The following is a 60,948-nucleotide window of genomic DNA, read 5'->3' on the forward strand; positions in this document are numbered from 1 at the left end:
GACATTTGGTTGCAGCATAATACTTTTCCATGTAACTTTGGTATATATGCTTGAAAAAACACATATATATGCTTCAAGGCAAAGTTTGCCCATAAGGCATAAGTATGCCCCCATCGGCATGAGTTTGGTAAATCCTTAACAAGTTTATGCCGATGGGGGCATACTTTTAATGGACAAACTTTTATGCCGGATCCGGCATAAACTTGTGAAGGAATTATCAAAGTTATGCCGGAACCGGCATACTTATGCCAAGTCTGCCATAAGGCATAAGTATGCCGGGTCCGACATAACTTTGCTAATTCCTTCACAAGTGTATGCCGATGGGGGCATAGCGAAATTTAAACTTTGCCTTGCGATTTTTTTTAAAAATTTTGACTGTGTGGGGGTTCGAACCTGAAACCCATGGGATTTAGCGAAGGGCAAAATTTAAAGATTTCAAATATGAAGGGCAAAATTTAAAGACCACCCCAAAAGAAGGGCAATTCTGCGAATTGCCCAAGTTAAACCCGTTAAAAATAAATTCTGGATCCGTTTCTGACTATTATGGTACTTTATTTTTTCATAAGATTATGTTATTATTTTAATTTTTTCTTCAGGTTTGAAATATAAGTTCTATTGCTGCAACTAAAAATTGATTATTTAATTTGAATGTTCAAGAATAAGACAGAGATTATTTTATAACTTATGTGAATTTTTTTGCAACCGCGCGAAGCGCGAACCAATTTACTAGTAATTAAAATAAAAAGAAATAAGATAAATTCAACACCTATAAGGGAACATATGATTTTATAGTTCTTGTATCTGTGTCTTAATGTCCCCGAAAGCAAATAAGATATTTAAATTGCGACTTACACTATTAAGTATTAACCATGATGAAAAGTAACACTAACCAGGGAGGAAGATGTTTTCCTCTTCATGCAGGTGCGAATAAATGTAATTAATATGTATAAATTATTATATTAATTCTCTTCTCGTTTGTGTTATCCTGCACAATATTCTTAACCTTATCAATCTCCCCTTGTATGATATGTTTTGCATATTAACACATACCAACAAGTACAATATAACAGATCTCCTATATACATACCACAAATACTGTTCTTTTGTATATACAATGCATGACGTGAGGGTATTGGTGATGTATATCCATATTTATCATATGTAACGTCATGTTGATCACCATGAACATGTACTTTTTCTTCTCTCTGTATGTGCATGATTGTTTTTCTTGTCATTTTGATGAGTGACACGATGCCTTTTCAAAAATGAATTACCAATTAAAGTTGATAAAACTCCTAGCAAATAAAGCGGATGTCACGAGGTAGAAAGTAGAAAGCATAAATGTGCATAAAATTAGTTAGCGAAAAAGTTCAATGTTGATAATCATATAGGAAAAGCAGTGTTTGTGGACTCATTTGAGTTCTCTGTTATTCGTTTCATTAATTGGTCGCTCGGATTTTTTGTTTCAGTTACACACTCAATTGCACATGTATAACTTTGTTTTTGAGTTCTAGTTAAGGCTTGATTTTGAAAAACAAATTGGATTAACAATTAATGAATTTTGTTGAATTCAAAACAAGTGACACAATTTTTAGTATTGCTTAGTTAGAATTGGAGAAACTTTACTGGATTTGTAATTTCTTAAAAATTAATAATTCATCAATCTCTAACAAAAAACAAAAAAGAAGAAAAAATCCATCATAATAATATAAAACTTTGTAACAGTAAATAATGGATATTAATTACGTGAAAAAATAGAAATAAGAATCAAAGTCACCAACGAAATTTCACCTAATTTGTCGTAAAGTCTACTATAGTCATGTCCAAGCAAAATTAAGCGACCCCCAAAGAATATTGAGAAGAAAAACATCACAAAAGAAAACAAAAATTGGTAAATCCGAAATTCCAAGTACCTTTTCGACATTATTGTCAAAATATATTCTCCTTTTTCTTTTTCTTTCCTAAAGACACGTTCCTTTTTATCATCAAAGGTACTATCGCCCGAATATTGTTCACCAAAACTTGTTTCTCCCAGAAAATAAAAAATAAAAAAATCTTTTACATATAAATGTATAAATTTCCTCTCTCTTCAATAATATAAACGGTGAAGATTCGATCAGAGACTAACTGCCAGGTAACAACAACTATAATATCCTCATCATTAATGGCGGAGTAGTCGAACCGTTTAATCTATAATTCAAACGACATAGTTTTACCTGGATTTGATTTTCTGTCAAACTTTAGTCAGATTTAGTCCTCGAAGTTCCTTATTTTGCATATCAGCTCGCATCGAAACCCTAGGTTTGTATTCATTTCTCATTGAAATTTGTTGTTAAACTTGTTAATATATCAGATTTAAGATCGGTTTACTTGCTAATGATCAAATTTTAGCGATAGTTCAGTATTTGTAACGTTTGCTTCTTTATTGGATTCATTTATTGTTATTACTTAATCATTTCCATGATGAAATGTTACTAAATTGTTTTAATTTGATGCGATTTATTGATTTTCAGCTGCATTGGAGTTGAAGTTATTAGGATTCTACTTGTTTTATGATTGTTGATTTTAGATGTTGAATTGCTGTTCTATTGTTGACTTAATTGCTTTATTAGCTGAACTAATCTTATTTTGCTTGATTTTCTAATTTTTTCTCTTATCTAGTTTGTGTGTCAAATAATTATAAACTATAACTGAAGTTGTTTATAATGCTGAAATGTTACCAAAATATTAGATTTTGGCACGATTTATTGATCTTCAGCTGCATTGGACTTGAAGTTATTGAGATTCTACTTGTTTTGTTATTGTTGATTTTAAATGTTGACTTGCTGTTCTGTTGTTGACTTACTTGCTTTATTAGCTAAGCTAGTCTCGTTTTGCTTGATTCTCTATTTTTTTTTGTTTTCTTATCTAGTTTGTTGTGCCGAATGGTTGTAATATGGTAACTGAAGTTGTTTATGGCATGGAGTACTCTCCAAAATTATCTTGTCTCTTTGCGATTCACTAGCTTGCATATTTAGGCTTTTTCTTTCCGTTACATTTTGCTAGTTTACAAATTCTCGTGGCCAATGACACGAGTGGTTTGATAGTGTTCATTTGGGATGTATTCGGCCAAAAATGCTTGTGTCCTTACGTTGTTCTTGTCGCATATTGAAGCTCGTAGGGGACACCGCCAATTGAAGAAGCAAAACGTTTCTAAAAGCTTAGTGGCATTTTATAATTTCTTAGGAGGTGTATATAATCGACAAAGAAGAGCTAGTTCTAATCATTTGATTTTGAATCAAAGCTTTATGATCGAGTAGTGTCGTGATTCATGGGAAGTTTCTCTTTTCTCTGGTGAAAGATGAGTATGTAATGTCCTGAAGATGAGTATGTGATGTCCTTTCTGATTAATAAATTTTTTTTAGAAAGATCAAGGTGATTTTTTGATGAACATACTAGAGTGGAGACTGGAGATTTTGACATGGTAGTTAAACACACTGCTTGCCCCGTGCGAGAAAAAAAATACATTTTTGCTTTGCCTCCTCTACTTTTCCTCTGCAAATTATTTTTTATAAAATTGTTACATTATAAAAAGTTAATTTCCATAGATTATTAAATAATTGACCAATCTATACATTTTTTTACATTTCAAACTACTATTCCTATTAGCTTTGGCGTATTTTTAAAAATTTGGTGAAGAGTTTCAACCAATTTTTTTTCCATTTTTTCACAAAAAACTGTTTTTCAACAAACCACGAAGAAACAAAAGTTTTCCTGTTTTGGAAACATTGAAAGACACTACTTCTCGAAAGTTTTTTTTTTAGTTTCGGCAAAACTAAAAAACTTTAGGTTTTTGTTTGAAAATCATTTTTCTCTGCAAAAAATGCAATTTTATTTCCAAAACAGCTTTTTCAGAAATTTGGAAGCAACAGCCGCCTTAGAGCCCGTTTGGATTGGCTTATAAGTTGTTTTCAGCTTTTTTGAGTGTTTGGCTGGCCAGCTTATAAGCCATTTTGTGCTTAAAATAAGCCCAAAAAAATAAGTTGGGTAGCCCAACTTGTTTTTTTTGGCTTATAAGCTGAAAACAGCTTATAAGCTGCTTTTTTTAAGCTAAGCCAAATGGGCCCTTAATATGCTACAATCCATTTAAATATAACTTATAGGGGGATTAATGAAAATGTGACAATGAAAAATATATATTTTCACATAGGTGACCTTGTTTTTCCCTTTTCATTATGTTACCCCCAAAACATTCTCTCCATTTATCCTATTCGGGTGGAAAGACATGACTACAAGTCATCCACGAGTTAACATGTCTTCATTGGGAGTCAAAATTACTCTCCTATGGGTAAAATGAATTCAAAGTATCCATGCATATATGAGAACATGGAATACAATTAACTTTCCCCTTATTCCAACTGAAGAATAGGGAAATTGTTCTAATTCAAAGTATCCCCTCGTATACGAGAACACGGAATACAATTAAATTTCCCATTATTCCAACTGAAGAAAAGGGTAATTGTTATCCAGAAGGCTGAAAACTATGGTAATTGTTCTCCAGAAGGCCGAAAACTATAGTCAATTTAGTGGGCAGCCTGTTGGATGCTAGATTACCCACTCTCACTCTCTCTCTCTCTCTCTAACACACACACACACACACACACACACACACTCTCTTACACACTCTTGTGTGTCTCATCTTATTTCAGTTTTCTTGTTTCTTCCTCTCATTATCTTCTTTCATATGTCCCAGCAGATTGCTTTATCAGTTCTGGAGTGAACTGAAGTCTCAGCTTCTAGTGGCAGATTGCATCAAGTCTTCGATTATTTTGGTACTCACCGATCGTGTTCCTGGATTGTATTCAGGTTGAATATAAGATTATCTCCGTGAGCAGTCTCACGGGATATATTGGCCAAATTCGTCTGGCTTATTTTCACCTACATTTTCAAGCGTTGGCAGCAATATTGTGTTTGAAGGCGACCAAGGCAAGTCATTGTGATCAAGGTTGTCGGGTTATAAAACTTGTCAATCTGAGAGATAGGAGTCGAGGAATTGGATGTGCATTTAAGGAATCTATTCCTGTTGAAGTTATTGGTAGGGAAGTTCATCTCATGAGTTAGCTGGAGGTATAAAATATCTTGTGGATCACAAGCAAAATGCTATATAATTGGAAGAAGCCTCACATTCTTTTCTCTACAGTGGTTGATGGCTTTTATGTTGCAATATAACTAGCAAAGATGGAACAGCTATCAGAGAAAAAGTTCCCTGTCAATGCGAAAGATTATAAATTATACGAGGAAGTTGGAGACGGCGTCAGTGCAACTGTGTATCGGGCTCTGTGCATTCCTCTTGATGAGGTTGTTGCAATCAAGGTTCTAGATTTGGAAAAGTGCAACAATGACCTGGTAAGTCTGCTATCTATATATGTCGTTTAGAGATATGCTAGATGGAAATGCCCTGGTGTTAAATTTGCTCAGAAGTCAGAATGCTGGTGTTGCTATTTCCTTTTTAATTTAGATATGTTCTTGTTACGTGGTTACCTTTTCTAAAGTATCTTTTTTCCTTGAAAAGGAATTGGCAATACTGTATGAAGGTTGCATGACTATACTTATTTGATCCATCTACATAAGGAAGCCATGTCTACTATAGATATAGACATGTACTAGTCTATACTATTAATAAAGCCCCAACTCCTTTGAGTAAATATCTTGCTCCTCCCTATCTTGGACATTCATTAATGTTTTAAGCGCAAAATATTCCCAGGTTTATATAACTTGTTGTAATGAAGGTAGGACTGCATTAGTGTGTTACTACACTCTACTATCTGCTTTTAAGCCATCATCTCTGATAGTTCTTTCATACATCTTTCTTAGATTAATCCATCTTTTATTAAATAATTAATCCAAATTAAATATAAAAACTAAAGTTCTGACAAGCATTCACTTGTGCAGGATGTACCACATGTCCAGTAATTATTTTGGTAGAATGTGCCACAATTATTAATAACGATAGTCCCTTCTACGGGAACTTTTTTAAGAAGCATTCTTGGGCCTAAATGTATGCCTCGTTTTAATGGCTGAAACTTCCAGAATATTTTTGTGATTTGAATAGGATGGAATCCGGAGAGAGGTGCAGACCATGATCTTGATTGATCATCCAAATGTATTGCGTGCACACTGCTCATTCACTGCAGGTCACAGCCTTTGGGTTGTCATGCCATTCATGGCTGGAGGATCTTGCCTTCATATCATGAAATCTTCTTATCCTGATGGTTTTGAAGAGCCTGTAATTGCTACATTATTGCGCGAGGTCCTCAAAGCCCTTGTATATCTTCATTACCATGGACACATCCATAGAGATGTAAAGGTATCACTGTGTTATCTTGTTTAGTGGAATAACAGTTTAAGCATTCTTTTCGCCCTGTCAATAACATTTTCTTTCTTCATTGTTAACCAAATTGGCAAAGTTATTTTCACGTGGGAATAGTTTTTAGCTAATCTCATCTGAGCTACTCTCATTTTCCTGACTCCAGTGTAGGTACTTAAGCCAGTTTTCAGCTTTGACTTATTATTTTGGTATTTCTCTGCAGGCTGGGAACATTTTGATTGATTCAAATGGTGCTATTAAATTGGCAGATTTTGGAGTTGCTGCTTGCATGTTTGATACTGGTGATAGGCAGCGTTCAAGAAATACTTTTGTTGGAACTCCATGCTGGTAAGTTCTGTAGGCTGCGGTGAGGTGTAATTTTTATTTGTTAATGTCATTATTATAGGGACCGACTCTTTTACTTGTAATTGCAATCCTTTTTTTCTTTTGAATCTTAATTAGGATGGCTCCCGAAGTGATGCAGCAACTGCACGGATATGATTTTAAGTAAGTATCTTATCTGCATATCGGTTCTGTTGTTGGTTCTAGGTCACCTCCCATACCTTCTAATAATTGCTTCAAATTAACAGAGCCGATATATGGTCGTTTGGAATAACAGCCCTGGAGCTTGCTCATGGTCACGCGCCATTCTCCAAGTACCCACCCATGAAGGTTGATGGATGTTCTTTGCTATACAAAACAGTCTAGGAAGTGGTTCCAAGTTTTCTGTAAATTCATTCTTTTGTGATCCTTTGTTTCTCCTGGTAATTCAGGTTCTGCTGATGACCCTACAGAATGCACCTCCAGGCCTGGACTATGAACGGGACAAGAGATTCTCTAAGGTTTGTTTGTTTGACAAGCTTTTCATTCATTTGAAGTTTGGTTCTGAGGTTTTTCGTGCTTGTGCAGTCTTTTAAGGAATTGGTTGCTGCTTGCTTAGTAAAAGATCCAAAGAAGCGTCCGTCTTCTGAAAAGCTTTTGAAGCACCCTTTCTTTAAACAAGCACGAGGAAATGATTATTTGGCACGCACGATCCTTGATGGCCTCCCACCTCTAGGTGATCGTTTTAGGATGCTTAAGGTCTTGTAACCATCTTATACTGTGCATTTCTGGCTGATGGCATTTCCGAATTATACGGAAATCATATGTGATTCTGATTTTTGCAATTTGAACTGGTCTATCAGGCTAAAGAAGCAGATTATCTTTTACAGAACAAGGCAATGTATGAGGACAAGGACCATTTATCACAGGTGAAAACTGATGTGCCTAAACTGCAGATCTATGTGCTAGGAGAAATCTCATGATTCACAAAAGTATCCGCAGCATCTTTTTGTGTTTCAGTGCAGGAATTAAAGCATTTTGCCGCTTTGGTTTTTTGTCCATTGGTTGCGAGTCTATTTTTATTGTACTCATGAAGCTTCAATACTCTAAAGTCGCTAACTTCGCATATCAAATGAAAATGAGAAATGCTCCCTCTCCTCTTCTCCCAATTTTTTTTTTTTTTTTTTTTTGGTATAAGCAAGCAAAAAGATGCCCCCTTTATTCTCACTAGTAATAACTTCAGAAATCATAAGAGTTAGGTCTCTAAACAACACTTCATTTTTGTACGTGTTATCCCATTGATCTGATTTTTACCTCGCTCTTAATTTCTTTTTGAAGAACTTGCATAAACATGTTTTAACCTAGCACTTCTGACTACAACATAAGTTATCATCATCATCATCATCATTGTGGTTGGTAATTAAAATTACTACCTCTATTATTGTTATTATTATTATTATACACATGCATCGAGTTTGTTAGAGTATCTTCTATTATTCGAGCATATGACAAATCTGGATAATAAGCAAGATGAGGGGCTGTATTCTTTCCTTTCTTTTCTCAAACTTTCACCAAGATTTTGGATAACCATATTTAGCAGTGGTGTGCAGTTGTATTTGAAAGCTCACTCAGAGTTGTAACCTTGTTAACGATTATATAGTTGAGAGACATGCTAGAATGTGTATAAAGATTTGAGAAGACTTCAATGAGTTTGGGGAACTGAGCTTGTTGTTGCTATCGGATATAATTCCATCACAAACTATATCACATTATATAGCTGTTTCTGTTTTAGTTTTGGAGGTCAAAGTGCACAAATGACTGTTTTGTGTTTTGTTGTAAATATACTTCTAACTCTTTCAGTTTAGGAAAGAATTATTATTAGAGCGAAACGGAAATAGACGATTCTTAAAAATGACATCAACTATGTTACAGATTGAGGTGTTGCTGAGTGATTCTACTTAAAAAAGAACCTTGATGTGTTTTGTTCCATCATATTTGAGAAATCAAATTTGGCGTCAGATGTTTGTGTTGCTTATGCAAATTAACCACATTTAAATTGTGATAGCTTGGTTTGTAGTTATATCCCGGCTGATGCTAGACAGTGGCCTTAATTAATATGTATACGCATACATATATTTACCAATCTGGTCAATTTCTTAATGTAATTCTGAACATTCACCGATGCAGCAAGAGTACATTCGTGGTATCAGTGCTTGGAATTTCAACCTGGAGGATCTGAAGAACCAAGCTGCCCTTGTATGTACTTATTGTCCATTCACTTAAAATAATTAATCTTAGGTAACACTGTCTAGTGTCTATTAAATTAATTTATCCTTTCGTTATGGTATCTGTAGCTTCCGGATTATGACGACATTCCAGATGCTGAAGATTCAAGTACTAGGGGGAAGCTGCGGGAGGGGAATGGTGATGTTGGTTCTGTAGCAGAAAGGCCTAATCAGTCGAGTGTTATAACTCCTGAGGTATTCATATTAAACATGTTGAAGTACTCATTACTTCTCTTTATTTACTATTCCTTCTCGATGGATTTATGCTAAAATAAGCGTTCCCAAACCCTTATCATATACTCAATTGCCTCCAGTTTGCAATCTCTTCGGACTGGATATTTTTACAAGTTCTTCAAATGTGTCCTCCATTATCAGATTAATGATTGTCGTTGTCTCCATTCAGGATGAGCTAAATGAAGATCATGATTTGGACGGTTCACTTGCTGCATTTCCTATTAAGCCTCTTCAAGCACTCAAGTAAGAATTTTGTCTTCTTCGTGGTTCTGCTTCTTCTGTTGGCATTTGAAAGTAAATCCATCAGCACCAACCCAGTTATAGCAAGTTGGTTTTATAATCCAAATGTGTGTGTGTGTGTGTGTCTGTGTGTGTGTGTGTTTATAGTTATAGTTATAGTTAATTCTTTCCATTTGAAATGTGGTATTCTTTGGGAGAACAACCCTGTTTATGCTTTATAGGTTTGTCTTGGTGAGTCTGGAGCATTAAGGAAAGTGACGTCGAAATATGAAAATCCGGCTTGATGCTTAAGTGCTCTGTGTATAATGACCCGAGGTATAAAATTAGCATAACGGTCATGCTATTAATGTGAATTCTAATGCACATGTCGCCTGCTGATATGGAGCTCATGACAGCCATGCATGCCTCCATATTCACATAAGGTCTATGACTGGTTTTCCTATGTGAAAGATTTAAAAGTTTTGGTTCTCATTGAGTTAATTAATGTTGTCCAACCTTTATTTTGTCTGGAATCTCTTTCAACTACCTCCTCCTGTGATTGGACTTGAAAGCATGCTTGCGCCAGATTAACAGATGAATGAAGTAACATGCTCACAGAGTAGAAAGTGAGGACAAGTTTGTTAAAGGACACGTAGTCAAAGAAAAGGGAAAGCCGGTTAAGCCTAAAAGTTCCAGAAAGAGTGTTATTCTTATTATTATTTTTTAGGAAAGAGTGTTATTCTTATTATTATTTTTTAGGAAAGAGTGTTATTCTTATTATTATTTTTTAGGAAAGAGTGGAATTATTATATTTTTGACTTATTATATAGGGGTAAGGTCTGCGTACATCTTACCCTCTCCAGACCCCACTTGTGGGAATGCACTGGGCATGTTGTCATCGTTGTGAAATTTATGTGTATATGAAATGTTGTACCACAATGCAGGGGATGTTTTGATATGTGTGAAGATGACATAACTGCTAGTAGTCCTAGTTGGGAAGATGCTATGCGATCAGAGTCTAATCAGCAGAATCATATGGTGTCACTAACAAAAGTTGAGGACCAAGATAGTGGAAAAGATGATGGTGAGAATCTGCGACAGAGTAGCTCCTTGCTGCGTTCTGTTATTCCAGAGAATAAAAAGTTTTTTAGTGGTTCACTCCTACAAGATAACGCTCTTTCACCCAAAAAAGTTGTTACTGATGGCGAGAGGTATATTTATTTGTTGTGTTCACAATTGAACTGCTAGAGTTGGTCAATGTATTCTGAAAAATACTGTTGCAATATTGATGAAGATAGCTATAATAGGATGGTCATACTACATATGTGCTAATAGATCATGATATTCTCTCAAAAAGGAAGGAAGAGTAGTTAAAATTTGTAATCCTAAGTTAATCGATTCTTGTTCCTGAAGTAGATATAATTCAATAGAAAATAACATCCATCTGCAAAGATTATCGAACTAGGAAGTAGTGGGATTCTTGTGCTTTGAGGGTTCTGAATATCTTGAGTGCTCTAATTGTGTGGTGTTGACTGAATTGTTAAGAGTACTGAGGTGCTTCAAGTTCCAGCCATTTTTTACTTAGATTTTGACATCTGTGATGATAGTTTCTCTAGAATGCACTTGATCCACCTAAGACCTACATGATTTGAGTTTTGATGTTAGCTGCATGTATAAACCTTTTGTTGGGTCTGTGTCATCTTCAAATCACATGGAAACCCTTGTCTAGTAAAATATGAGATGCATAGGTGGCTACGTAATGTGCAATGATTACATTTTCCATATTTCGCGCAGTAAAATGTTGTTTCAAGCTGTGTTACATTGTTTCGTTCTATATGCAGGGAATATCAACATCCAAAGTACCAGTCTGAACGAAACTATAGCGGTCCATTGCAGTATCGACATAAAAAAGATTTAGGTAATCCTGTTTTTGAAAATGTATTTAGACTTGGTGATGTTAAAAACACAAGTTCATCCTGATTTTATAAATGACTTTGTTTTGATACCTTTCTTCTGAATCTCTGGATATGCTTTTCACAGGAGAAGATTCATCAGAAGGAGCTGTTGTCCAACGCAAGGGACGTTTTCAAGTCACATCAGCAGATCTGAGTCCCAAGGTATACATCTTGTCGTGCCTTTCTTGCAATCATTATCAGACCAGCTATAATAATACATTATGAACCCGCAAGGGTGGCTCAGTTGGTTGAGCATGGGGCTTTCATAATGGAGGTCTCAGGTTCGAAACCCCCTGCCTACAACAGCAGGGGATTTTGCCTTCTGGGTCGAGCTCATCGCACGGGGCTTGCCTAGTGCGGGTTACCTCTCCTGTGTGGTTTGCGAGCTATTGCACATGAGCTGAGTTTACCCCATGCGCACCCAAAAGGGTAGCGGCTGCGGGTTCCATGTCATCAAAAACATAATGCATTATGAAGGGGATTTTTCTGCATTTATATGGAAATAATTGTTCATGGTTTATCCATTAAAATGATTGGGTGCCATCCAGTTTCACCATACTCTCTGTTGCCCATTTCTAAAAATGAAAAAACCTTCCAGGTTGGTTTGGGGGAAATTTGTTCTTTGGTTTTTGTTGGATTCTGAGTTTCTATTAAAGATCTCTTAATTAAGAGGGGTCAAGTATTTGTATGTTTAATAGTTAAGATCGTTCTTTGCTTCTTGTTACACAAGCATAAAATGATTTCTCAGGGAATTTTCATTTTTAGTACTTTCAGCTGCTGTCTCCTTTCTATTTGCTAAATGAGTTGCTTTGTGCATGGGTTTCTTTAGTTTCACTTTCAGCGTAGGCTTCCCTATTTGGTGTTCTAATGGTTAGTGTCGAACTTAACAATCTGTCTTTTGCCGATGACTTCGTAACCATTCCCTTCTTTCATTCGTTCAGGAACGTACAAGCTCTTTCTTTAACCCAGTCCATGGAGGTTCTACTAGTCCAAGCAATCTAAGCCTAACAACTGCTTCACTACTTCCATCATTGCAATGTATTCTACAGCATAATACTTTGCAAAGGGTAATTTCTACTACATCAAAATTTTGTGCATCTCTGTTATCTGTTGCTAATCCGTTCTGCATCTTTTTATAGGAGGAAATAGTGAAACTGATCAAGTTTGCGGAGCGAGGATCTGGTACTTTTTCTATTTACATTTCGTCATCACATTTGACCACCACTACTGAATGTGCACAACTTTGTTGCATGTGGATTGTAGCTACTTCTCCTTTCCATGTTGAATGTTAACTGCATTATGTGTTGCCCCTGACTGGCTTGTTATTTACATCTGTTTCAGTCAACCCTACAGACATGGCTGAAGCTGGGACTAGTGATCTTCCGCAGGTAATTGGTTGTAAATGGTGCCACATCGTTTTGAGAACAACCAATTTTAGTTATTAAAAGAGATAAGACCAAGAATTAGGAAATAAGAGTGTTGTAGAGATACCAGTTATCCCTGTGACCATTAATATGTTATGAGTGGGGTATATGTGCCCTATCCCATGCATGAGTGTGTAAAAGTAATGTCTGGTGCATGGCATGCCCCTGCATCCTCCTAACATCAACACTGCCATTCTGCAGACACCTGCTGCTTTTGTTAGGGAGAAAGAACTGCAATCAATGGTCATTCAATTGCAACAAAGGTATGATATATTCTTAGACAAATTTGAACTTGGTTCCTTGTAGTTTTCAACTAAACTCTTTATCAATTTTCAGCATTGGAAGTCTTGTGGAGGAGTTGCAGAGACAAAAGATGAAAAATGTTCAGGTTTGTGTTGCACAATTGTCGGGAAAAGCTTTCCTTTATTTTCTTCCAAAGTTCTGAATTCTTTTTAAAACAAAGTTGAAAAATTGAAAATGAAAATCTGGTGCTTCTTTTTACTTGCACGTGATATTAAACCTTCCAAGTAACCATTGATGAATGATTTTCTCAAGTTGTCATTTCTGGCTTTGCAGTTGGAAAAGAAATTGAATCGCTGATAAAGAAAGACTAGAGGATATGAAGGTTGCACCACATTGTTGGTGAAGTAGCTCCACATGCTTGTCCCAGGCACATTGTTAAGTTACTTGGCGAGTAGATTGTTGTATTTTTTGTGTACCATATGTGTGAATGTAAAGTAGGCACCCAAATTTTGAGATGCTATTCATTGTCAGAATATCGATTATCTATTGTAAGATACCAATTCGGTAATGTATTTAAGTTCTTGTTCTTCAATATTAAGTTTTTGTGCGGATTGCCCTTCAAAGGCACTGGTCTTTAATTTTTTCCCCTCAAATTGGTGGTCTTTAATTTTTGTCCTTCGCCTATTCCCCGAGGGTCTGGGTTCAAACCCCTGATCAGTATAAAAAAAAATAAAAAAAAAATAATAAAAAAAAGAATTTTCCAATGCAAAGTTCAAAACTCTTTCTGAGGTCTAACTTTGGTCCGAGTGGGCCTAACTTTGCAACTAAATTTTGTCTTGCCATTTTATTTTTGACTGAGCCGGGGTTCGGCCAAGGGCAAAAATTAAAGACCAGTGCCTTCGAAGTTAATCGTGCAATTGACCCATTGAAATTCAAGGAGCAGAGAAAGCAGCTTGCGTAAATCAAACCTGCAAAACCTAGTTCCTTGTTTCGAAGCAAGTCAAATAAACTCCTTTTGAAATTGAAGGAGCAGAAAAAGCACCTTGTGTAATTGAAGAGTCTGCTCCATTTGAAACAACTTGTGTTGATGTTTTGAGTTGTTGGTTATGTAACGTATGTGTCATAATTTTATCTTAAAGAGCGTTCTTTTTTAGAAAGGTCAAATAACTCCCACAAATCCATCAAAGAGTAGCACCCTTATGTCATAAAAAGTTCCTATAATGGCACAAAGAAATGCTTTTCTTTTTCCAGCTAAATTGAAGAAGAACAAGTGAAAATTATATGATTAAAGTTGCACTGTACAACAAAGTACTTTTATAGCAAAGGTAAAAGAAACCAAATTGTATTTTAAACGTTTTAAGTAAAAGAAACTCTTATCTATGTGTCTGTACGACGATGAAAATACCATAAAGATGTTCTCTGATGGAATTGTAACCAAATCATTATGAATAGCACAAGTTTGACAGTAGTGTCTTCAGTTCATAAGAAAAACAAGAACTAAATTGATGTTCTGAGTTCCATACCATAGGATCAAAGCAAAAAATTTAAAGACAGTCAGAGACTCCGAATTCTGAAAAGTTTAGGCAGTAATAAAAATATACCAACGCCGTTGCCGGGGATCGAACCCGGGTCACCCGCGTGACAGGCGGGAATACTTACCACTATACTACAACGACCTTGTTGGCTGCTTTCTATTGTTACACCTATTTAACCTAATTTTGGTTGAAATTTCAACAGTAAGTCATCACAGAAGCTAGAGGTTATTTGGAAGTTAAAATGTGGCTGGACAAAAACATAGGTAAGTTTTTTGTAAGTGAAAGCTTGAAAATTTCCTAAAACATGTTTTTTAAAATTCAAATCTATATTTCGCGTTTGAGGTTGAAATAACGAATCACTTTATTATACACTTAAATCATGGCCAAACAGCTTCTTGGTTTCTATTTGTAAGTTTATTCGCGGAGTTGGATATCTGACCAAACCAGCAATACAACTCGTATTATAAAACAACAACAACAACCCAGTGAAATCTCACATCGTGGGGTCTGGGGAGGGTAGAGTGTACGCAGACCTTACTCCTACCAAGGTAGGACGGCTGTTTCCGAAAGACACTCGTATTATAGAAGTGATTGGGAAAATTACGACGCAAATGCTGTCAGCCAACCATTTTTTGTAAGCTCAAATGCCATATCTTGTAATTCTTGCCTCTTCTTGATGCCTTTATTGAAATTACTTACTTTATCAGGGAAAAAAAGAAAAAATTAAGACGCAAATGGACTGACAACTTCCATCTTTTCTTTGACATATATGTAATTGTTAGGAGTTCAATGTGCACCATAAAAAGATAATCCTTGTTAGAATTGTTGTAAGAGAAGAGAGAGAGAGAGAGAGAGAGAGAGAGAGAGAGAGAGAGAGAGGTTAGACCACTATCTCCTTGTGCGCCAAAACACTGCAATGATTACAGAGTTCTCAGGTGCACAAGAAATGCTTTTCTAATAATAGAACGTTAATACATCAATGTGGAATAAGCATAAGCACAAGCTCTTACACAGCCTGAGATAATCGTAAACTTTCTCTATTGTGGCTATAACAAATATGAGGAATCCAAAATTGACTCAGTCCAGGTCACCAAAGGCAGTTCTCAGTGACAGCCGAAACAATGTCCTTCAAAGTAGGCTGCATATGAAAAGAAGGCCATGAATCAAAAGGAAGAAACACTTTTATGTGCGAAAGAGAGTAAAATATTATTCATGTTACTAACCCGAGAGTGGTCGCGTAGACCTAGAGATAAAACCAAAGACCTAGAAGACCCTGCGTTACTGCAAATAAGCAAGGTTTGGATCAGTTACTGATTCAGGCATCACCTCTCACAGAGAGTCGAAATCATTATAAACTTCGGTTCCGACAAGTACCTTATGTGTTCAATAATCTGCCTAGCGCATGCAACTAGCATGGGCTGCAGAGCAAAATGCAGTCTATCAAATTTATAATTATACACAAAAAGAAATGAATTTATTGCAATACATTTTAAATTACCTCATCGCGTTTACCCAGTAATACAGAAACACTAAAGGTTGGATGGATCGACACCCCTTCCTCCTTCCTGCACAGCAAAACTACATTACTTACATGTGTTATATAGAAGAACTCTTTTCAACCGAATGAGAAGAGATCATTACAAGAACTTGAATATGCAGCTATAACTTCTAAGATCTCCAGAGTCATGCTCAGCACAGTAATAGGCAGAGCAAGCGAAATTCCAAAGCAAATATGACCTAATAGGAACTAAAGGATGGATTAATGGATTTCATGTAGCATAAATCACATAAATATCATCCTACAGCTTCGATTGAAAAGTTCATTTTCTGCCCAAACCAAATGCATGCTCATCAAAGAAATCTGAAAACAGCAGTATATAAGAAAGAACAGCTCTCAAAAAAGATTCGGACCTGGCATGTAATATTGTACCCATGCTTCCTATTTGAGTAGCTATAACCTGAAAAGACCAATAAAAGTTTGGAAATGCTTACATGGGGCTATATTTTGGAAACTAAATCAGGTGTTCCTGACTCACCAGAAAATGGTCATCATAGGCACATATGACTATATCTGTTTTATTTCCCTGCATAAATGAAATGTTTGCAAGATAATTTAGCTCAAAGAGAGTAGAAAAATGAGAAACATTTTCACATTGCAGTTGCATTAACATGAACTCTTTTTTTTTCTCCACCAAAGGCAAACTTTAATGACGTTTTATTGTCTCCCTAAACCTAACGTCCATAATAGAGTTCATCCTGATGCTCAGTCAAATTCACATTCACATCTTGAAGTTTCTGCCGGAATGAACTCATCTCTGTAATTTCCCAGTCTATTGCCTTCTTCTAAAATGAAAGTCTTATCCAGAGTTAAAGAGGCACTCCACCAGAAAACAATCCTTGAGCAGCACCAGATTAAAAATAACAGAAGGTTGTTCTTTAAGAAGCCCATCATTTTTGTATCAAGATTTTTGGAAAATGGATAATGGGCCAGCCCTCTACCCTCTCCACTTAAACACCAGACTTTTGGCTAGAGCAGGGTTCGAACTCGTGACGTGCGCCTAACAGGCACATCACGCGCTACGCTCTTACCCCTACACCAAAGCCCTGGAGGCAAGAAGCCCATCATTAGACCAACAATCTGTTCAGTCTTATATTTTTACCATCATTTTTAATCTGATATTTCTCTTAAACACTGCACAAAGACTTGCAAATATACCTCTATACCTCTATAGCACAACTCCACAAGCTCAGCTTACAAATTTATAGCCTGTTTGGCCAAACTTCAGAAAAGCCAAAAATGCTTATTTTAGAAAGTTGAGGCGTTTAGCTGAACTTTTAGGAGAAAAATAAGTGTTTTTGAGTCATAGCGGAAGCTGTTTTTCAAAAGCTAAAAGAAGTAGTTTTCCCCTATAAGCACTTTTGGAACATTGGTCAACCATAAAGTACTTCTCTAATATTAACAAAATTACTTTTTAAATTGATTAGTCAAATACAAACTGCTACTAGCCAAAAGTATTTTTTCGAAAAGCACTTTCCAAAATAAGCAGACTTTGGAAGCTTGGCCAAACAGGCTATTAGGCTCAAACCCGTCTCTACCATGTTTATTAACAATAACATTCTTCCACAAAGTCTCTTTCCCATAATTCATTCTCCATAGCCATTTGCAAAGAAGAATTCACTGTGAAATCTAAGGTTTCTTACTCCAAGTCTTCGCATCACAAGCTCCCATTTCTTCAAGTGATTTTTTTTCCTTTTACCTCTTAATTTAATCATGGTTGTCCTTTACCATTTCTATCAAATGTTTACAAATACACTCCTTCCATCCCAGTTTATGTGGCACTTTGCGCTTCTTGAGTGTCAATTTAACTAATCTTTGAAGCTAACTTGGATTAGATCAATGCAGCATTTTAAAATTAAAATTCAGATATTAAAACTATACAAAAATTACTATAAGTTGCCATTCTTTTCATGGCAATATGATTAAAATATATATATATATATATATTAGCTAAAGTTCATATAGTTTAAATCTCGAAAAGTAAAAAGTGTCACATCAATTTCGAACTAGTTAAGATCGTCCATAATATCATCCCCTTCTTAGAATTTTTAACGAAAAAATTCTAAGCAATCGTGTACTCCAACAGAGCTAATTACAAAAAAAAAATGGGGGAAAATACAAATATTTAGACATGCCTTAATATCAAGTGAAAGCTTCTTCTGCTGGACTGGGATCTCCATAACTTCCTCTCCTTTTCCCCTTTACAAAATAAAAAACAATTCTCATTAATTAAAAAAATTCCTAAAAGCAGAAGAAAAAAACGAAAAGAACTTCCAATTTGTCTACGTATTTGCTTTTTTTCCCATAACTTTTACTTTTTCCTACTAGGATTTATGTAAATACCTGGAGGAACTAAGGTTTAAGCAAAAATGGAGGGTTGTAAACTCGAAACGCTCTTAGCTTGGCGTGTTACTGAAGACTAGTGTATACTGTATAGACTTCGTGTTTGATCTGTGTGAAAATGGTGATATGGAAGCGAAAGGTACTGTGTCCAATTGATGGGCCGGGTACAGAAGTCGGGCAATTCCCAGAATTGCCCTCTCTTTTGGGTTCATCTTTAAATTTTGTCCCTCATATTTGAAATCTTTAAATTTTGCCCTTCGGTTAAAATCAATGGGTTCCAGGTTTGAATTCTCACTTAATTAAAAAATTTTAAAAAAAATTCCAAGGCAAAGTTTAAATTTCGCTATGCCCCCGCCAGCATACGCTTGTTGAGGAATTACCTAGTTAGTTAAGCCTTAACTAAAAGTCTTTTCTGTTATGCCTTATGGGGCAGACTTTTAGTTAAGACATAACTAAAAGTATGCCCCATAAGGCATAACTTTTTCTTAAGATATAGACTTTGTCTTATAAGGCAAATTTTTAGTTATGCCTTAAGAAAAAGTTCCGTCTTATGGGGCATACTTTTAGTTATGCCTTATGGGGCATACTTTTAGTTGTGCCTTAACTAAAAGTCTACCCCATAAGACATAACTAGGAAAAGACTTTTAGTTAAGGCTTAACTAAAAGTTTGCCCACAAGTATGTCGGACCCGGCATAAACTTGTTAAGTAATTACCAAAGTTATGCCAAACCCGGCATACTTATGCCAAGTCTGCCCATAAGGCTTGAGTATGCCGGGTCCGACATACACGCGACCCAAACCTTGCCTTGCAATTTTTTTTTAATTTACGCTTGAGCGGGAGTTCGAACTCAGAACCTCATGATTTATGCGTGAACGCTCAGGGTTGCAATGCGAAGGGCAAAAATTAAAGACCAACAATATGAGGAGCATAATTTAAAAACCACAAATATGAGGGGCAAAATTTAAAGACCATCCCAAAAAAAGGGCAATCCGCGCAAAAAAATGTAGTTAGACTTTGTTTAATGCGCAATTGGAGGTAATTGGTAGGGCAATTTGCACAGTTGTCTTTCTTTGGAGGTGGTATTTAATTTTTGCCCTTCGCCTAAAATATTCTGAGGTTTTAGGTTTCAATCTGGCTTAATCATAAAAATAAAAATAAAATTCGCGAGGCAAGGCTTAGCGAAAAGCCTGCCTTATGCGACAGACTTTTCCTTAAGGCATAACTAAAAGTCTGTCATATCCGGCAGACTTTGTCATACAAGGCAGACTTTTAGTTATGCTTTAAGGTATCATCTACCGCATAAGGCAAACTTTAGTTATGCCTTAAGACAAACCCTATCGCATAAGGCAGACTTTCTACAGAGTCTTCTCTTGGTTTTTTTTTTTTTTTTACAGCGGGGGTTTGAACCGGAACCTCTGAGTATTTTTGGCCACTTTTTAAACGAAAGACAAAAATTAAAGACTCGTGCCTTTGAAGGACAATCCGCGCAAAAGAGATTGGTGGAAGCCCAAAGCAGTGACCAGTGACCCATTTGGGATGCTTAGAGGAGAGGCCCAAGTTAGGTGGGAGACGGAGGATCAAATGCAAAGCTAATTTACACAAATGTATCTTTTTTTAGGTTACCATTTAAATTTTGTCCCTTTTTTTTAAATAATTGTGCAAATATAGCCCTTGAAAAGTTATCATTCTGCATATTAGACTCAGGTCTAATGTTTGCTTATATATTATTCAACTTTACAAATGAACATTAGATTGTCGTCTAATGTTTGCAATAACTTTAACTTAAAAGAAAAAATATTAATATCGTTTTCTAACATTTATGAAACATTCTCGGTTTTTGCGACAGGAATCTTCTAGATTGTGGGCTAATAGATTCATAAGCTATAAAAGAAGCAAAAAGGCGATCATTTATTAAATAGTTATCTCAAAAAGGGACAACCAGCAAAAAAAGGAGACAACAATCTAATATTTGTCGGTCCAAAAAGTTTATATTTGCATGGGTAATTCGCAGAAATGCCCATCTTTTGGGGTAGTCTTTAAATTTTGCCCCTCATATTTGTAATCTTTAAATTTGCTCTTCGGCTAAAACCTATGGGTTCCAGGTTCGAACCCTTTCTCAGTTAAAAATTTAAAAAAAAATCGCAAGACAGAGTTTAAATTTCGCTATGCCCCCACCAGCAGAATTTTAGTTATGTTTAACCAAAAGTCTGCTGATGGGGGCAGACTTTGCCTTGAGGCATATATATATACTTTTCAAGATAAATTTTTAGTTATGCCTTAACTAAAAGCGTGCCCCATAAGACATAACTAAAAGTATGCCCATAAGGCGAAACTTTTCCTTAAGGAATAACTAAAGTTATGCCGGACCCGACATAACTATAAGTTCTGCCTTATAAGGCAAAGTTTATGCCTTAAGAAAAAGTTCCTCCTTAGGGGCATACTTTTAGTTATGCCTTAACTAAAGGTCTGCCCCATAAGGCATAACTAAAAGTATGTCCCATAAGGCGGAACTTTTCCTTAAGGCTTAACTAAAAGTTTGCCTTATAAGGCAAAGTTCATGTCTTAAGGAAAATTTATGCCTTATGGGGCATACTTTTAGTTATGTCTTAACTAAAAGTCTGCCCATAAGTCATAACTAGGAAAAGACTTTTAGTTAAGGCTTAACTAAAAGTCTGTCTATAAGTATGCTAGACCCGACATACACTTGTTATGGATTAACCAAAGTTATGTCGGACCCGGGTCTGGCATAACTTTGGTTATTCCTTAACAAGTGTATGTCGGGTCCGGCATACACGCGACCCAAACCTTGCCTTGCGATTTTTTAAAAAATTTATGCTTGAGCGGAGGTTCGAACCCAGAACCTCATGATTTCTGCCCAAAGCTCAGAGTTGCAACGCGAATGACAAAAATTAAAGACCAGCAATATGGGGGGCAAAATTTAAAGACCACCCCAAAAGAAGGGCAATCCGCGCAAAAAAAAATGTATTTGCATAATTATTAAAAATAGTAATAAATCTAATAATAGACTTAAGAATATTTGCGTAAATCAAAATGGTTCTTCTCTCTGTTTTCCTTTAAACTATGACATAATTGTTTTGGTAGATAATCAATACAATTCTTTTAAAAGGAAAAAAATTGGATTAAAGAAAGACAAAGGAAGTCCAAAGCTCAGCTCACCTTATTTTATGTTTCTTTTCTTAAATTGTTAAAAATTATCTAATGAAGTTGTATTTGGTGAAAAGACTAATTTGTTAATAACAAGAACTAAGCTCTTGTACACATTTTGCTTAAAGGCGGATCAAGAATTTGAATTTTATGAATTCTAAATTTTAGGATTGTAATATTAGGAGATAGTAATCGAGTTCTGAATTTAATTTTTATACATATTTAATGATTTTATTAATCTATATAAAATTTGAAGTAAAGCTATCGAGTTCGATCATCCGCATGTTATTGCAGTAAATCAGAAGCATTAGATACCACGATACCATTAACCGCTAGGAAAAATAAAACTACAAGAAAAACACAGAACTAATTAAGCAACCCCGAAATGCACAAATCATGTTAGCTGACAATCACGTTTACCCGCCATTCACGTGGTAAAAGACAACAATCAAGATGTAATATTCAATTCTAAAACTTCCATCCTACTTTCAAAGGCATTAGTTATAGACGAAAGACTCTATCCATATCTGGTGATTACATTAGGTCACATTAACCTCCTATAATCAAGTAGCAAATTAAGTTAGGACATAGACAAATAATTTATGATTAAATGATGAAACTATATATAAATGACAGATACTATTATGTTTTCATTGATTTCACATAAACGGTACGCGTGAGTAAGTATTTCCCAGAGAATATGCAATACTTTAGTTCAACGTCATCCCGTCTTCTTGTTTTTTCCGTGCGAACATCTACCTGTCAATGCATTTTTTTTAAGAATAGAAGTTCAACCAGACAACCACCTGGTTGTTGAAGGTCATTACACGTGACGTCAATTAGAAACCTCAATTGTCTCTTCCGTTCTTCTCATATTTTCAGTTAACACATTTACTTTCTTTGTCATAAAAAGGGACGAGTTCAAGTCCACAAGAAACGTCAATATTAAAGTTAGCGTCACAACTTTCTGAAAAAAGTTATTCATAAATGATTTTGGAGAAATTATGGAAATTATCTTACCAATGAACTTTTTGTAAGACATTCTCTGAATACCTCAACCAAATTTCTTTAAGGGGTTGTTTGGTTGCTGATTGAGTTATACATGCATTGATGATGCATGAATTAGTTATGCAAGATTTATTTATACATAAATAAGTAAACAATAAATATCTTCTAGAACCTTCGGTTTCTGTATCCATAAATAAGTATTGGTTATGCAGAGATTACAATGCATGAATTATTTATTTGGATGTTTACTTTGTTTAGAAATTAATATGCATTAAATAATTTTTAAAAGAAATTTTATTACAGTTATACTTTAGAAATTTCGAGAAAAATATATTTCAATTCACTGATTTGTTTCTAATAAATTGAGGAGGAAGAGCCTAGCATTGAACATCTTCATTCTTGCTGTCCAGAGGGTGAACTTATCATTTTAGAGCCTTTTTGGAAAGCCACCCAGGAATTGGATTTGTGTGTAATTGGATGTAATTACACAGTTTGACATATTTGTCTGGCCAAATATTTACTTGTTTAGCATGGAATTGAGTGTAATTGAAGGGGCATAACTACAATCTTCAATTCTCGGGGAGGGGGGGTGGGGAGGGGGAATTGGTGTTAATTACAAGGTTATTTTTTAATTTCCTTCCTTTTTTTGTTTGTATTTTAATTATTTTCTTTATAGTTTTTTAAATTTCTATTATTATTTTTATTTTTAATTTTTAATTTGTTTAAAAAAAAATATATATTTCTTCTTACATTTTTTATCTTTCATTTCCTTTCTTCTCATTTCTCTACCTTTACTTCTTGTGATTATGTGTAATACCTTGTATCTTTATTTTCTTCATTTAGCATAATTGTATTATTATTCTAGTTTTTAAAACTACACCTCCTAATATTAGAAATAATGAGTCGTTAACAAACTTGACATCTAGTGAGTGATGTCGTTAAAGTAGAATTTCGGGTTGAATGAGGTTTTAAATTTATTATGTTTTCCTTATCTTTTGAATTATATTTACTTAAGTTATGTTGAATCTTATTTTATATTAGGTTGAAATTTGACATAAGAGTAATGTTAGTTCTTGTGAGCATTTTAATATCAAAAAATCATATTAAAGTGTCTCATTGTGTTGCATTTTGCTGCAGTTCTCGTGAGTAACATAATTTGCCTCAATCACTCATTTTAGTTAGTGGAAGTGGCGTCTATTATCTCACCAGTAACCTCTAACTCATTACTCACCCACATTCTTCTCGTAACTTATGTAACTTTTAAGTCATAATTCTTCCATTATCTACTTACATTATTATCCCGCTAATTCAATTCATATCAAGGATGAATTTCTTCACCTATAAATAGAAGTCATTCTAACCTTGTGGTGTGCAGAAAAATATTGGAGAGTTCTTGAAAAAAAAAAAAGAGAAAATTTTATTTATAAGTTGAAGGAAGGTGTTCTTTGGGAGAAATGGATTTTGGCCCTTCACAATTTTTTTTTTACAGGAGATCTTCATTTTTTACACATAAAAGATATGAAAAAAATATATAAGAGATCTGGAAAAGACATTTTCTTCTATTCAAATTGTAAGAGGCCAAGATCTTATTTCCTCGTGTTTTTTTGATGGAGCTTTGTACTCAATATCTTGTTCAGAGTTTGTTGAGTTGTACGTTTATTGAGTTGTATGACGTTGACGGGTATTTTTTCTTGCTCAAGTTTATGAGACACCATTTTGTTTTATTTGGAATTCAAGAAGTTTTAATTTGTCTTATATAAAAAAAGAAGTGCTACTTAAGTAAGTAGTGTTGTAGAGCAAACTACTCAAAATATTTGTCACTGTAGCAAAGAAAAAAAGAGTTCTTAAAAAAAAAAAATTGCTCCATAATTGCAATTTAACTTTCGAGCATTAGTTCACACTTGAAAGTTCTAACTTCTACGGTCGAGTTCTATTGGAGAGAGTAAACAATTACTAGTTTATTTTTATGTTAGCCATTTTTTTGCTTAAACTTTAAAAAATGGTTATGCCGAACATTGTAAATTAATAAGGTGCTTTACGCATACAGCCAAGAGATAAAAATAAAAGAGCCGCCAAGTGGAGTGGTCCTACAATAGTTTATACACGCGTGTGTTAGCTAAAGATTTACGGGGGATCTAATAGCTTTAACTAATACATGCATATATTTACTAAATATTTAATAATAATTATAATTATTATTACTCTCTCTATCTTAATTCATGTGACAAATTTTTCATTTTAACCTATCTAAATAAAAAAATCACATTTCTATAATTAAAAATAATTTAATTTTAAAATTCTCCTTTATTATTAATAAAAAAATTTACAGCATACAAACGTCTAAAACTTATTTAAAAAATCTTCATTTTTATCATAAATTTTTTGCTAAATCAAATAGTGCCACGTAGATTAAAATGGAAAGAATATTACTCCATTAAGTATTAACTTCATAGGGGGTAAGAATTCATAAATTTTTAAAGTTTGCATTCATTCACCTCAAGAGAAGAATATAAGAGGTGGAATCAGCTCTTGAGTAGCTTAAGAACAACAATGGGAATTGGGTGCCCTGATGAGAACAAGAGGATTGAGATCGAGGAATTTCGCCGGATGCTGCTATCTAACGCAGCTGTCCACCGGACAAAGATCAGCGATGAATTCCTCAACCAAGGGCAATTGCGTCCCGCAGTTCAAAACAACCGTGAGCTTGAAGAGAAGAAGGTGTGTGTCACCAGTGGCGTATCCTTCCTCGGTATCGCTATCGTCAATCAACTCTTACTCCGTGGTTACTCTGTTAGAGTGATTGTTGAAAAACAAGGTGCCACTTCAATTCTTCTCCAACTTCGTATCCTCCTTATGCCATTGGTATCGGGTAAAAGATTAAAAAAAAAAAAAAAAGTTAATTCTCAAAAACACACTTGAATTTTCACTTTTTTCCTTATCATTATCTATGTATCAAAACATATTTCGAAGCTGATTAAATCAATTATCCGATGTTTCGTTTTTCCATCTGAACTATATTAGGTTTATTTTATTATATAGACTGTGATAGTTCAGATAGAATAAAAGAATAATTGATAGTTCAAATTCAGATAGAAAAAGAAATAACTGATGGTTGCGGGTGTAATACTCGAGAAAAAGTTATAATTCGTGTGTTTATTATCCCAAAAAAAAAAAAAAAAAAACTACTATAAAGTAACTTTCTGATTTCCGGAGAATAGCGGCAATTGGAATCCGGTGTGCTTCTTTCATCAATCGCTTGTTAATGATCCTTTATATCTTTATAAGATGCATCTGAAAATGATTTTCCTTTTTAATTTCCAATTTTCAACTGATTTGACTTTTTTTTTTTGTTTTAGTGAAAGTGAACACGAATTAAGAAAGCGTGCGAGATATAATAGTTTATTTTTAATTGTTTTTTAGCAATATATGTAGACGTTGTTTGATTTCGTGTTTTGGAATGCTATCATATTTGAAATCCAGTTGGAGCAAATTGTTTGGGTGGGATATAATTCCTAATATGTTGTCATTAAGTGCAGAGGATCTGGAAAAGCTAAGAGAGATGGAAATTTCTGGAGAAATGAGACAGTCAATGAACACTGTAGTGGCAATAATGGCTAGTCTAAACGATGTTGAAAGCCTATCGCAAGCATTCAACGGTTGTCGTGGCGTCTTCCACACTGCTGCCTTTGTGGATCCTGCTGGCCTATCTGGTTATTCAGTGAGTGTTCTTACCGTTTATGACACCGGAAATATAGGGAAACGCATTTCTAATGATTAATTATTACTAGTAACAATCAAAATTGAGTTGAAGAGTTTTGTACAGTTTATTAGAGAAGTCCAAAGCTAAATTTCAGGGCATGATACAATTTCTTTCCTCCATTAGCAAAAATGCCCTTCGTTTCAATTTATATGATCTTACTTTCATTTGTCTCTTTACAAAAGAAGTGATTTCTTTTTAAATTTGAAAACAATTTGACTTTTTTTTTTCATTTTAACCCTCATGATAGGAGTATTTAATAGTACAGTATTACAAGTTCCATTTTTTTTTACACTCTCCAATCAAATTAGGTTTACTTAAATACTAAGAGAGTAGATTCTAGAAAAAATTACAGTGTATGTTAATTGAGGCAACAATGCTATTAAAATTGACTTATTTTTTTAATACTTAAAAAAAGATTCAAATTTCTCTCTCTCTCCTTCTCTATCTCTCTCCCCCTCTCTCTCTCTCCCTTCTTATATGTTGATATAAATATCTGTATATATCTGTATATATTTGTATGTTTTGAGCTATTTTTTATACTGTAAATTTTGGATTATTCTTTTACAATGTAAGTAACCAACTTATAAATTTCTGAAATTTTTCCCAGATTCTATGATCAAAACAACAAAAAGGTGATGTTTTTCACATCAGACATATAAGTAATTCGAAAGTACGTACCGAATAACTACTTCAGTTTTTGAAGAAAAGAAACCTTTATTCAGTTTGAATCGACACCTACTTTTTCATGATATTATTCCAGTTATTATTATTGACAGAGCCTGATTGCGTCTTTATAGATGATGTAGAAAGCTTTATGCTGCACCAAGCCCCTAGGCATTTTCGATGAACCGATATTTCTTTTCTAGAATAAATGTCGTAATCTCATATGTGGCCCATTTCTACACCCAATACGTTTGATCAAAGATGGACCAACGTCCCTATTAATTAGGGAGAATGACATATATATATATATATATATATATATATATATATATAAAAATATGATATATGTATAAAATATGACGATATTTTTTAATTTACAAAATATAATGATAGATTTTTTACAAAACATGTACGAAGAATTTCGCTCAAGGCTTAAAATTTTCGCTCAAGATTTTGTGTATGAAAACTGTATGAAATGTGTATATCTCGTTCAAGGCTTAAAAATTTCACTCAAAAGTTTGTGTATGAAAACTGTATGAAATATGTATATCTCGCTTAAGGTTTAGAATTCTCACATTTTTCATGTATGAAAACGGTATAAAAACAGTGTGAAATACGTATATAATTGTATAAAAATTTGTATAGAGTTCATGTTAGGTTTTTGGAAATTTAATTCAACTATAACAACATTTTATACAATTTTCCTACAATATTCATACAATTTTGAATCTCGTTTTGAAATTCGGTTGAAATTTAATACAACTACAACAATATTGTTTACAATTTTTATACAATATTAAGACTAATTTAATACAAATTTTCTTATTGTTAAATGCACGGAGAGAAAGTTGACCTTCTGATTTTAGTTCTCATAATCTCCTTTTATGGACTTTGCACACATTGTCAGGTTGAAGGTCCGCATAATCAAGTCAGTTTACAAGGAATCCTTATAGTATTGAAAGTGCTTATGTTAAAGTCCAATATTTGCTATGAGGCGTTTTAGTCTGTTTAGAAATTTATATATCAACAGAAAAGGAAAGAACTTTCGGTGTTAAAGAATATCAATTTTTTGAGTAATTGAATGAAACGGGTCAAGAAGATAATAGGTGTTGAGGATTCAATCAATGAATCGGAAAAAGAGCATCTATTAGTACTAATTAAAACATTCTTCTTTGGAAAACTCTATTGCTGCCACTTTCGATATTTGAATACTAGCTAAAAACTATATTTTCTTCATCTTGCGATTATCTTTGTCGAGGTTCTAACATAGCTGGACATAGGCACTTGATATAATTCTTAGATCTGAAGCAGAGGTTAGAGTAGAAGGGGGAGAAGGGGAAGGGAAGGGTGGCGGCTGGGAAAGGGACAAGGGAAGGGTGGCTGTTGGGTAAAGGTCAAGGTAAGGGTGGGCTTTTAAATTTTCAGATCTGGTATGATTTGTAATTAAGTTATTATGTTTTGTAAATAAGGAAAAATATTCTTATGTTTTATAATATAGTGTCTTAGATGGTATTATTATGTCATTTTCCCTATTAATTATACAATTTAAAAATCTCATTAATTATTGGGGGCAACTTGCAGGTTTGCCCTTCAAATTGGTGGTCTTTAATTTTTGCTTTTTGCTTTTGCAAATTTGCCTTAATGCCCAAATTCTGTCATGGACAGATTTGCAAAATTTTGTCTTAAGACCACCAATTTAAGGGGCAAAACTTAAAACCATCAATTTGAAGGTCAAAAATTAAAGACGGCCCCAAATGAAGGGAATCCGCGCAAAAAAAAGATTATTGGTGCTTTTTGTTTGGCAATACAAATTGCACTTGCCAATTTGCCATGTCGTTTCTGTTCAAAGATATTTTAGCTAAAAGTTTACACAAACACCAAAATGATATGTACCAGATTTAGATGTCCTAGTCATAGCTATATCGGACGGCTCATCATCTGTGTTAGTTTCGCATTTGCCTAACTTTCTGTCACTTACTCATGTGGCCCTTTTTTTTAATTTTGGAGGCCAATAAAGTTTTGACTCTTGATTGTTACTCCTTTATGTAGAAATCAATGGCTGAAGTAGAAGTGATGGTAAGCAAGAATGTGACTCAGGCATGTGCAATAACACCTTCGGTCAGAAATTGCGTGCTCACATCCTCACTTCTAGCCTGTGTATGGCAAGATATTAACTCTTCAAGGACAATTGATCATGATTCCTGGAGTGATGAGTCTTTCTGCATAAACAAGAAGGTATAAAATTATTTATTATATGGTGTTCTTCCACCACCCATTGCACATTTCTATCCAACATAGTAAGACTTAAATATCTACATGCTTAAATAATAGGACAAGGAGCCTGTTTGGATGGGCTTATGCTTATAAGCTGTTTTCAGCTGCTTTAGATAAGCTAAGTCAAATGGGCCCAATTATTTTTTTGAGCTTATTTTAAGCACAAAATGACTTTAAACTGGCCAGCCAAACACTCAAAAAAGCTGAAAACAGCTTATAAGCAACTTATAAGCCAATCCAAACGGGCTCAAGATCAATGAAGGGTGCGGTCAACTGGTCATGATATGGTTGGTATTCCTCCACGATATTTTAATTTGAGCCTTGAAGACCTTTAAACAGGGAGCACAATGTCTTCTATTAGTAGGCCAACTTAACACAAACTCATTGAATTGGTGCACTACAAATACCAAATGATTTGAAAAATAAAAAATTGTAGCAGCCCACTGCGGAATAATTTGTGACCCGTACTAAGGAGCACAATAAGCCCTTGTCCTGTAAAGGGCCAAAAAAATGCACAAAATATAAGTTTTTGTTGTGAACTTGAAGTTCCCATATCGCTCGCACACGGAATTGTGTGCGTGCTTATAAGCTGGGCCTGAAGCCTTTACTTGTATACGCGTTTGAAAACCGTGCGGGGCCAGAAGTTCCCAAAGCGGACAGTTTATACAAGTGAGCTATGGTGCCTGGTGGCCCTCCTCCTTCGTATACGCGTCTCACTCACCGTGAGGTGCGCCAAAGCGGACAATATGTACAAGCAGTTTATAACACGTTATCAGCACGATGCTCGCGATGAGGGGGTGTGTTGTGAACTTGAAGTTCCAACATCGCTCGCACACGGAATTGTGTGCGTGCTTATAAGCTGGGCCTGAAGCCTTTACTTGTATACGCGTTTGAAAACCGTGCGGGGCCAGAAGTTCCCAAAGCGGACAGTTTATACAAGTGAGCTATGGTGCCTGGTGGCCCTCCTCCTTCGTATACGCGTTTTAAAGCCGTGAGGTGCGCCAAAACGGACAATATGTACAAGCAGTTTATAACAGTTTTTTATTATTAGAGTAGTTAAATGATTATAACAAGCTACGACTTTAGAGATCAATACTTATTGTAAAGAGTGTGCTATAATTGCTTTTTAAGTAAATTATTATGTATGAAAAGTTATCTACAATTGCTTTATAGGCGAATTTTTTCTATATGGTTAGTCCATTGAACTTAGAATCGTCCAGATAACAACTAAAGCAACTACTCGTCCACTAACTAACAAGTAATAACCCATTAAAAGCTTAATAGACCTTATCAGCTCCTTGCAAGTTGCAAGACTAAAAGAGACTTTTCTCTCTTTTTTACTGCACACAATCAGCACTAACTTAGTGCTATTCTTTTAATGAAATCCATCTTTTTTACTAATAAAAGAATGCAATAACCCACTAAAAGCTTCTTTGGAGTTTAAATAACGTTGTTCTTGAACAAAATTGGCAGCTATGGTACGCATTGGGTAAGCTAAAGGCAGAACGAATAGCGTGGGATGTCGCAAGGGAGGGTGGATTCAAACTGGTTACTATATGTCCTGGTCTAGTAACTGGTCCTGAATTCCTCAGCAGAAATCCAACTTCTACCATTGCCTATCTTAAAGGTAATTTGCAATTCTCTTATTACCTAAATGAAGCAAATAATATTTTTGGACTCTGAGCTAATAATACCTTAGTCTGTAATTTTCAGGAGCTCAAGAAATGTTTAGAAATGGACTCTTGGCGACAGTAGATGTTAATAGATTAGCAGTAGCACATGTGTTGGTGTTTGAAGAGATGAAAAACACAGCTTACGGCAGATATATTAGCTTTGATCAAGTGATTAGGAGAGAAGAGGAACTTGAAAAATTAGCCAGAGACACAGGAATAGACATTAGAACGATGAGGTCAAACTCCAGAACTAATTTCTCAAACTGTACCAAATTGTCAAATGCAAAGCTTTGCCGCTTAACGTCTACAATACATAGATGTAATAGCGAGTTCTAGCTTTCGTCAATAAACTTATTTTATGCCTCTATCGAATTTTTGGACGAGGAGCAAATTTAAGATGATGGATAATCCAAATTAGATTGCACAAACTAAGGAAATTACTTCTAAATGTTCAAAGCCTTAATGAGTAAAAGGACTCTTTTTACACAAGTGGCGCAGTAATGATTTCCTCTAGTTGGACACTTATCAACTTAAACATTTGTACACAATATCTTATCCACGAGATCATGTACTTTGTAGCATAGTTATCCAATAAGAGGTCAATTCGTTATTTGACCAAAGAGTTTTTTGCCATTGCATAGTTACTATGTACAAGTTGCTAAATTTGGCAATACTGGAAATAATTTCCTCTAGCCTATTCGTCAACCATTGCTGCACGCGTCATAACCTAATTATATTTAATTAATCTTAATATTAAATAGACTAATTTTACTCAAAAGCTTACCATTTAGGATTTGGAAAATAATATTTCAAATGTTAAAAAGTAGTAACTTTTAATTTATGAAGAACTATTATAAAGAAATGAATAAATCTCATCTTAAGCCCTAATATTATCAAATAAGAAGATAATGACTTATTTAATTTTTGCATGAAATGAAAAAAAAAAAACTTTGAATTAACATTTCGGGTGGTTTTCAAAACTTTGAAATATCATATAACCTATAAACTGTATTATCATTCGAAGTTCTTACTTTTTAATTTTCAAATTAACTACCAGGCCAAAAAAATAGACGAGTTGAGATAAAGTTTCAGTACTAATAACTACACAAGTAACAAAATGATCACGACATATTTAAAGTATGAAGCGCTACACACACACCAAAAAAAAAAAAGTTAAAATTAAAACTTAAAAAATTAGTCCCAAACATGTGAAAAATTTGGCACTGCAAGCTGCTACTCTTTATCCTATTGTATTTAGTAGTGAAAGGTCAAACTCTTATTTTTACAGTTTGGTCCTTTCACGCACTAAATTAATGCGTGAAACCTACATATATATATATTTTTTGTGTTAGTTTGATTCAACTTTTTTATTTTTATCCTATAAAAGTCACGGACTCGTATGAGTGGTGGCATTGGGTGACAGACCTTTGATGTTTTCTCGCCCTTGGTCTTTTAACGGTTCGCGGTAAATAATTCTTTTGTACAACTTTTTATAAGTTCAGAGTCTACAACAACATGGAGGTCCATAATAAATGAAATTTTGGACTTAACTGCTCTCTATAGTTTTTTCAATTTTACTTGTCCACTATATTTAAAATAATTGTCTAATTTTACTTGTTCACTTTAAAAAATCAAGAGATAATATATCACTTTTTCCTATTTTACCTTAATATTAATAAGTCAAAATTTTCAATTCTATTTTCCAATACTTTGGAATTATGTTTGACAAACTTGGCTTAATATAAAATTTTGACTCCAAAACAAACTTTTAATGAGAAATATGTGAATTGTTAAAACCCGTTACTTATTTAGTCGGTTGCACATTTTTTTTATAAGTTTTAATTGATTTCAGTCATTGTAATTGACAATAATTAAGGGTAATTGGTAAGCTTTACATATATTTTTAGCTCCTTAATAAGTATTCCAAATACAAGTAAAGTGGGACGTACGGAGTAGTAGGATTAACATTGTAACGAAGCAAGATTGAGGGCATTGGACAAAAAACCTTTGATGTTCTCTCGCCTTGAATATATAGACGGTTTGGGATAGATTTTTCTAATTATATACTCCTTTTTATGTGTTCAGATTTTACAATAATATTAGAGATCCATAATAAATGCGATTTTAGAATTAAATGAAAAAAGCAAATGCAATACTATTCTACTTTCACTAATTTCCAAAGAGATTCCATAAAAATTTTATCATTTTTTGCTACAATTTCCTCCTCCAAATTATTTTATGTGACTGTATTAAGCTGGATATGAAATTACAAAAACTTTTGAACCTTGAAACATAAAACAAGAAAAAAAACATTGGTAAACTTTAAATTTAATTCGTGTCATTCCAACAAATTAGGGAAAAAAGGGATGTTTGATTCAAGGTATTAAGTGAGTTATCCCGAAATAAATTTTGAAACTGCATTTATCCATGTTTGTTCATAAGAATTAGCTTAAACCAACATGATTTTCGTACCAAAAACTTGGCATAACTTAATCATATTTAAAGGGTGGGGTTGTTTATCCAATAGGCTTATAATTCAAGGATACCTTGATTGGATCTAATTATTATTCTAGAATATCCTGATTTTCAACCAATCAATCCTAAAGTGTCTAAAGACACTGAAGACTTGAGATATAATGTAAAATTAAGAGAAAAAGAAATGTACTAAAGCTTACTAGACCAGCTTCAGAGATTTGTTACAATCTCAGCAAATCTGAAGAGCAAAAGCAATTTAATTTACGAGCAGATTAACACCTCCCTTCCCATCTCCTATTTTCTAGGAAGAAAAGGGGGCTGCCTGAATTTCCACTCGATACACAAATTTACACAGAAGAAAGTAAAAATGAAAACAAAATAAGAAGACGCACAAAATAAAAGTGGGTTTAGAAAGGGCTCAGATAGTTGCTTAATTTGCTCAGCGAAGAGCTTTTTTAAGGCTCTTCTCATACAAGAGGTGTCAGAAATAAAAAGCACCATCATCATAGCTCCACAGCACAAACAAACAAACGAAAGAAAAGATAATTAAGTAGCAACTCAATTGCTGAAGTGTTTAAGAATGAAAGATGCAGAAGTTTACATTGAGAGAAGAAGATGGAGTGAATACTTATACGGCTGAATTAGGGTTTTCACTTTCCTGATGGGCCCTGATGGTTATGGCAGCCCAAAAGGCTACTCTAAGCCCGGTTCATTCGCATAGGCTTAGCTCAACCCAAAGTAAGGCCCAGCTGGTAACGACAAATTAAGCTGGTCCAGCAACTTAAAAGTTGATAATTTCAGTGGCAGGCCTAACATTCGGCTGCATAGCCCAGCCCCGAAATCAGTTTACAGCCCAAATTAAAAGTTATTGTTTCACGCAAATTCCAATTGTAGGCATTACTCCTCTGTGTTCGAATTTAGAGAGTCAGTGGTTAAGCACCTCCACCTACGACCGATAGGTCCTGGGTTCGAGTCACACTGGAGGGGAAGTGTGGAAACACTATAAATCCTCCTAAATGGGTGGGAAAAAAAAAAAGAAAAAAAAAATAAGGAGGTATAGAAGGACCAGATTTGAACTTGTGACCGTGCTTATTTGAATTGTGACTTTTTTGGCAAATGGTATCAACGTTATGGTAGACATTAGTTTATAATTTCAGCTTTGATTAATTCACGAAAGAGTTAAAGTATTGGTAAGTGCTGATATATTCAGAAGTGAGCACAGCAACGTTAACTTGTTACATGAGGCGACGCTCCAGCACCTTCAAATATTTTTTCAAACTCTGCAGTATATTATAGTTGCGAAAGGTGCTTAGCTGTAGTCAAGATTTAGAAAAGGGGAAACAAATATTTGTTCAAACTTCAATGCCATTTGGAACAAAGTTCCATAAACTACCATAGCATATATTTTTAGAAACTTTTGATCGGATCTAAACTTTTTTTCTCAAAGATCTAAAGAAGAATTGGTACCAAATTAAACAAAATTTATCACACTAGTACTGTGGCTTCTTTTGCTTATGCCACTTAGCCATTTTGGAGTCTTCATTGGATGCTACGTAACCTGTTATATTTGTGGGTACCAATAAGAATTTACTAATTTTTCTAGCATTGCCCTTCTTGATATATTTTGATTGTTTCCACCACATTAATGATCTTAAAAAATTTCTAATTAAATTTCTGTTTGTGTGTTTGTTTTCTTTTTCATTTTTTACTTTTCTTATGCATGGGCCATGGTTTCTGTATTCATGTGTTTGTGATCTTCATCAATATGGAATTTTTTTATCAGATGCTGGTGGGAGGAAGATAAATCCAAATTCCCTTCGAGTTGTAAAAATGCACTGTGAAAACAACGACAATTAATCACCAATGCGAAATGAGAAAAACAGAAAACATAGCAACTGGAGAAAGTATATTTACCTCACTAACAAATATAGTACTCCATTCGTTCCTTTTATTTGTTCGCGATACTAATTTTTTTCTTCTTCTTTTATTTGTTCATTTTTATTAAATCAAAAGAGAAATCGTTAACAAATAGTTTCTCAAACATATTGGAGTGCTATCAGTCAATTTTAGATATCCAGAGTATAGTAAATATGAGTAACTCAGCAAAATAAACACTTAATTAATGAATTTAAGGAGAGTGCAAAATGAATACTGGAGAAGTAAGAGAGAACAATGTGCAAAATGAATATTGGACATGAGTAGTGATATGAAGAACAAAAAAGTTTAATAGAACAAAAAAGTTTAGGATAGGACTGCTAAGGTTTAATTTAAGGATATAACTGCCAAGGTTTAATTGTTTTGATTTGATATAAAGTAATAAAGTATTTATGAAAGTAATATGTGTTTTTTGCTGAAAGAAATGACTTTATTTAAATTATTACTAACAGGGATCTAATGATCATTTACGCTAGACTACATTGTGTTCTTTATTCTTTCTAAAAAAAAAATTAAATTCTAACCCCGGTGAAATTTGATTACTAATGAAACTAAAGGAAATTCTTGGGGTTCGTAGGGCGTGATAGCTGTTTTATTTGCTCGTTTTATATAAGTTGGCCATTATATATCCACAAATGACCATACATTTTTTCATTAGAAAAGATTGTTTTGAAACTATATATTAAGTATTTGCTAACAACTATCGTGCGATCCATGAACTTATTATCCTCTTGACTTGTAGCCTTTTTGTGTGTGTTTTTTTAAATTTTTTCTTCTTTGGCAAGCACCTGGCCGTTCATAAAAGCCCATCTACTTTTACATAAGCAAACGAATAATTACATAATCAAAAGACAAAAAAGTAAACAGTCTACTTTAATCTCTTCAATTCTATGCTTGGAAAATAAATTTCTATCTTTAGCACACTAACTTTTGAAAACAATGAAAATAAGTTAACCCTTGAATTTGTTTCTAATACTATATTTGTTGAGTGTATAACTTCTTTGCAGTTAAAAATGCAAGTTCACGTGAAAGTTAATCTAAAGCTCGTAGTAACTTTAATAATCCTCATTTCGTCAATATTCGTTTTATCTTTCTGGCAGTCAAATATAGTACTTAATTGGACTTGCAAAATTAAACTTTCGTCTCTCTCTCTCTTCTATTTAATTTGCCCCAGTCTGTTCCATTAAATTAACATTGAATAACATTAGCATTTTCAAACTGCAGGATTAATTATGAATAATTACAATGTTTATACAAAGTTAAAATTATTTTTATGTGTATATATATGTGTACTAGATGTTGATCAATCTTGTGGTTTCTTCGTATGCTTTCTTCTCTATATTTTGAATCCCCTTAGTCACGAAAATTCTATCTCCGACACTGCAGCCAGCTTGCACGAGCCTCGATTAGTTTTAGGAATTGTGCTATCTCCCACCAGTACAGATACTGGGTAATTAACTTTATCTACCAAAACTTGGACAAGTAAAAGAAAAATCATCTCTAATGCTATTTACGTCCACCGAAGAATATTGCTATATGATCTTAGACTTCAGTAAAAAAAAGTTATGGACTTTAGGATCCATGTTGATACGTATCTGAATAGTAGGGATATGAAGAATAAAAAAGTATTCGAATCTGGGAAACATCACATGTGGAAACTCTACACTTCACATTGGGAGTAGAATTCTTGAGTTTTATTTATGTCTATGGACAGATCTCACCTCGTGATCATACTAGTATTTAATTTACTATCATTAGGTGAGCCTCATGACCTAATTACTCCTGCTAATTAAGGCACCCACTATACAAAAATATAAATTTGATTAGTTATTTTGTAGTAATAGAGAAGAATCATTTTACTCAATGCCTAACCTATGCACGATATAGAATATGAGAGAGAGAGAGAGAGATTCTACTCCTAGATTAAAAATTACTACTGTGTTAACAGTTAAGCACATGGAGAGGGAGTTGTAAAATAGATATTAGTAGCAAAATGTTCACTTTCCTACTTGAGCTATGTATAATAATCAACATAAAGACAACACGGTTTATTATCAGCATGACCTTCTCCCACGTATATTTTTGGAAGGACTGTGTATAATTTGCCAATAACTAATTAGCTTGCATTTTTTATTTTTTATTTTTATCAATTAAATTATCATTATTTAAAATATATGTGTGTCTTGTGTAGAGGAGGATCCAAGATTTTATGCTTATGAGTTGGATTCTAATTTTTAGAGTTACTGAGTTTTAAGTTAATAATATGTGCATATTCAATGAATTTTTGAAATAAATTTACTAGGTCCAGAGTTTGAATCAAAATTATTGGTTTTCAGAGTTTGAAACAAAGTTACTAGGTTCCTGAGCTTGACACAAAGCTACTAGGTTCCAGAGTTTGAAACAGAGCTATTGGGTTAGGCCGAACACGTAGTCGGTAGTCTTCCCCCACCACTGGTATTTGGCATTTCGTCTTTAAAAATAAATATCATATCGAATAACGATACCAATAAAAATTAATTCAAAATACCAAAATTTTCTTTTCGATTCCGGAATTCGTTTTTTATCAAATTATGCACATCCTTAATAAATGCTAAATGTTTATTTTTTACAATTTCACCTAAAATTTGTGGACAAAAATACTCTATGTTAAAAGCAACGAGTATTTAGTAAATAGTTGAGAAACGAAAATATCATTCGACAAACAAGGGATGGGATGGGGCAATGATGGTACTAGTAGTATAGTATTGTCCACTGACAATTCAATGCAGAAGATCAAAGTTCTGGCAAAGGGCCGGGGAAGAAAAAATTATATATGTTGGATGGAAGACATGAAAATGGGGAGTCCGGAGCCTAAAGGGTATAAAAATACACGGTTTTTACCAAAAGGGAACGTTAAAAATTTATTATACCAAAACGGGTATATCGTGGGCTGATCCACGATATACCCCAATTTTTTTTTTTTTAAATTATCAGAAAACGAAAACGAAAAAAAAATAAAAAATTACAAGTATAACGTGGACTGATCCACGTTATACAAAATAAATTGTATAACGTGGATCAGTCCACGTTATACAAGTTTTAATTGTATAACGTGGACTGATCCACGTTATACAATTTATTTTGTATAACGTGGATCAGTCCACGTTATACAATTTATTTTGTATATTTGGACTGATCCTTTTGCCCTAATTTATTTACCTTCGTTCCCATCCCCCTAAAATCTTCCGCCGCTTCTTCATTCCCTTCGTTGTCTTCTTCATTCCCTTGCTAAAATCTTCAATTCTCCTCCATTAATTACAGAAGCTCTATTTTCTTCTACTTTTCCTTCTCCTCTATTTTTTTTAAACCCTGCAAAACAATCTAATTTTTGAAGTAGCATCTCCAGCGTATTCATCTATTATTGCTATTTAAATTGAGGTATTTTTTCTAACTCATATAATATTGTATATTTATAATAGATATAGATCTGTTTTTCTTATATATCTTAATTGTTATTTTTTATTTGTGTTATTTAATACGTTTCTGTTATTTTGTGTTATTTTAATTTGAACTTAAAATATGATTGTTAGAAGCATTATTATATAAAAGGTTCTATTTGTTTAGTAGCACTTTTGAAGAAATTTGTTGTTATGTTACTGTTATTTTTGTGAATTCTTATATAAAAGATCTGAATAACTAAATAATATATTTTGTTAGGAATTGTTATGTTGCTGTTATTTTTGTTAGTGTTGTGGATGTTTGTAAAACGTGGACTGATCCACGTTATACAAAATATAGTGTATAACGTGGATCAATCCACATTTTACAAGTTGAAACATTGTGGAACTGGATATTGCCAATAATAGACCGATGATGACATTTTCGGTACAGGAAAAAAGAATTGTGAAATGTGTCAAAGAATCGAATTTTTTCCTCTCTTTTTGTGAATGTTGCTTTGTTTGATGTATTTATGCATTACCATAGTAATTTATGACCGCAGAACCTGTAATTTCTTCAATATATTTTGTTATGGATTTTTATACAATATATTTTGTTATGGATTGTTATACAATATATTTTTTTAATAGTGAGTTACTCCAAATAACTTGATCTGGATTTCCTATTTTTTTTTTTGTATAAGGTATGGAGTTTCCACGGGTATGCGTACATCCGGGGCCAGAAGTGTACGATGTGTTAACACTCCAGGAGAAGCATCGTTCAGAGGCTGTGTGGGATGGTTCCTTGAGAGGACCGACTGGATGCCTGTTTCCTCGCCGCGCGGATACTGAATTTTGGAAGCATGTGAGGCGTCATCCTTTTCATCCTCGCATCCTTGACTACATTGGCCTGTGTGGATTTAGGGGAGTAATAGAGGTAGGATGTGTATCATATGATTGGGCAGTCATCACTGCACTTATAGAGAGATGGCGTCCTGAGACGCACACCTTTCATCTGCGTACAGGTGAGGCGACCATCACATTACAAGATATCGAGGTCATGTTTGGCTTGGTTGTTGATGGTTATCCCTTGAATAATCTTAATGCTAGATATATCGATATTGGTGGGTGGCAACAATTGATCCATGAGCTTACTGGTTGGGCACCCGGTCTGGATTGTTTTAATGGTGTTAGTAGGTTAGAAGTACATAAATTAATTGAATATATTAGAGGCTTAGATGATATTACAGATCAGACCCCAGAAATTGATGTGCAACAGCGGGTTAGGTTGTACTTGCTATGGCTTTGTGGCGGCACGATATTTCCGGATAAGTCCGGTGACTTACTGAATTTAGATTATTTGCTTGACATGCGTGACCTTAGAGCAATGAATGAACAAGCTTGGGGAGCGGCTGCATTGTCATATTTGTATACTTGTTTATGCCGTGCTTCGTTGAGGAAAGCGAAGGATGTGTGTGGATTCATTTCCTTATTGCAGGTACGTGACCTTTAAAATTATATAATTTTATTTGGTTGTCCTATTTAATAGTTATAAGGTTTTTATGTATTTATTTTTATTTTTTAATATAGGTTTGGGCTTGGGAGCGCATTATACCGATGCAGCCACCATGCAGGGCTCTTCCGCCACACACGGCTCTTGCACGAAGGTGGACTCATCGTAAATCCCACGAAAATGAGGCACGCGATGTTTTACCCATATGTAGGGATGTATTGGACAACCTAATAGATGGCCAGGTATTTTATCATAATTATGGTTGTTAATGGCGTTTTGATAGAATAGTTATGCTTATGTGTAATTTATGTTCTTTCTATCGTAGTTTGTGTGGCAGCCTTATTCAGAGGCCATCATCAACAGACTCCCTGAGTGGTGTCTGCGTGGCCGAGATATTTGGATGGCGAAAGTTCCCCTTATTTGTGGGATCTATCGAGAGTGGCACATGGTAAACCGCGTTCTCAGACAGTTTGGTAGGAAGCAACATATTCCGGGTCCATGTGCAGAGATTGATCCTTTTCATTACAAACGTGACAAGCGGTATGCTATAAAAGTGGAGGATCAAGAATATTTTACAGAAACAGACTTTTTGTGGGGAAATCGTCGAGATAGTTTAATTCAGGCCGAGTATGAAACTCAAGATCCACAGTCACTATCAGAGTATTTTTGTTGGTATCGACGTCACTCGCGCACTTTCATAGGAAATCCTGCGCATAAAGTGGATAGAGGATACCAACACATGGAAGGCAGGCATGAGGCACTGGTACGTACATTACATTCCATTAGATGTTTGATGTCTTTATATGTGTCTTAGACCACTATCAAATATCGATTTTTTTTTAGGCTTTAGGACATCAAGAATCATACAGGTTGGCTCAGCAGACTATCCAAGATCCAACCAAGTCTAATGAAGTGAAGGAAATAGCAGAGATGTTTAGCCACATTAATACAGAGTCCATGGCTGCTGCCTCTCTGGGGACGATGTTGAGTTTCGCTCCATATTATACACCACCGGCAGAGTATGTTGAGCCGCCTACTATGCAAGTGCCTCGTCATCAACGTCCTAATGTACCAAGACCTGCGGCGCGTGGTAGAGGACGCCAATCAGGTAACAGACGGGGTCGAACTCCCGTGGATCACCAGTTGGTTGATGAGGAAGAGGTTCGTTTTGATCAAGATATGCCCAGCTCAACGATGCATACAGATGATGATGCATATCACCCAATAATAGATTTTATGTCCAGCTCATCGACGTTAGCTCCCGAGGTTCAATCACCAGCAGTAATCAGAAGTGAGGGGCCTTTTCAGGCATTCGCATCGTCTGGGCCTATTAGCCTGGCAGTTATGGCCCAACAGTTTAGTGGTCAGACAAGCAGCTCTTATGGGATGACTGAGGGGCCTTTACCTGCATTCACTGGACAGAGCTCTTCAATTGGGAGGAGACTGAGTTTTACCGATGTGAGTATTCTAACCACTCAAATAGCTTGTATCTTGTTTAAAGTAATGGCTACTTTAATCGTAAAAAATATTATTTATTTTGCATAGTCTCCCATGGAATTTGATGTTGGATCCTCACACATTCTTGTGCCGGATGTACAGACTTTAGAGCCACAGGTTAGCTTTTAATTCAAATTTTTTTGAGACTTGTGGTTGTTATGTGGTGTTTTGTCTTGGTTGCTTTGGTTGTTTGTGTTGGTATATGGTATTGGAGGAACTCCTTGTTACAGGGGAGATGCTGTCCGATTTTACGTAGACAATCAATGTTTTTTATGGCATTTACAGGATACAGGTGTGATACAAGAGGACGATCACCAACGTAGATCAAAACGAGAACGTCGTCAAACTCGGTGTGGCACGGGGGGGAAAAAGGGACACTGTAAAAATTAAATTTTTATTATATAGTGGGTAACTTCAAGTTGGGAAAAATTACTATTTTTATTTGCCAATTTCTGTCTATTTTTGCAAGCGTCATATGTTGGGGTGTGAGTGGATGATCCGTTTTAGAGAAATTTCAAGTGGTATGTGGAAGGCAGGCAAAGCGGATCTCCACCACAGTTGTTTGACGGATGATTACAGAAAGGATCATTCCAATTTGAACAGTCACCTAATTGCTACTACGTTGATACCATATATTATGGTCGATCCATACATCAGTATTAAGTCTGTTCAGCAAAAAATAAAAGGATTGCATTTTTTTACTCCTAGTTATAGAAAAGCACAAAAGGGGCGTAAGAAAGCTATTGAAATGGTATTTGGTGATTTTGAAACCTCTTTCAACACATTGCCCCGATACATGGCTGCCTTAAAATATTTCAATCCGGGGACCGTTGTTGAGTGGGAGCACCAATCAACTACAATGCAAGGTGAACACATCTTCAAGTTTCTGTTCTGGGCTTATAAACCAAGCATCGATGGATTCAAAAGTTGCAGGCCTGTCATCTCAATAGACGGTACTCATCTGTACGGTAAGTATGAGATGAAACTGCTAATTGCTGTTGGAATTGATGCAAACAATAACATTTTTCCACTTGCATATGCTATTGTTGCACGTGAGAGCTTTGAGTCCTGGACGTGGTTCCTTGTGTTGTTGTGGAGACATATTGTTCATGAGAGACAAGGAATTGGACTTATTTCTGACCGTCATCAAGGAATCTTGCAATGTGTCCAAACACATGATTGGTTACAACCACCATCCACACACCATAGGTTTTGCGTTCGGCATTTGAAAAGCAACTTCAATAAAAAGTTCCTCAATACTGACCTTGAGAAGCTAATGTGGTTGGCGGCTACAGAGCACCAGAAGAAGAAGTATAAAATGAGGATGAAACAAATCAAAACAATGTCATCTCTAGCGTATTTGTGGTTAAAAGCTCTTCCGGAGGAAAAATGGACATTGCATAAGGACAACGGTCATAGGTGGGGGGCTATGACAACGAATGTCTCCGAATCTTATAACGGTTTATTGAAGAAAGCTCGTGGATTGCCAGTTACTGCCATGGTCTGTTATACGTTTAAAAATCTTGTTGATCGGTTTGTTGAGAGAAGCACCCTTGCTGATTTGTTGATTGCGGATAAAAAATTTTGGCCGCGCGCTGTTGAAAAGAAGTTTGATGAATACTGGGAGAGGTCCCTAAAGCATACTGACATGCAACAATACAATGCAACTGAAGGGGTCTTTGAGATTCTAACATTTGCACACGAAGGTAAGGGCGGAAATATACATAAAGTCTCTGCCGAAGGGAAAAAATGTTCGTGTGGAAAGTGGAGAAACTATCATATGCCATGTTCACATGCAATTAAATTTTGTGATATTCGCGGAATTCAACCAAAGACCTATGTTAGCAAGTACTACAGTTGCATGTTTTATAAGCAAACGTACAGTGAAAAATTTTCACCGTTGGGTGATGAGGCATATTGGCCACCTTCTCCCTTCAGTTTAATTGCAAACACTGAATACGAGCGAACTTCAGGAGCGCGGAGTACAACTAGAAGGAGGAATGAAATGGATATAGCTCCTGCTCGCATGGCTAGAAAATGTAGTACGTGCAAGCAAACAGGTCATAACAAGAATCGCTGTCCCGATAGAAATCAGTAGTTGTTGTTGCTTGTTGGTTTTTATGTTTTTTCTTAACTTGCACAATTGTTGTTTCTTTATGTACTCTTTCAAGAATATATAACATGTCTTGTGCAGTTTAATAGTTAGTATGTAATTTAACATTTACCATTTAGTTAATGTGTGACGTTTATTTAACTTATATTTAATTTTTTATTTCTGTTCGCATATATAACACATTTAATTATTTGCATGTGTTAAAATATTTATTTGAGTTAATCATGCTTTAAAAATTTAAAAAATCAATAAATTTTTTTTATTGATAACATAACCGAATATGATTTAAATCTAGACAACGTTATTTGGTAAACGGAAAAAAAAATATTTACAAGTATAACGTGGACGGATCCACGTTATACAATATAAATTGTATAACGTGGATCAGTCCACGTTATACAATATAAATTGTATAACGTGGATCAGTCCACGTTATACAAGTTTTAATTGTATAACGTGGACTGATCCACGTTATACAATTTATATTGTATAACGTGGATCCGTCCACGTTATACTTGTAAATATTTTTTTTTTCTTTTCCGTTTTCTGATAATTTAAAAAAAAAAAAAAATTGGGGTATATCGCGGATCAGCCCACGATATACCCGTTTTGGTATAATAAATTTTTAACGTTCCCTTTTGGTAAAAACCGTGTATTTTTATACCCTTTAAGCTACGGGCTCTGAAAATGGGGCATGGAATTTACGACAATTCCAGTGGGAAAGAAGAAGTTTCACCAACTTGGATACTGCTCGAAGGGTCTTTGTCTATGTCACATCTCTTACATTCCCTTTCTAAGCTCTGCTTTCATTTTTGTAGCAACTTTTTTTCATCCCCACGAAGATAGTTGCTCCAAAAACAACCAAATCTCAATTACTTTCAATTAATTTAATTTGTAGTAACTTCTTTTAAGGCCAATTCTTCAGCTAACTTTCAGATATTCCATTTGTTTACTCCTCATTCCACTCTTGAAACTAGAAAAAAAAAATGTCATAGAAGGGTAAAGGAAAAAAGGCGGTGGGTGAAATTTTGCCTCAAGTGGTTAAATATGCAATTATGCGATGAATTTTTCACCACGCTCCATAGAAAATATGGGCTATCCACTGAATTCTCAGGCGGTTAAAGTGAGCAGGAGTTTTACCCCTGTATTTCTTTTTTGGGAAATCTTTTTTCTACCTTGTCCGTTCTAGATACCTCTATCTACCCTCTGGAATCACAAGAATATAAGTATAATGTATTGAATGGCTAATATACGTAATAAACTTATCAAATATGCCTTCAGGTTCATTTCATGATATGTTATTTAACTGGACATGAAGATTACAATTAGAATATTAATTTGACTTATATAAAGATATTAGTGACGATGGAAGAGACCAGTAAAATAATTGTTGAAAAGAACGCAAAGATTGCGTCAAACCTAAATTGTGAATATATTAGTATTTTTTTAAAAGTTGCTGAAGTGGTATAAAACGAAATAGTTTAACTTATATCCATTGTTTATTTAAGGATTTTAATCGTCCACTTGCGGGGGTTTTCACTACCTTCCACTAACACTGATATCGGGTAAACCACTAAAACTTGGACAAATGGAAAGAAAACATTTAATGTTTCTGTTTCGCTTGATTTCGAACTTAGGATCTCATGGTTCTCAATCCGCTTTCTAGATCACTAGATATAGTAAGGTTGTTCAAACGGGATGGGATGGGACGAGAAGGGGGACGGACTTATCGGGATAGGGGGACCGGGACGGAAGTGCGACGGGAATGGGGGACTAAACAGTACTAGTCCCATCAAGTAATCCTTTTTAAAGTATGAGATTTGTAATCTTGAAAAAAAGACAAGTTATTTACTATGCCAGCGAAATGAGGTAATTGTGTTAAAAAAAGTCCTTAGAGTAATTATATACTCCTATAAAACTTGAGTAAAAATAAAATGGTGTCAATTGTGAGTGTATTCCTAGTTGGCAGAAGTACTCTATATAATAGATGGAGACGAGGGAGCACTATTTTTTAGAACCTTTAAAGAGTCAAAGACGCTCCCAAAATCACACCATACCAAATTCCCTAAACTGATCCTCCGTTCACTCATTTCAATTTCTTTATACATACTATTCTGTCATACATAAAAAAAACATATATGTGTGTGTATGACTACATTTCTACAAAGTTTTTATTTTTGTATACATATATATTTTAAGTCATTGTTGATCATCAAGAAAAAGGCATGGATGGATACCCAGCATCTCCAGTAGTTGTTGCACGTAATAAAAGTACCCCTTCAAGAACCGCCACAATAACCGCCGTGAAGAACCACCGCCACGTGGCAGCAGTTGACGATGACGACGACGGTGACCCCATAGAGTGCACCGGAAAATCCTGCAAGTCATGTACAGGTGGAGTGGTAGCAGATTGCGTGGCATTATGTTGTTGTCCTTGTGCTGTAATAGACATTTTAGCACTTACATTTCTCAAGATTCCGTATATGATGGGAAGAAAATATTTGGTTAAAGGTAAAAAGAAATTAAGTAGTAAAAAAAAGTTGGAAAAACAGAAAAAGAAGATGAAGAAGAAGGAAGAAATGGAGAAAAGTTACAGTTACCGTGACTGTGTGACGTATGAACTGGACAGTACAGATGGAAGAATTTCAACAAGATCAGTTAAAGTTGAAGATGAAGAAAAAGAAAAAGAAAGGACAAAATTGGGAATTGAATTAATTGGAGAAGAAGTGCTAAAAGACAACAATGTAATCAGTGCTAGTTTTGATGCAGAAGAATTTTGGCTAGAGTTGTATGAACAAGTTGGTCATTTGGGCTTTGGCAGAGTTTCTTTCACTGGAATCCCTTCCCAAGGTAGTCAAAATTTTAATTGTGGGTAACTTTTTTTGAAAAAATGTTCAAGCATCCGGTGTTTGAAATTTGTGCATTAAAAAGTTGGTAATAGTGCTTTATATTGAATATTGAATAGAACTTCATTTCCCGAGCTCGAACTTGAAATTTTACTGTATTTTTTATGTCAACAGTATTGTTTTGCTTCAGCTTTTTCCCAAGAGATGCATTTGAAAGAGTACTATATAAGGGAGAATCCTGAATAGTGAGAAAAAAAAAATCACTTCATTAGATTAGAATATTTTGGGTTTAAAACTGTAAAAAACCAACTATTTGTTTCTTGTGATAGTGAATTGTACAGTTTATTGCTAGTACTAGTTATGTTTTTTTTTCTTTATCACAGTGCTGATTTTGTTACCTTGTTCTTGAATATATAGAGGATCGGTAAAGTCCAAATAAAGGGGGGCTGCATTTGAGTAAGAAATGAATCCAAGCTATCTTTAGCCTTCATTTAATAAACTTATCATTATATTAGAAAAGATTGGCTATAAATTAAAGCTATCTACTTAAATCATACTATGTATTTTGCCTTTTTATAGTTAAGAGAACCTGTTTTTGTTTTCAAATGAAGTAAAGCCTTCTCTTTCTTATGGTTTAACACCCTCTCTTTTTTACTCCATCAATGTTTTTGTCACTTTTCCTCCTACCTTTTTTTTTCTTTTCAGAAAGCACTTCATATTTGCTTAATGATTCCCCAGTTTCATTTCAAATGCTTATTACCATCAACTTAATTAACAAATTTGATATGAATTGATTAGGCGAAGGGTGGGGGATGGAATAGTTGCACAGCATGATTATGTTTTTGGGCACAATACATTAAGAGATATTTTTAAGTGTGTGTGTATATATATATATATATATATAATAAAAAGCAAATTTCGTTTGTTGGTGAAGAATGAAGAACATTAAAATGTGGTAAACATATATTAAGGGAAGAAAGGGCCTGTGGACCTCCTTTTCCACATATATTAAGAGTATGTTTGGGTTAGTTAAAAGTGATTATAAGCTGGAAAGTCCTAAGTTATAAATGCTTATAAGCACTTTCGTATTCGACAAACGCGTAAATCAGCCGAAAAGTATTTATGTTTCAGTTTGACCAGCTTCTAAACTTAGTCAAACACCCGCTAATCACTCGGTATTTAATAAGCAACCACAAATATTTCATGACTGAAAATTCCAGCCTAGCAAGACCTTGTCAAAGATAAATAAGGAGTAATAACTTCAATAAAATAGAAAGGCACGAAACATTACATATATGTCGTTACCCAATATTGCAGAATAGACAATGCTCTAATATGCAGAAAACTATTCTAAATACACTTCACTTGAGATAACATTCAGAGATTGAAATAAAAAATGTCCGTCGAACTTTAGCAAATTAATATTATTTCTGCAGAGTTCGCAATCAATACAACTAAAAATTGTGAATCTACTGGCTACGAATTGCTCCAACCACATCAATCAATATAATAACAAATTAATGAGTCATAATAGGATTGGGGACGTGTGGTCCTCTTATATAATTAGTGCTAAAGTTGTTTTTTTCAGCAAGGAGGGACAAGAGAATACCAGCAACCAAGGAATTTAAGTTTTTTTTTTCTTTTTTTTTTTCCCCTTTTCCAGATCATTGTTCTTTTCTTTGTGTTTTCATGTTTATTAAATTCTTCTTGAGATAGTTATATCTTCGTTTTGACAAATTTAATGACTACAGCAAGAAGAAGAAGAAGAACTCCCCCTTGTAGTCCAACGATATTTACTTCTGTCATAGAGGGGACAATCCAATAATTAAGTGTGGTATAATTCGAAATAGTAAATGTCATCTTGCTCCCTTGTAAACAATTGTGGAAAAAAAAATCATTTGAAAAATAATGTAGCTAATTTGAAATGGAAATAATATAAGTATATTGCAACAGCTATTTTAGTTCTGGAACAAAAGGTTCAATAAGGAATATAATAACATTGGAAATAACAGAATTCTTCAAACATGTTTGTAACTTAATAGAATTCAGTAAGACAAGTGCTCCACTATGCAATCTATGTCCATTAATTGCTGCAAATGCACCCCTGTACAATTCACTTTCTTTAACCAAATCCTCTCAGATATAAAAAAAATGACTTGTGTTCATTTCCAAGTATGTCATACAAGTCGAGACTTTTGGTCTAAAGATGGTTTGTTTAGTGGAAACTCGGGTGATATCCAATCAAAAGCTACAACCTGAAGTGCTATAAATTATAATGGTATTACGAGTAAGTACTCCCTCGATTTCATAATAAGTGGTGTGTTTTTACTGAGAGTGGCAAATGAGTCATTTGAGCTAAAATTGGACTGGTCAAGATATGCTGAACTTATAGATGAGCCAAAGCTTAACCCTGTCCAAAGCTTTTTTGAGCTAAGATGAGATGGATCAAGATGAACTAAATGAAAGGTCATAACCCAACCCACCCAACTTAATTTACCTTTTTAACAGTTTAAGAAATTAAAAATATCTGTATTCTTTAAAAATATTCTCTCACTCATGCTTTTCTAAATAAGCACCGTTTTGAAAATAAATTCTAAATACTTTTTGAATATAAAAAAAAACTCAAACATATGCTTTTACTCAAAATAATAAAGATATTTAGTGTAAATATTTTCTCATAAGTTATTTTAGTACATAAAGTATATTCAAAATTATCCTGAAAAGTAAATCAAAAGAAAATTATATGTCAATTAACGTAATGAATAATGATTTTGTCAAATTCCTCTCTTTTACGCCTTTCCCTTATTTATATAATTTTATGGTTGTCTTGTACATAACTAGGAGTCGCAAACGTGTATTGGATATAGGTGGTCGAAAATAGGTTGAACTAAAACGGAAAGCATAGACCCCTCAGAAAAAAAAATTAAACACTTAAAAATAAAAAATTGCTAGTAAAAACTTTAAACTAAGGAAACAATTTAAAATAAAAAAAACAAACATTTTACAAAATAAAAATAATTACAAAAAATTAATTTAGATAATCATGTTTTGACAATTATTGGGTCAATTTTGGCTCATTTGATGGGCCAGTTTTGGCTGATGATTAGTGATAGGTCAACTTAGGCTTAGCCCAAATCAGTCCATGTTCAATCACTTAGCCCAAACTCATTAAAGCTTAGGCGGGTTGGGCGGGTCAAATAATTTTGCGCTAGTTTTGCCACCCCTAGTTTTTACTAACTTATCCCTGATCAAACGCTTAGAAAAAAAAAAAGCTACTTAATGATTCCTTATTTTTTATATAAATAAGGATAACTTTGAAAGAATAAGATCAATATCTTCTTGAAATTTTAAAACACCACTTATTTTGAAATAAAATAAAAAATTTAAAACACTACTTATTTAAAAATGGAGGCAGTATCATTTTTGTGGGCTTTCATAGCCTTATAACTCCAGTCACTCTTTGGCAATAATTATTAGTAGGGGTGTCAATGATTTTCAAAAAACCGATTTAACCGACCGAATCGTACTGTACCGAATTAATTTTTAGGTTTATTTTAATTAAACCAACGGTTTTTATATAAATTTATAACCGTATCGAATAATTAGGTAGGTTTTAAAAATAAACCGAAAAAATACCAAACCGAACCGAATAAGTTTATATATCTACAATATATTTTATTATTTAAATTTAAATATAATAAAATATTAAAAATTTTGCCTTAGTTTTGGGATGATGAAAATTATTACAACCCGACAACATAATTAACACCTAAAGTTCCAACTCTGAAACCTATTATATTACTCCTATTGAAATTAAATTAATTCTAACATCTCAAATAGAAACTTGTAAGCTACAAGATATTCCAACGATCTTAGATGGAAAGATACAAAGTATTCAATATCTTTCCTCTCGAATGATTTTAAATCCTCTTATTGGATACTCAATTTTAGTAGTCTCAGCTTTTAAGTCTCATCTTGATTGATTTTTCCGCCTCGTGCAATCTTTTTTTTTTTTTTTTTGCTCAACATTATTTTACACTACCGTAAAATAGTGGAAACAATCTCTATTTTTATCATCTTTCATGTTTTCTTGGTTCATCACTTTTTAATCAGTAAAAATATCTAGAGAGTTTTTGTCAAAATCCTATAGAAGTATGTATAATATTGTGTCTTAACTTTTACTAGTGACTATAACATGATTTTTTTTTTAAAAAAAAAAAAGAAGAAAAAAGGAAACTTAACTGAATCGTACCGATACCAAAGAGAAATGGACATGATAGGACGATTACATGATGGGACGGTTTCAAAAACTTTAATTTTAATTCTACAAAATGAAATAACCAAAAAATTGTTGTAGTATAAATTTTATAAAATAACCGTCTGAACTGTACCATTGAAAACCCTAATTATGAGCTAGTCCGGTATCAAACTTGATGTATTCATAACTGCTTTTAGGAACACAACAGGTTTCCGCGAGATCTGTGCTTTGATAATCTGGTTAGTAGAACTTCGATATTGTTCTTGGCTTAGCACAGATGCAACTTTTCAGAGACACTCATTGGCATCCCAGACAATACATTTCCGAGGTAATTGAATGTCCACGCTGTCGTTGATTTAAAGACAAATTCTGCAGTCAACTATTTCCAAACAGTTGATGCAGTCACGTGATAATACAAAGTTTATAATGCCCTTGCATCTATAAACAAGCCAATTTCCGGTATAAATTGCCTCTCTGAACGTGCAAATAGTAGACTCAGCAAATGACACAGAAACAAGTGTGTATCCTTGCAATCAACGAGCAATGCAGGCGACTATCTCCAAGTGCAGATCAAGATCTTTTGGCAAATATATACCTTGACTAGAATGTTCATAAATGGAGAAGGTTAGAGCATTTGTACTTCTATTTTAGCTTTGGTTTTTCTTGGGGGAAAGAAAAGGGGGGGCCGGGGTAACCCAAAAGCAGCAGCAGCTCATAACTACACCATATTAATCAAAGTAAATGCAACTGTAGTAGTAATTAGAGCAAATCAATTGTAGCTAACATCCTATGCTCCTAATTAACATAAGCTGGACAATATACTAACTATCAACAAAAGGAGAACACGTTCAGCTAAACCAACCAGCTTCGCATCCTAGTATGCAAGGATCCCCCCTATGGGTTAGTTGATGTGGGCACAGTACTTACCTTCTCCAGCAAGCCTTTTATCTCACTCTCCAACTCCAATTTCTCCTCAATCGTAATCTTACCCTTACATTTTTCCAAGAGTGTGGCCATCCCCTTCAGCTTCTGCTTGATTAGTTTTACCTCTGACTTCTTCCCCTTACTTGCTATCAGCGAGGAAAGTGGAATCTCGGAGTTTGGGGAGGGATTCCTGAGAGTAAAGATGACATCCGCAGCACCAAAAGGATTTTGCCTCACTGATTGTTTGAAGGCCTCTTCAGCATCTGGACCATGCATGTAGACAATTTGAACAGCGTTTGAATCATATAACATTTTTGTTTCCTTTTTATTCAGTTCCCCAAACTTGTTATATATTTGGATAATTTCATCCTCTGATGGCAAAGAAACACCAGTTGAAAATGTCACAGTCAAAATCGCAGATGAAGTTTCTCTACCTACTTCCTCATCTTCTGTTCCCTGACAAGAAGCCCCAGATGCTTTATTAGTCTTCCGCTTCTTTGCATGTGAAGGAACAGACTCTGGTGATTTAGTATCATCCAGAGATTTTCTCTTGTTTCCAGTTTTTTTGTGATATTGCTTGTAGTTTGATCCATCTAAATACACTGAGTTCCTGAAAGAGGAAACAAAACCTTTGGCCTTCTCAACAGATCCATTCCTCAATGAAAGAGGGTTGAGAGCAGTAGACTGAACCTCAGACAGTACCTCATTCACCGATGAATCGATATTCATGGTGTCAGAAGTCCTAGAGCTTCGCTTTCCCATCCGAGAACTCTTGTCAACATCATCAAACCGTTCAGCCGTTTTCTCCTTGACAGCCTCATTGCCATGGTTTGCATCAGGAGAAGACAAAAGATCCCGAGCAGCCTTTGTCATCCGCTCACCCATCCTGGTAATATCAGAAACTTTCTGAGAATCTACTTCCAGTTCTCTCTTGAAGCTTGATTTTCCTGCATTCCACTTCGGGCTCGTATAAGGAGGTGACAAATACTTGCTCTTCTTTCTTTCCCTTGATAAAGGGCTCGCATTCATGTCCCGCTGATTGCCAAGTTCATCATGCTCAGGAATTGAAACTCTAAGTTCCTTTTTTTTTGCCAAGTCAGTGTCACCAGACTTCTTGCTGGCCCTCTTACCATTTTTTTCATCAACACTGTTAGCTTTCTCACTAGACTTCTTCCTTTTCTTGTCAGATGTTTCTGCAGATGAAGGTGTAGAATCTTCTGCAGTTTTCTTCTTACCTTTGGGCTTGGCGTTCTCTCCCATAAGTTCAGCCACACTTTTTTGCTTCCTTTTGTGATAAATCTTGTCAGAAGCAGTCTTTGGAGACTTTGCAGAGCCAGAATTTGGAGTTTCTTCTTCTGATGGACCCTTAATAGGAACCTCAATTGGTATGCTGAAGTCATTTGCATCAACATCTTGATCCTTCTTGTCCTCGAGGCCTTCAACAGGCACGGGTTCACAATATAAAGCCAAAGGGCGTCCACATTTAGCACGATAAAAAGCAGATAGCCAACCTTTCAAGACAGCAAGCTCAAGTACATTGGAATTAGAATTGTTTTGTGTAAGATGTTTTAGACCTTTAAGTATCCCAGCAGGTTCATACTGAGAAAGTAAGAGTCTGACAGCTGAGACTCCTTCAGGCACTGGAACACCCTTTCTAATTCCACCATTCTCTGCCAATGGCCAACTAAGTCCAGCACGACTATCTTCCGAGATGCACATATCAAACTCCATAAGTACACTAATTTCATCCACGGCCTTTTGAACAGCTTTTAAGAAGCTCTTGGAAGTGCTTTGCTTCGACATTTGTTCAAAGTTGTTCACAAAAGATACCAACTGAGATGGAGGGCGCCAAGAATACGAGAAATCTCCAAAGTATGCAACTAGCAATGACCCCGTTCGATAATACTTCATAGCTTTTTCTGCAGCACAGGAAGAATCATACACACGCCCTGGCCACCACGGATGACTCGTAACCTTTCCCCACACAAAATCACCAACTTTATAAACATTCGTATCATCCCTATCGTTATTATCCTCTGCAGTATCCCCATCAACAGCATCAATCATCTCATCTTCCCTATCATTATTATCCTCTGCAGTATCCCCATCAACAGGATCAACCATCTCATCTTCCCTATCGTTATTATCCTCTGCAGTATCCCCATCAACAGCATCAACCATCTCATCTTCCTTATTATCAGCTGCATTCTCCTCTCCGTTCACTCCCTTAACATTTTCAAGTGAACTATGAACATCCACCAAAAGAGAAATCCCATCACCATCGACCTCCTTAATCCCTTTCGCGGTAACCCCACTGGCAACAACTAATAGCTCGGTAGGAGCACCGTTATCCACATTTCCGTTAACAACCGGTTCGTGGTCAACTTGAGAAACCCGAGGCGCCTCACCAGGCAACCCGGGTCCAGGGCCAATACCAGCATCAGCCATTAGGGTTTCAGCTGACAACTCAGCTAGGGTTGTGGTCTTCTCTGTGTTTTCATCACTCGACATATCCAAAAAAGGTAACAAAACTTAAATTCACTTCAGTTTTATGGCGATTCAAATCTGCAAACGAGAAGAAAAAATTAAATAGCCCAGCTGAGAAAAATTCCCAAAACCAAAAAACAAGAATCACAGACACAGAGATAAAACACCATAAAGAAACGTAAAAAGATTAAAGATTCAAAATTTCCATAAACCTAGGGTTCGGGATTCCATTTTCTAGTCCTTAAAAGGCATATACACGAAAACGATAACAGGGAAACGAATAAAAAGAGATGACTTTGATATTCAAGAAAAAAAAACTACACAGAAAAAAGAAGGAAAACAAGAAAAGAGAAATGGAAAAAACCTGATTTTCAACTTTTAAGATATCGCCGTGACTGTCCGTTTTTTGAGAGAGAGAGAGAGAGAGAGTAAATGAGCCTTGTAGAAACAACAGAGAGTATACAGGGGGTGTGTCTATTTTTCTATTTTGGCTTGCGTTTGGACAAAAATTATATATTTGTACAGGTTGCTAATTTTGCGTTTCAATCATCAAATGAGAGAGCTGGACGGTTGAGATGTAATATGCCTTAGAAAATTTCCAGGACAATTTCATTAACTCTCTGTCATTTCAAGATGCAAGATAGAGTTGGATTACTGTAATAGAGAAGTGGACGGACGGTTGAGATGTAATGTGATAAATGAAAGGCTGCATAAAAATTCCCAGGATGAAGGCGGTGGCTAAGTACTAGTTACAGTGAAAATTTTAAGGTATTTCCTTGAAATTTGAATCCTCCGCCCATTTTACCGCTCTGGTTTTTCTCTTTCCCTGTTTTTAATTTTAATATTTTTCATTAAAAAATCATTTATTTTCCACACTTGAATCCGAACTTATCCATCTCATTACAATATTTGATGATAGTCTTTGTTTCATTTCTTCCTAGTAAGAGCCCGTCTGGCTTAGATCATAAGTTGCTGAAAATAGTTTTTTTGAATGTTTAGCTGACCAGCTTATAAGCCATTTTATGTTTAAAATAAGTCATTTTATTAGCTGCTTTTGTTAAGATAAGCCAAACGAGCCTTAAATACTATCTTGTTGCTGAATCCTCAACCTTCTGGAAAAGTTCTGTTCGAAGAGTTTTAATCGCTAATTTTTTGGACCTAATTAAACCAAATATTTTATATAAATAAATATAATATAACTTAAATATATTAGAAAAATACACTAACCAATCTTAAAATATAACCAACTTTTAGATACAAGAGATTTCAACATCCAACATTTAAATCCTATATGCATAATAAAAATTGCGTGTAAATAATAATTTCTATTATATTTTTAATTGTATAAAGGGTCAAGCGTTTAGTCCTAAAAATATAGGTAAGCATATTCACAAATGAGTAAATTATCAAATGGCAAATGATATTTTCAACTCGTGAATTCAAAACAAGAAATACAATGAATTATTTATGCCGATGATTTAAACAAAATTCAAGTTACGTTTGATTAAAAAGTGAATATACACTTCTTTTGAAATGTGCATCTATCAAAACTTTTAAGTGGAAAACGAGCTTGTATTTACTTGATTAGATATATGAATTTCTAGTATAATATTTTTTGCATTTATATGTAAGCTGACTTTATTTCTAAACTTTCATAATATTTACTACAATAAATTGAAATTTCTTATTGTCAATTTCAATTTACCTCTTTATTGTTTCACTTTAAATTATTTAAATTCACATACCAATGGATACATTTCCTTTATTTCAAAACCAAGTCCTTAAGCATCTCATATGATGAAACTATAAAGCAAATATGTGTATGATTTTTGTTACTCCTACAAAAGATGTTTAAGCCACAAGTTGACGGTGACCCCTTATAATTTTGGGCTGATTTTAACTTATAAACACTTTAATTTTCACCAAACGCCTACATAAACTAAGACGTGTTCATAACTAGTTTGATAATCTTATTTGATCTCCCAATGATCTGTTTTATATAAGCACTTCAATTAACTTATGATTCTAGGAGCTGCATCCAATACAAACAGTGAAACAGAAAAAGAAAAATTCAAGCACCTGCTAGCCAAAGGTAATATTGGATGTTATGTTTTTAATAACAAAATGTGTATACTTTCTTCATTGGCATCTAAGTTGGCATTACCAAACGACCCCTTCCGATTTCCAGTCGTACACATTGAAAATAGTCCCCATTTTTTCTATTTTAGTTTTTGTTCCCCAAATTCATTTGAGTGTAAACTTATTTTGGAAATTTCTACACTCTGTCATACATAGTGAATTTGAACTGCCATTGTAGCAATCCTGCAGGCTGCAATAACAAGAATAATCAAGATAAGTAATATCTAAATTACTCCAATTAAGGTAGACGATAACCAAATATCATGAATACAAGGAAAGCACAGAAGATGCACAACACATTTGAAGCGTTGATCAACTATAGTAAATGATAAATTCTACTACCAGATCCATAAAGGCATGAACAACAAAAACATGAGATTACTGGTAAGTCACATGTTTCGTGAACCATATCCTAACCCTAAAGCATCTCGTCACACTTTCTTTTTGTAACTAGCCAACACGTGCGACAATTCCACCGACTATCTGCATAGGTAACTCCGCCCACCATGGCTTAGACTTTTGTAACGAGTCAACACGTGCGACAATTCCACCGACTATCAGCATAGCTAACTCCGCCCATAACGAGCCAACACGTGTGACAATTCCACCGACTACCAGCATAGCTAACTCCGCCCATAACGGCTTAGGCTTTTGTAACAAGCCAACACGTGCGACAATTCCACCGACTAACAGTATAGGTAACTCCGCACATCATGGCTTACACGTTTGTAACGATCCAACACGTGCAATAATTCCACTGACTATCAGCATAGATAACTCCGCCCACAACGGCTTATGCTTTTGTAACGTGTGCCAACACGTGCGACAATTCCACTGACTAACGAACTAGGTAACTCCGTCCACAACGGCTTAGGCTTTTGTAACAAGCCAACACGTGCAACAATTCCACCGACTACCAACATAGGTAACTATGCCCATAACGGTTATGCAAATGAGAAAAGAAATCAACTACAATCAAACCTCTCTATAATGACAGCGTTTGTTCAAAAATTTCATAATTGTTATAGTGAGGTGTTGTTATGTATGTATACTGCATTTGATGTTTAGATCTCATTTAGCTGTTATAAATAAAAGTAGACAAAAAATTATTTTTTTGTACTTTTTATGTTATAAATGAAACCAATTACTTGTTAATTTTAAAACCTCAATTGATTTTCATATTTCATTAATTGAAAATTGAAAAGACAAATAAATTACTAAGAAATCCATAACTATGTGAACCATAATGATAAAAAAAAAAAGCAAGTTATTTAGGGGTCGTTTGGTAGCTGGTTTGGAGGTGAGTTATGTAGGTATTAAATTCTGCATAAATAATATCACGTTTGCTAGCTGGTTATGAGGTTAGTTATTCACGTATAAAATCAGCACAGTGTTTTGTTTGCAATTTAGAAACCTACGCAACTAATAAATATACTATCAGTTATGAGGGAATGTATATACTATTATTTTATGCATGACAGAAGGCGGAATAAAATAACTAATACTCCCTCCGTTTCAATTTATGTAAACTCATTTGACTGGGCATGGAGTTTAAGAAAGTAGAGAAGACTTTTAAACTTGTGACGTTAAATGAGTCACATATACTTTGTGTAGCTATATATCATTTGCATAAAGGTAAATTGTTTCCAAATATAAAAAGAGGTCATTCTTTTTGGTATGGACTAATAAGGAAATGAGTTCACATAAATTGAAACAGATGCAGTACTTGGATAAGTAATATATGTATTATTAATACCTGCATAACTCTAACCAGCTACCGGACGACCCCTTACAGAAGTACCATAGATAAATGAGTAAAGGGTCAAAAACACACCTAAACTATCACGTTTTTTTTGTGTTTCATACCTAAACTATCCGAAGTGAGCAAAACACACCTAAACTATCACTATACAGTTAGCAAAACACACCTGGACGCTGACTAGACTAAATGTTTGACCTCACTCACCTAAAAGCGCGTGAAACAAAATTTTATCGAAAAAATTTGGTCCATTTGGCATAAGTAACAACTATATTTTGCTGACTCATTCTTATTTTTATTTTTAAAATTTTTCAATTAATTCTTTAAAACCCTAAGTTCTCCCCTTTCTTCTTCATCATTTCTCAACCATTTTTCTTCATTTCTTTTCTCCTGTGCAGATTTTTCTCATTTATTTCTTAACTTTTTTTTAAAGAAAATCAGCAACTAATATGGAATCCATGATGAAATTGAAGCTTAACGGGGGAAAGCAAGACACCATCCACAACAGAGATGAGACCAATGTCGGAGAAGAAGAGAATATCCGATGTGAATTTTACAATTTTTTTACAATGACCGGTGATTTCTAATTTTACCCAAACATATTACCCCTTTAACTTTAAACGTTTTATTTATCCACGTGGAACAAACTTCTGCCACAGTGGAATTATTTATCCACGTGGAGTGCCATGTGGCACTATTTTTAAACAAAAAAAGAGAGTGTAGTACACACACCATAGTATATAAGTTCAGGTGTGTTTTGCTAACTATATAGTGATAGTTTAGGTGTGTTTTGCTCACTTTGGATAGTTCAGGTATGAAACACAAAAAAACGTGATAGTTTAGGTATGTTTTTGACCCTCTACATAAATCCATTTAACAGTAGATGAATCTCACTGAATCCGATTATTTTAAAGACCAGTTACCAAAATGAGAACCAATACCTCTTGGAACAAAGTTCAAACATAGAATGAGTCCAATTGGTTATATTACTGATTAACATTACCCTTCAAGTATTTTCTCCCCCTCCTAAATTGCATAAGAAACACTAATCAACTCACCACCCAAATAGGGAATATCTAATTATTGTTGATTGATCTTACATACATGGATTTGTGTGGAGCAATTGTGTTAGATACTAGGTCTGTATGAAAACAAATATAAACACACAATAACAATCTAACTGGAACAATCACAAATGATGCAGAACCATAAGCAAAAACAAGTGAAAAATCTTGATTTTTAGAAAATTGGGTACAACTATATCTAACAACTGAATTCTCTTGCAAAAACACAAAAAACTTACAGTAATTTCCCCAGATAATCACACACAAAGTAGTAAAAATGAACATTAATTACCACAAGTTCGATTAAGCAATAGAGACTTTAGCACCAGCTTCTTCAAGCTGTTTCTTAGCTTCTTCAGCTTCATCCTTAGAAACTCCCTCCTTAAATTTCTTAGGCAAACCCTCAATTAATTCCTTAGCCTCTTTCAAAGCCAAGCTAGTTAAAGCCCTAACAGCCTTAATTGTCGCAATTCTAGCATTACTCGGCACTTCATCAATGACCACGTCAAATTCCGTCTTCTCCTCCACTACAGCCGGAGCATCGGCTGCGCCGCCTCCAGGGGCGGCGACTACGGCGGCCGGAGCAAAGGATGCGGCGGAGACACCGAGTTTGTCTTGAAGGTATTCGACGAGTTTCTGGGCGTCGGCGAGGGTTAAATTGGAGATTTCATCTCCGAGGGTGACTACCTTCTCCGGTGCTTCGACGGCGGAGAGAGGGCGGACGCAGGTGGCGCGGCGGTGGGGGAGGAGCTTCGAAGTGCGGAGTGGGAGTTCTAAGGCTTTCGCGGGGAAAGGAATTGCGGTGGAGCTAGCAGTTGAGGGAACAACGTGAGATGGAGAACGAAGGGTAATGGTGGATAGTGTGGAAGCCATTGTTAGCAGAGTTTTGAAGAGGGTGAGAGAGCAGAGGAGAATTGAGTGAAAATGGGATAAGGGGATGGAATGTTGCGTTGATAAGGTCATTTATAGTGCCTCTCTTCTTGTTCCTTAAGGTCCATTTATTATTGAAAAAAAAAATTTTAGTGTCTCTTTATCTAAGTTTGGTTGGAATAAAAATTCGGGATAACTAATCCCGGAATTATTTATTCCGTGATTATAGTCTTATTTTATCATACCTTGAGGTTAGGATAATTTATCCCGAGATAAGTTGTTTCCCAACCAAACGAGCCCTTAGAGAGAAGACATTTAATCAGGACTTATATAGAGATAATACTGAAATAAACTAATATTTATTTATTTTAGAGTAGAGTGTAAGGTCTGCATATACTCTGCTCTCCCCAGATCCTATTTGCGATATTACACTAAGTATGTCGTTGCAATACTTGTACAATGATAATACTACAATAAACTAATGTTTATTATGTAATATTACTATTTACATTTTCAAAAATATAAATAATTTCTCTATGAAAATGTATATGACCTTCCAACAAACCCCATAAAAATATGAATATTGGAGGTTTTTTCTTTCTTCTTATGGTCTCTCACACACAAACGTTCCGTGGTGTTGTCGTC

General features: G+C 34.7%; 7 protein-coding genes and 3 non-coding genes across 18 annotated transcripts; 4 read left to right on the forward strand and 6 right to left on the reverse strand.

Moving 5' to 3' along the window:
- Nucleotides 1-1,977: 1,977 nt before the first annotated feature.
- LOC132621176 (serine/threonine-protein kinase BLUS1) lies at nucleotides 1,978-13,619 on the forward strand. Of its 5 annotated transcripts, XM_060335342.1 has the most exons (22): nucleotides 2,141-2,301; nucleotides 4,736-5,106; nucleotides 5,180-5,385; nucleotides 6,092-6,346; nucleotides 6,570-6,694; nucleotides 6,809-6,853; nucleotides 6,937-7,018; nucleotides 7,120-7,188; nucleotides 7,256-7,426; nucleotides 7,531-7,596; nucleotides 8,855-8,923; nucleotides 9,022-9,147; nucleotides 9,356-9,429; nucleotides 10,350-10,616; nucleotides 11,247-11,323; nucleotides 11,446-11,522; nucleotides 12,302-12,427; nucleotides 12,500-12,542; nucleotides 12,702-12,748; nucleotides 12,986-13,047; nucleotides 13,121-13,172; nucleotides 13,361-13,619. In XM_060335342.1, exons 3-22 carry the CDS (start codon nucleotides 5,218-5,220, stop codon nucleotides 13,382-13,384), a joined length of 2,025 nt encoding a protein of 674 aa, XP_060191325.1. In that variant the 5' UTR covers nucleotides 2,141-2,301; nucleotides 4,736-5,106; nucleotides 5,180-5,217; the 3' UTR covers nucleotides 13,385-13,619. The 5 variants fall into 5 exon arrangements, with proteins under 5 accessions (XP_060191326.1, XP_060191328.1, XP_060191325.1 ...); XM_060335343.1 differs by lacking the exon at nucleotides 2,141-2,301 and adding an exon at nucleotides 1,978-2,134 and having other exon boundaries at nucleotides 4,736-5,385; XM_060335345.1 differs by lacking the exon at nucleotides 2,141-2,301 and adding an exon at nucleotides 1,984-2,134 and having other exon boundaries at nucleotides 4,733-5,385.
- Nucleotides 13,620-14,631: 1,012 nt separating this feature from the next.
- On the reverse strand, nucleotides 14,632-14,703 carry TRNAD-GUC (transfer RNA aspartic acid (anticodon GUC)). The gene has a single exon. It is a non-coding gene; the product is annotated as a tRNA-Asp (tRNA).
- Nucleotides 14,704-15,436: 733 nt separating this feature from the next.
- LOC132623477 (uncharacterized) lies at nucleotides 15,437-18,650 on the reverse strand. Of its 2 annotated transcripts, XM_060338231.1 has the most exons (9): nucleotides 18,464-18,650; nucleotides 18,256-18,319; nucleotides 16,599-16,646; nucleotides 16,474-16,520; nucleotides 16,204-16,299; nucleotides 16,061-16,127; nucleotides 15,937-15,980; nucleotides 15,786-15,843; nucleotides 15,437-15,700 (listed from the first exon to the last, which is right to left on the reverse strand). In XM_060338231.1, the coding sequence occupies exons 2-9, from the start codon at nucleotides 18,298-18,300 to the stop codon at nucleotides 15,650-15,652; spliced, it is 456 nt and encodes a 151-aa protein (XP_060194214.1). In that variant the 5' UTR covers nucleotides 18,301-18,319; nucleotides 18,464-18,650; the 3' UTR covers nucleotides 15,437-15,649. The 2 variants fall into 2 exon arrangements, with proteins under 2 accessions (XP_060194214.1, XP_060194215.1); XM_060338232.1 differs by lacking the exon at nucleotides 16,204-16,299 and having other exon boundaries at nucleotides 18,464-18,645.
- Nucleotides 18,651-25,107: 6,457 nt separating this feature from the next.
- Nucleotides 25,108-31,372, forward strand: LOC132625202 (cinnamoyl-CoA reductase-like SNL6). 3 transcript variants are annotated; one of them, XM_060340034.1, is made up of 5 exons: nucleotides 25,108-25,506; nucleotides 26,174-26,355; nucleotides 29,110-29,295; nucleotides 30,808-30,961; nucleotides 31,034-31,323. In XM_060340034.1, exons 1-5 carry the CDS (start codon nucleotides 25,188-25,190, stop codon nucleotides 31,087-31,089), a joined length of 897 nt encoding a protein of 298 aa, XP_060196017.1. In that variant the 5' UTR covers nucleotides 25,108-25,187; the 3' UTR covers nucleotides 31,090-31,323. The 3 variants fall into 3 exon arrangements, with proteins under 3 accessions (XP_060196017.1, XP_060196015.1, XP_060196016.1); XM_060340032.1 differs by having other exon boundaries at nucleotides 25,112-25,506; nucleotides 31,048-31,372; XM_060340033.1 differs by having other exon boundaries at nucleotides 25,117-25,452; nucleotides 31,048-31,372.
- A 2,293-nt stretch (nucleotides 31,373-33,665) lies between these two features.
- LOC132625375 (small nucleolar RNA snoR77) lies at nucleotides 33,666-33,806 on the reverse strand. The gene has a single exon (XR_009576807.1). It is a non-coding gene; the product is annotated as a small nucleolar RNA snoR77 (small nucleolar RNA).
- A 91-nt stretch (nucleotides 33,807-33,897) lies between these two features.
- On the reverse strand, nucleotides 33,898-33,993 carry LOC132625371 (small nucleolar RNA snoR1). The gene has a single exon (XR_009576806.1). It is a non-coding gene; the product is annotated as a small nucleolar RNA snoR1 (small nucleolar RNA).
- A 4,579-nt stretch (nucleotides 33,994-38,572) lies between these two features.
- On the forward strand, nucleotides 38,573-42,319 carry LOC132623982 (serine/threonine-protein phosphatase 7 long form homolog). Of its 2 annotated transcripts, none has more exons than XM_060338796.1 (7): nucleotides 38,573-38,834; nucleotides 39,538-40,331; nucleotides 40,424-40,588; nucleotides 40,672-41,109; nucleotides 41,190-41,804; nucleotides 41,892-41,960; nucleotides 42,129-42,319. In XM_060338796.1, exons 2-7 carry the CDS (start codon nucleotides 39,540-39,542, stop codon nucleotides 42,231-42,233), a joined length of 2,184 nt encoding a protein of 727 aa, XP_060194779.1. In that variant the 5' UTR covers nucleotides 38,573-38,834; nucleotides 39,538-39,539; the 3' UTR covers nucleotides 42,234-42,319. The 2 variants fall into 2 exon arrangements, with proteins under 2 accessions (XP_060194779.1, XP_060194780.1); XM_060338797.1 differs by lacking the exon at nucleotides 38,573-38,834 and having other exon boundaries at nucleotides 39,740-39,858; nucleotides 39,944-40,331.
- Nucleotides 42,320-45,906: 3,587 nt separating this feature from the next.
- LOC132622875 (uncharacterized) lies at nucleotides 45,907-46,943 on the forward strand. The gene has a single exon (XM_060337544.1). It carries the CDS (start codon nucleotides 46,182-46,184, stop codon nucleotides 46,830-46,832), a length of 651 nt encoding a protein of 216 aa, XP_060193527.1. The 5' UTR covers nucleotides 45,907-46,181; the 3' UTR covers nucleotides 46,833-46,943.
- Nucleotides 46,944-51,769: 4,826 nt separating this feature from the next.
- Nucleotides 51,770-55,163, reverse strand: LOC132621098 (PWWP domain-containing protein 6). Its single transcript, XM_060335250.1, has 2 exons — nucleotides 54,836-55,163; nucleotides 51,770-54,549 (listed from the first exon to the last, which is right to left on the reverse strand). Exon 2 carries the CDS (start codon nucleotides 54,493-54,495, stop codon nucleotides 51,955-51,957), a length of 2,541 nt encoding a protein of 846 aa, XP_060191233.1. The 5' UTR covers nucleotides 54,496-54,549; nucleotides 54,836-55,163; the 3' UTR covers nucleotides 51,770-51,954.
- Nucleotides 55,164-56,537: 1,374 nt separating this feature from the next.
- On the reverse strand, nucleotides 56,538-60,377 carry LOC132622921 (large ribosomal subunit protein bL12c-like). The gene is made up of 2 exons (XM_060337606.1): nucleotides 59,726-60,377; nucleotides 56,538-56,800 (listed from the first exon to the last, which is right to left on the reverse strand). Exon 1 carries the CDS (start codon nucleotides 60,304-60,306, stop codon nucleotides 59,737-59,739), a length of 570 nt encoding a protein of 189 aa, XP_060193589.1. The 5' UTR covers nucleotides 60,307-60,377; the 3' UTR covers nucleotides 56,538-56,800; nucleotides 59,726-59,736.
- Nucleotides 60,378-60,948: the final 571 nt, after the last annotated feature.

This window comes from Lycium barbarum, chromosome 12 (assembly GCF_019175385.1).
Source record: "Lycium barbarum isolate Lr01 chromosome 12, ASM1917538v2, whole genome shotgun sequence".
Classification (NCBI taxonomy): domain Eukaryota; kingdom Viridiplantae; phylum Streptophyta; class Magnoliopsida; order Solanales; family Solanaceae; genus Lycium; species Lycium barbarum.

Bases quoted from the DNA above. Each gene is read 5' to 3' on its own strand.
- LOC132623477 (XM_060338231.1), bottom strand. From the start codon at position 18,300: ATGGAGATCCCAGTCCAGCAGAAGAAGCTTTCACTTGATATTAAG. The intron at 16,300-16,473 runs GTCCGAATCTTT...AGTTCCTATTAG, and splicing joins GGTACAATATTACATGCCAG to GTCATATTTGCTTTGGAATT. The intron at 15,844-15,936 runs GTACTTGTCGGA...GCTTATTTGCAG, and splicing joins CAGATTATTGAACACATAAG to TAACGCAGGGTCTTCTAGGT.
- LOC132621176 (XM_060335343.1), top strand. From the start codon at position 5,218: ATGGAACAGCTATCAGAGAAAAAGTTCCCTGTCAATGCGAAAGATTAT. The intron at 7,019-7,119 runs GTTGATGGATGT...CTGGTAATTCAG, and splicing joins CCAAGTACCCACCCATGAAG to GTTCTGCTGATGACCCTACA. The intron at 13,173-13,360 runs GTTTGTGTTGCA...CTGGCTTTGCAG, and splicing joins AAAAGATGAAAAATGTTCAG to TTGGAAAAGAAATTGAATCG.
- LOC132625202 (XM_060340032.1), top strand. From the start codon at position 25,188: ATGGGAATTGGGTGCCCTGATGAGAACAAGAGGATTGAGATCGAGGAA. The intron at 26,356-29,109 runs GTGAGTGTTCTT...TCCTTTATGTAG, and splicing joins CTGGCCTATCTGGTTATTCA to AAATCAATGGCTGAAGTAGA. The intron at 30,962-31,047 runs GTAATTTGCAAT...TGTAATTTTCAG, and splicing joins TACCATTGCCTATCTTAAAG to GAGCTCAAGAAATGTTTAGA.
- LOC132622875 (XM_060337544.1), top strand. From the start codon at position 46,182: ATGGATGGATACCCAGCATCTCCAGTAGTTGTTGCACGTAATAAAAGT.
- LOC132623982 (XM_060338796.1), top strand. From the start codon at position 39,540: ATGGAGTTTCCACGGGTATGCGTACATCCGGGGCCAGAAGTGTACGAT. The intron at 40,332-40,423 runs GTACGTGACCTT...TTTTTAATATAG, and splicing joins GATTCATTTCCTTATTGCAG to GTTTGGGCTTGGGAGCGCAT. The intron at 41,805-41,891 runs GTGAGTATTCTA...TATTTTGCATAG, and splicing joins GGAGACTGAGTTTTACCGAT to TCTCCCATGGAATTTGATGT.
- LOC132621098 (XM_060335250.1), bottom strand. From the start codon at position 54,495: ATGTCGAGTGATGAAAACACAGAGAAGACCACAACCCTAGCTGAGTTG.
- LOC132622921 (XM_060337606.1), bottom strand. From the start codon at position 60,306: ATGGCTTCCACACTATCCACCATTACCCTTCGTTCTCCATCTCACGTT.